Source organism: Mustela lutreola, chromosome 4 (assembly GCF_030435805.1).
Source record: "Mustela lutreola isolate mMusLut2 chromosome 4, mMusLut2.pri, whole genome shotgun sequence".
Classification (NCBI taxonomy): Eukaryota; Metazoa; Chordata; class Mammalia; order Carnivora; family Mustelidae; genus Mustela; species Mustela lutreola.
This window is the reverse complement of record NC_081293.1, coordinates 103,222,165-103,294,253: the sequence shown is the minus strand read 5'-3', so window position 1 is coordinate 103,294,253 and position 72,089 is coordinate 103,222,165.

Below are 72,089 nucleotides of genomic sequence, written 5' to 3'. Positions count from 1 at the left end.
AGAAAAAAATATTTAGGGAATAATTTTGGAAATTTTTTAAGTGAACTTATCTCTATTTAAAAGCTTATAAATAAAAGCACTCTGTTTCACAGATGATACGATCTTAGATGTAGAAAACTCTGTAGATACTCCACACATGCCGAAATACACACACACATACACATTTTTAGGACTCATAAACCTATTCAGCAAAGTCGCAGAATACAAAAGTAACACACAAAAATCAGTTACATTTCTGTGCACTAACAATAAACAATCCAAAGCAGAAATGAAGAAAGTAATTATATTACAATCACCTTAGAAAGAATAAAATCCTTAAGAATTAACTGAAGCAAGGGAGGGAGAACTCAAACAATGAGAGCTATAAAATATTAACACTTTGCTGAAAAAAATAAAGAAGATATAAATAATTGCAGATGTTCATAGATTATAAGACTGGATATTACTAAGATATCAATATTACAAATGATTTAAAAAAATCACTGTTTTTTGGAGAAGTAGAAAAACCTATCCTAAAATTCATATGGAATCTCAAGGGCTCCCAAATGGCCAAAATAATTTGGAAAAGGATGAACAAACCAAACTTGGAGAACTCACACTTCCTGATTTTCCAACTTCCCACAAAACTACAGTAGTCAAAACAGAGTGGCCCTGGTAAAAAGAGAGGCATATAAACAGATTAAATGGAACAGAGAGCTTGGAATTAATGCCTCACACATGTGGTCAAATGATTTCAACAAAGGTTGAAAGTAAAAGGAAACACACAGAATGGGAGAAAGGGTTTGAAAATTACATATCTGATAAGGTATTGATAGTCACAAAATATAAGGAATCCCTAAAACTCAACAACAACAAAATCCAAAACCCCAAATAACCTGATTCAAAAACAAAACAGGGAATGAAAGGATTTTTCTCCAAAGAAGAAACAGAAATCTCTAACAGTTACAGGAGATGCTCAACATTACTAGTCATTAGGAAATGCAAATCAAAACCGCATTGAGGGGCGCTTGGGTGGCTCAGTGGGTTAAGCCTCTGCCTTGTCTCAGGTCATGATCTCAGGGTCCTGGGATTGAGCTCCACATCAGGCTCTCTGCTCAGTGGGGAGCCTGCTTCATCCTCTCTCTCTCTGCCTGCCATTCTGCCAAATAAATAAATAAAATCTTAAAAAAAAAAAAAAAAAAACTGCATTGAGATACCCCTCATACACATTAAAATAGGCACTATAAAAGCAAACAATATTGTTACTGTTGTTAGTTTGTTTACTTTCTGCTAACTGGCTGGATCACTTTAATGCAGGAGGGAGACTGCACTACCTCCCAGTCCCGATCCCTGCCCTGTCCGCTTTCCCTTCTGCCTCAATGCTGTTGACTTTGCTCCCAGGGAGGTCCCGCATTGGGTAAGCAATTTCCCTAGCAGCGCACTGCTGCTGGTAAAGCTCTCCCTCTCTCTCACCTGACTACAGCCATCTGCTGTATTTCTGGCTGCCCCGGAACCTACATTGTTCTATAAATATACCTAATCGCACCGTGACTTCTGTGTAGCAATTCCCTCTGAGGTCTAGTTCTGACACCAGAAGGTCTGGTCAGACCATACCCTCTGGAGCCCAGGCTGTTCTCTTAGTTAAAACCAGGAATGCACCCCCGCATCCCCCACCCCGCCCCGTTTCCTTTCACTACGACCTCCACCGTCCTTGAGATTACTTTTAGGTTTGAACTTTTCCACCATGTTTGCCAATAAAGTTCATTTCTTGGGAAAGAAGAATCAAGCCATCTGCTTTGCCATCAGCTTCCCACCGTCTACCCCACCTCAAGGTAGAGACTTTCTTGCATAATTGGGGGGAGCTGCAGAAGAGATCCCCATCTCTCCATCACACTCACCCAGGGCTTCCCCTCAGGGACGGGTTGCTGTGAGCAGGATGAGAAATCCTGGAGTTGTGTGTTCTCCATGAAGAAAGACATGAGGGGGCTGGGAGCTCCATGCCCTTGCTGCTGGGGACTGGGGGCACATCTCCGCCTGGGAGACCTGGGATTCAAGACAGAGAGAGTGGCTTCACTCAGATATTACAGACTCTCACTTCTCTTGCTGACCTGTCATGGATTTTTTTTTTTTTTTTTTGAATTGATATTTCTTCCTTTGCTGCTTGTCCTTAGGATTATTTCCACAGGCTTTAAATGGTTGATTTTTCTTCTTCCACCAGTTTAACTGGGAGCAGGTCAGTAGAGAGCCACAAGCTGCCTTGACAGCTGTTGCTGTCCTTATGTTGCTATAGTTTTGGCTTTTCCAGAATGTCATGGAAATGTAATCATACAGTATATAATCTTCTCAGAGAGGATTCTTTCATTTAGCAATACACATTTAAAATTCATCTAGATCTTTTGATAGCACAATTCTTTTTATTTTGGACAAATACCCTATGTACGGATGAACCATAATTTGTTCACTATTCATCTATTACAGGATATAGGAGCTACTTCCAGTGTCTAGTAATTATCCACAAAGCTGCTCTGCTCACTGAGTTACAGGTTTCCTAGAAGATACACGTTTTCCAATCAGTTTGGTAAATACTTAGAGGTAGAATTACTGACTCACATGGTAAGACGACATTTGATATGGTTTTTGGACTACAGGTGAGGTTCAATGTGGTAGAGTCTGGGGGCACCTGGGTGGCTCAGTGGGTTAAGCCTCTGCCTTCGGCTCAGGTCATGATCTCAGGGTCCTGGGATCAAGCCCGCATCAGGCTCTCTGCTCAGCAGGGAGCCTGCTTCCCCATCTCTCTCTGCCTGCCTGTCTGCCTACTTGTGATCTCTGTCTGTCAAATAAATACAATCTTAAAAAAAAAATGTGGCAAAGTCTGGAGCCAAGGACTAAGAAAGAATTATTGAGGCATCTTTAATGCAAAATGGTGGTTTATTAAAGCATGGGGACGGGACCCATAGACAGAAAGAGCTGCTGCCTTGGGGTCATGAAGGGTGGTTGATTATGCACTATGGGGTTGGGGGAGGTAAGGAAATAAGGGAGGTTTCCAGATAAAAAACTTTCATACATTAAAGACTCACAGGATACAGGAGGCCTTGCGATTGTCAAGTTAAGGTTGTTTACCCCTCTAGTAAGGCATTAATGTAAATGTATTTGGGAGCTTCCTGGAGGAGGAATGTCGAATTCCTCCTCTCACAGGTCGTTATCAATGGGCTACAGGTTTAAGAGAAATTCAATTTTATTTACACTTCCTTCTGCTTCAGCCTCCATCAATTTTATGGAGGGGACGGGGATGTTAGGGCTTCAGGAAACCAAGTTATGTGTCTGTGGAGTTAGGCTATTGATAAGAAAGCCTCTTCCTTGTAAATCACTAGGACAAGTGTATACAGAGGGAGACTCTGGTCCTGCAGGATTGTGATCTCTAAAGGTTAAATATTTGTTTTTCCTTTAGGGCAGCCAAGAGTGCCTGAGGGAAGTCACAGGTATCTCATGGGGGTGGGGTGGGGGTTAGCTTCTGACTGTTCTCAGCTTGCCTTCTGTTCCCTCATCACATTAGGTCTTTTAGAAACTGCCATACTGTCTTCCAAAGTAGTTGAACCATCTTGCATCCACACCAAAAATGCACGAGAGTTCCTATTACCTCATAAGCTTGTCCTTGATCGGTTCAGGCAGGAACATTAATCATAGTTCTCCAGAGAAGAAGAAACAATAAGATATATACATTAATGAGTATTTTACATGTGTCAATATGTATATGTGTATGTGCATGTGTGTGTGTGTGTGTTTGTGTGTGTGTAAGATGTATGAGTGAGATCATTTATTTTAAGGAATTGGCTCTTATGATTGTGGAGCCTGGCAAGTCTGAAATCCACAGGGCAAACAGGCTGGTTAGAAACACAAGGAAGAGTTAACATTGTTGTCTTGAGACAAATTTGCAGGACAAGCCAAGCCGGCTGGAAATTTTCGGCAGGTCTTCAGGCTAAATTCCTTCTTCAGGAAACTGCAGTCTTTACTCCTAAGGCCTTGAACTGATTGGATGAGGCAAATCCAATTCTTTGAAGACAAATCTGCAGTACTTGATGGCTACTGATTTAAATGTTAATCACATCTAAAAATACCATAGTGGCAACTTCTTGCCCAGTGTTTTACCAAACTACTGGGCACCATGACCTACCCAAGTTGACAGGAAATTACCCATCACACTGAGCTATTCTAATAGATGTGTGGTCCCATCTCACTGTGATTTTAATTTGCAATTTCCTAAGGGCTTGTTTTCCTTTGCTTATTTTCTCTGTAAATTGTTTTTGGTGAGGTACATGTTGGTATATTTGTTCATTTTTTACTTGGGTTTTGATTTCTTATTATTGAATTTTAAGAATCTTTTCAGTTAATATGTTTTGGATATATGTCCTATTACCTTATTGTCCCAATACCTTATTTTGCAATTATTTTCCCCCAGACAAAATAGTTTTGTTTTGTTTTCATTCTCTTAACAGCATCTTTTGTAGAACAAATATTTTTAATTTTAATAAAGTCCAAATGATCAGTTTCTTTTTTTTTTTTTTTAATTTCCTTTTGTATATATCTTAAAACACTATTGCCAAACTCAAGGTCACCTGGATTTTTCTCCTGCATTTGTTTGTTTTTCCCCTGAAAGTTTGAGTTTTGTGTTTCACAGTAGTCTGTGGTTTACTTGGAGTTAATATTTTATGGAAGGTTTAAGGAAGGTCTGTGTCAAGGTTCATTTTTTGGCAAGCAGTTTTCCACTTGGTCCAGCACCATTGTTGAAAATGCTCTCTCCATTGAATTCCCCTTGCTCTTTTGTCAAAAATCAGTTCGTTGTACAATGGGTCTCCTTTTGGTCTTTCTGTTCTATCCCCTGCATACTGTTATTCTTTGGGCAATACAACAATGCTTCATTACTGAATCTTCTAGTAACTTCTGCACTTGGATAGTGTGACTCCCGAACTGTCGTCTCCCCTCTCTCCGTTCTCTTTCCCTCCCTCATTTCTCCTCTCTTCTTCCCTCCCCACCTCTGTTTGAGCTTCTCCCTCCCTCTCACCTTCTCCTCTTCCTTCTACCTTTTCCCCTTCCTCTACATCCATACTGTGTTGCCTTTTGCATTTCTGCCTTTCCATATAAATTTTAATTAAAATCAGTGTAGCCTATTAATGTGGAGAATTACAATGATTTTTTTTTTAAGATTTTATTTATTTACTTGACACAGAGAATGAGAGATCACAAGTAGGCAGAGAGGCAGGCAGAGAGAGAGGAGGAAGCAGGCTCCCTGCCGAGCATGGAGCCCCATGTGGGGCTCGATCCCAGGACCCTGAGACCATGACCTGAGCCAAAGGCAGATGCTTAACCAACTGAGCCACCAAGGCGCCCCTATGCTGATTTTTAAATTATGACTTATTTCTGCATGTGTGTTATACGTCTCCCTTTTTTAGTGTATCATATTTTTTTATATTTTTGGATTTGATTTGACAAGTTTTGTTTAGGAGTTTTGCATCTCAGGTCAAGAGATACATTTATCTGTGGTGCTCCCATTTTAGAATACCTCTGTCTGGTTTTAGTATTAGAGTAATACTGTTCTCTTAGAATTACTTAAGAAATACTTTCCTTTTATTTTCTGGAAGAGATATTTATTTATTCCTTTTATTTTGTGGAAGAGATTGCAGATAATTGACAACAGTTCTTCCCTACTTGGGAAAATTTACCACCTGTACCTGTTACTTTCTTTTCTGGAGAATCATTGGTTATTAATTCAATTTCTTTAACCAACATAAGCCTAATCAGATTATCTTATTTTCTTTGTGTGAGTTAAGAATAAGAAAAATTTAAAAATACCTTTATTTATTATTTCTCTTAATTGTTCTTTCTTTTAGAAAATCTAAATTTCTGAACAATATTGTTTTCCTTCTCCCTGAGGAAACTATTTTCATATTATTTAATTAATATTATTTGTAGGCCAGGTCTCCTGGCAATAATTGCCTCCTTTTTTTTTTTTTTTAAGAATTTTTTTTATTTTTTATAAACATATATTTTTATCCCCAGGGGTACAGGTCTGTGAATCACTAGGTTTACACACTTCACAGCACTCACCAAATCACATGCCCTCCCCAATGTCCATAATCCCAATCCCTTCTCCCAAACCCCCTCCCCTCGGCAAACCTCAGTTTGTTTTGTGAGATTAAGAGTCACTTATGGTTTGTCTCCCTCCCAATCCCATCTTGTTTCATTTATTCTTCTTCTACCCACTTAAGCCTCCATGTTGCATCACCACTTCCTCATATCAGGGAGATCATATGATAGTTGTCTTTCTCTGCTTGACTTATTTCGCTAAGCATGATACGCTCTAGTTCCATCCATGTTGTTGCAAATGGCAAGATTTCATTTCTTTTGATGGCTGCATAGTATTCCATTGTGTATATATACCACATCTTCTTGATCCATTCATCTGTTGATGGACACCTAGGTTCTTTCCATAGTTTGGCTATTGTGGACATTGCTGCTATAAACATTCGGGTGCATGTGCCCCTTTGGATCACTACGTTTGTATCTTTAGGGTAAATACCCAATAGTGCAATTGCTGGGTCATAGGGCAGTTCTATTTTCAACATTTTGAGGAATCTCCATGCTGTTTTCCAGAGTGGCTGCACCAGCTTGCATTCCCACCAACAGTGTAGGAGGGTTCCCCTTTCTCCGCATCCTCGCCAGCATCTGTCATTTCCTGACTTGTTGATTTTAGCCATTCTGACTGGTGTGAGGTGATATCGCATTGTGGTTTTGATTTGTATTTCCCTGATGCCGAGTGATATGGAGCACTTTTTCATGTGTCTGTTCGCCATCTGGATGTCTTCTTTGCAGAAATGTCTGTTCATGTCCTCTGCCCATTTCTTGATTGGATTATTTGTTCTTTGGGTGTTGAGTTTGCTAAGTTCTTTATAGATTCTGGACACTAGTCCTTTATCTGATATGTCGTTTGCAAATATCTTCTCCCATTCTGTCAGTTGTCTTTTGATTTTGTTAACTGTTTCCTTTGCTGTGCAAAAGCTTTTGATCTTGATGAAATCCCAGTAGTTCATTTTTTCCCTTGCTTCCCTTGCCTTTTGCGTTGTTCCTAGGAAGATGTTGCTGCGGCAGAGGTCGAAGAGGTTGCTGCCCGTGTTCTCCTCAAGGATTTTGATGGATTCCTTTCGTACATTGAGGTCCTTCATCCATTTTGAGTCTATTTTTGTGTGTGGTGTAAGGAAATGGTCCAATTTCATTTTTCTGTATGTGGCTGTCCAATTTTCCCAGCACCATTTATTGAAAAGGCTGTCTTTTTTCCATTGGACATTCTTTCCTGCTTTGTCGAAGATTAGTTGACCATAGATTTGAGGGTCTATTTCTGGGCTCTCTATTCTGTTCCATTGATCTATGTGTCTGTTTTTGTGCCAGTACCATGCTGTCTTGATGATGACAGCTTTGTAATAGAGCTTGAAGTCCGGAATTGTGATGCCACCAACGTTGGCTTTCTTTTTCAATATCCCTTTGGCTATCCGATGTCTTTTCTGGTTCCATATAAATTTTAGCATTATTTGTTCCATTTCTTTGAAAAAGATGGATGGTACTTTGATAGGAATTGCATTAAATGTGTAGATTGCTTTAGGTAGCATAGACATTTTCACAATATTTATTCTTCCAATCCAGGAGCATGGAACATTTTTCCATTTCTTTGTGTCTTCCTCAATTTCCTTCATGAGTACTTTATAGTTTTCTGAGTATAGATTCTGTGTCTCTTTGGTTAGGTTTATTCCTAGGTATCTTATGGTTTTGGATGCAATTATAAATGGGATTGACTCCTTAATATCTCTTTCTTCTGTCTTGCTGTTGGTGTAGAGAAATGCAACTGATTTCTGTGCATTGACTTTATATCCTGACACTTTACTGAATTCCTGTAGAAGTTCTAGCAGTTTTGGAGTGGAGTCTTTTGGGTTTTCCACATATAGTATCATATCATCTGCGAAGAGTGATAATTTGACTTCTTCTTTGCCGATTTGGATGCCTTTAATTTCCTTTTGTTGTCTGATTGCTGAGGCTAGGACCTCTAGTACGATGTTGAATAGCAGTGGTGATAATGGACATCCCTGCCGTGTTCCTGACCTTAGCAGAAAAGCTTTCAGTTTTTCTCCATTGAGAATGATATTTGCGGTGGGTTTTTCATAGATGGCTTTGATGATATTGAGGTATGTGCCCTCTATCCCTACACTTTGAAGAGTTTTGATCAGGAAGGGATGTTGTACTTTGTCAAATGCTTTTTCAGCATCTATTGAGAGTATCATATGGTTCTTGTTCTTTCTTTTATTGATGTGTTGTATCACATTGACTGATTTGCGGATGTTGAACCAACCTTGCAGCCCTGGAATAAATCCCACTTGGTCGTGGTGAATAATCTTTTTAATGTACTGTTGAATCCTATTGGCTAATATTTTGTTGAGTATTTTCGCATCTGTGTTCATCAAGGATATCGGTCTATAGCTCTCTTTTTTGGTGGGATCCTTGTCTGGTTTTGGGATCAAGGTGATGCTGGCTTCATAAAATGAATTTGGAAGTTTTCCTTCCATTTCTATTTTTTGGAACAGTTTTAGGAGAATAGGAATTAGTTCTTCTTTAAATGTTTGGTAGAATTCCCCCGGGAAGCCGTCTGGCCCTGGGCTTTTGTTTGTTTGGAGATTTTTAATGACTGTTTCAATCTCCTGACTGGTTATGGGTCTGTTCAGGCTTTCTATTTCTTCCTGGTTCAGTTGTGGTAGTTTATATGTTTCTAGGAATGCATCCATTTCTTCCAGATTGTCAAATTTATTGCCGTAGAGTTGCTCATAGTATGTTCTTATAATAGTTTGTATTTCTTTGGTGTTAGTTGTGATCTCTCCTCTTTCATTCATGATTTTATTTATTTGGGTCCTTTCTCTTTTCTTCTTGATAAGTCGGGCCAGGGGTTTATCAATTTTATTAATTCTTTCAAAGAACCAGCTCCTAGTTTCGTTGATTTGTTCTATTGATTTTTGGTTTCTATTTCATTGATTTCTGCTCTGATCTTTATGATTTCTCTTCTCTTGCTGGGCTTAGGGTTTCTTTCTTGTTCTTTCTCCAGCTCCTTTAGGTGTAGGGTTAGGTTGTGTACCTGAGACCTTTCTTGTTTCTTGAGAAAGGCTTGTACCGCTATATATTTTCCTCTCAGGACTGCCTTTGTTGTGTCCCACAGATTTTGAACCGTTGTATTTTCATTATCATTTGTTTCCATGATTTTTTTCAATTCTTCTTTAATTTCCAGGTTGACCCATTCATTATTTAGAAGGATACTGTTTAGTCTCCATGTATTTGGGTTCTTTCCAAACTTCCTTTTGTGGTTGAGTTCTAGCTTTAGAGCATTGTGGTCTGAAAATATGCAGGGAATGATCCCAATCTTTTGATACCGGTTGAGTCCTGATTTAGGACCAAGGATGTGATCTATTCTGGAGAATGTTCCATGTGCACTAGAGAAGAATGTGTATTCTGTTGCTTTGGGATGAAATGTTCTGAATATATCTGTGATGTCCATCTGGTCCAGTGTGTCGTTTAAGGCCTTTATTTCCTTGCTGATCTTTTGCTTGGATGACCTGTCCATTTCAGTCAGGGGAGTGTTAAAGTCCCCTACTATTATTGTATTATTGTTGATGTGTTTCTTTGATTTTGTTATTAATTGGTTTATATAGTTGGCTGCTCCCACATTGGGGGCATAGATATTTAAAATTGTTAAATCTTCTTGTTGGACAGACCCTTTGAGTATGATATAGTGTCCTTCCTCATCTCTTATTATAGTCTTTGGCTTAAAATCTAATTGATCTGATATAAGGATTGCCACTCCTGCTTTTTTCTGATGTCCATTAGCATGGTAAATTCTTTTCCACCCCCTCACTTTAAATCTGGAGGTGTCTTCGGGCTTAAAATGTGTTTCTTGGAGGCAACATATAGATGGGTTTTGTTTTTTTATCCATTCTGATACCCTGTGTCTTTTGACAGGGGCATTTAGCCCATTCACATTCAGGGTAAGTATTGAGAGATATGAATTTAGTGCCATTGTATTGTCTGTAAGGTGAATGTTACTGTATATGGTCTCTGTTCCTTTCTGATCTACCACTTGTAGGCTCTCTCTTTGCTTAGAGGACCCCTTTCAATATTTCCTGTAGAGCTGGTTTGGTATTTGCAAATTCTTTCAGTTGTTGTTTGTCCTGGAAGCTTTTAATCTCTCCTTCTATTTTCAATGATAGCCTAGCTGGATATAGTATTCTTGGCTGCATGTTTTTCTCGTTTAGTGCTCTGAAAATATCATGCCAGCTCTTTCTGGCCTGCCAGGTCTCTGTGGATAAGTCAGCTGCCAATCTAATATTTTTACCATTGTATGTTACTGACTTCTTTTCCCGGGCTGCTTTCAGGATTTTCTCTTTGTCATTGAGACTTGTAAACTTTACTATTAGGTGACGGGGTGTGGCCCTATTCTTATTGATTTTGAGGGGCGTTCTCTGAACCTCCTGAATTTTGATGCTCGTTCCCTTTGCCATATTGGGGAAATTCTCCCCAATAATTCTCTCCAGTATACCTTCTGCTCCCCTCTCACTTTCTTCTTCTTCTGGAATCCCAATTATTCTAATGTTGTTTCGTCTTATGGTGTCACTTATCTCTCGAATTCTCCCCTCGTGGTCCAGTAGCTGTTTGTCCCTCTTTTGCTCAGCTTCTTTATTCTCTGTCATTTGGTCTTCTATATCACTAATTCTTTCTTCTGCCTCATTTATCCTAGCAGTTAGAGACTCCATTTTTTATTGCACCTCATTAATAGCTTTTTTTATTTCACCTTGGTTAGATTTTAGTTCTTTTATTTCTCCAGAAAGGGCTTTTATATCTCTCGAGAGGGTTTCTCTAATATCTTCCATGCCTTTTTCGAGCCCGGCTAGAACCTTGAGAATTGTCATTCTGAACTCTAGATCTGACATATTACCGATGTCTGTATTGATTAGGTCCCTAGCCTTCGGTACTGCCTCTTGTTCTTTTTTTTGTGTTGAATTTTTATGTCTTGTCATTTTGTCCAGATAAGAGTAAATGAAGGGGCAAGTAAAATACTAAAAGGGTGGCAACAACCCCAGGAAAATATGCTTTAACCAAATTAGAAGAGATCCAAAATCGTGAGTGGGGAGAAAGGGGATAAAAAGAGGTTCAAAAAGGAAGAAAGAAAAAAAAAAACAAAAAGAAAAGAAAAAAAAGAAAAGAAAAGAAAAGAATTTTTTAAAAAAGAAAACACCTAAGAAAAATGTAAAAAAGAAAAAATATATATATTAGATAAACTAGTAAAAAATTGTTAAAAAAGAAAAAGGTAACAGTTAAAAAAAATTTTTTACCCAAAGGCGAGAAAAAAAAAATGAAAAAGAAAAAATTAAATTAACTGCAAGACTAAAAAAAATCACAGGAAAAAAGCCATGAGTTCCGTGTTTGGCTTTCTCCTCCTCTGGAATTCTGCTGCTCTCCTTGGTATTGAAACCGCACTCCTTGGTAGGTGAACTTGGTCTCGGCTGGATTTCTTGTTGATCTTCTGGGGGAGGGGCCTGGTGTAGTGATTCTCAAGTGTCTTTGCCCCAGGCGGAATTACACCGCCCTTACCCGGGGCCGGCGTGCGTAATCCGCTCGGGTTTGCTTTCAGGAGCTTTTGTTACCTGAGCGCTTTCCGTAGAGTTCGGGAGGACGGGAATACAAATGGCGGCCTCCTGGTCTCCAGCCCGGAGGAGCCGAGAGCCCAGGGCCCCACTCCTCAGTGCGCCCTCAGAGAACAGCGCCCAGTTACTCCTGTCTGCCTGACCTCCGGCCGCGCTCCGAGCTCACCGAGCCTGCGACCGGTTCAAGGTAACACCGAGCTGCAAGCTCACTGTCGGCTCTGTCTCTGTAGCCGGCTTTCCCGTTCCAATACCTGCAAGCTCTGCGACACTCAGACACCCCCGATCCTTCTGTGACCCTGCGGGACCTGAGGCCACGCTGACCCCGCGTGGGTTTCGCCCCGGTTTAGCCTCTGGAGCGATGTCCCTCAGCGGAACAGACTTTTAAAAGTCCTGATTTTGGGCACGGTTGCTCCGCTGCTTGCCGGGAGCCGGCCCCTCCCCCCGGGGTCTATCTTCCCGTCGCTTTGGATTCACTTCTCCGTCGGTCCTACCTTTCAGAAAGTGGTTGTTTTTCTGTTTCCAGAATTGCTGTTCTTCTTCTCTTCGATCTGCCGATGGATTTTCAGGTGTTCGCAATCTTTAGATAAGCTATCTAGCTGATCTCCGGCTAGCTGAAGCAGTCTCAGCTTGCTACTTCTCCGCCATCTTGACTCCTCCCCCTCAATTGCCTCCTTTTGATTGGCTGAGAAACTAGTTCTTCACTTAACAAAAAAAAAAAAAAAAAAAGAAAAAGATTGATTTATTTATTTTAGAGAGATTATTTATTTAGAGACAATGCTGCAGTGGGGGTGGAGAGGGACAGTGAGGGGGAGAAAGAATCCTCAAACTGATTCCCTGCTGATCACAGAGCCCAACAAAGGCCTGGATCCCAGGACCCTGAGGTCATAACCTGATCTGAAACCAAGAGTCAGATACTTAACTGACTGAATCACCCAATCACCTCTCTTCCTTGTGATGGATTATTTTGCTGGTAGACAATTTTGCGCTGGTTTTTTTTGTTTGTTTGTTTTTTGTTTTTTTTTTGCTTGTTTTTTAAAATATTTTATTCTCTTTTTGCTCACTTGGTTTTTAATGAAAAACCATGTAATTTATATCATTTTTCCATAGGCAAGATACTTTTTTCATATGGTTTCTTTCAATAATTTTTCTTTGTCTTTAACTTTCCGCAGTTTGAGTATTATATACCTAGTAGAGATCTTTTCAGTATTGACTCTGCTTGGTGTCCTCCGAGAGTCTTAGAACTGTGGTTTTACAACTATAATTAATTTTGGACTATTCTCAGCTACTACTACCTCAAATGTGTCTTAGGCCCTGTTCTCTTTTTGTTTTTCTTCTATTACTTCAAATACATTAGAAATTTTCTACAATTTGGGGCACCTGGGTTGCTCAATGGGCTAAGCCTCTGCCTTTGGCTCAGGTCATGGTCTCAAGGTCCTGGGGATCAAGCCTCACTTTGGACTCTCTGCTGAGCAGGGAGCCTGCTTCCCACCCACCCCACCCCACCCCCGCCTCCCTCTGACTACTTGTGATCTGTCTCTGTTAAATAAATAAATAAAATCTTTAAACCTTTTTTTTCTAAAATTTCTTAGACATTCTTTCTTGTATTTTCACCCTCTTATACTCTCTGTATTTCAGTGAAGGAAATTTCTGTTGCTTACCATCAAGCTCTCCAGCTCTACCCTTTGTTGTTTCCAGTGTCTGATGAGCTCGTCTGGGGCCTTCTTTACTTACACGACCTTCCCTGTACCCCTCCCCCACACCCCACCAGCATTTCTTTTTAATTCTTTACTAGAGTTTCTTTTTTCTCTCTTAACATTATCCCTTTCTTCTTTCATATCATTTTTCCCAATAGCTATATTAAACATAATTATTTAAATTGCATGTCTTATTATGCCAAAAATTGTATCATGTCTGAATCAGACTTGGATGCTTGCCTTGTCCCCTCATACTGTGTTTTTGTTTTGGGGGGTCTTCTCTTGTCTTTTAACAGGTCTTGTGATTTTTGTTGTTGTTGTTGACAGACAGACATGAAGTATTAGTGGTAGAAACAGAGGCAGAGATTCCTCAGTATGAGGTCTGTGTTGTCTGGCTTTGCTGCAGCTCTGCTCAATGTTCCCTGTGTCTGCAGGGATCAGATGTTTTAATTCCTCCAGTGTCCCTGTGGCACTATTTTAGGACTTCCCTAAGAATTCTGCATAAATTAGAATCTGTCTTGCATGATTCTTTCAACAGTAATCTACTGTTACACCTGTGTTCTGTGGGTGTGATGTCACATATGGGGGAATGAAGCATTCTACCATCCTACTGAATCTCGATCCTTAAGGGGACTTTTGTCCTGCACTGTGACCTTTCTATGTACTTCTCGGCTTCCCTTCTGCCCCAATACTTACATGATGCAAGAAAGCTACAGGAGAGAAGAATAGTGAACTATCTTTCCTCCAGATGAGTAAGGCTCAGGTAGAAATGTCTTCCATCCAGAGTAGATCTTGGTCAAATGAAACACTGAAAAATTTCTCATTGGTTACCCCACCTTTCCTCCTGCCAGAACCATGAGAGAATCTTGGCCCTCACTGGATGACTCACTTGGAGTTCCTAGAATTAAAACCTAAGAAATCGTGGGAAGCTGTTGAGGACTCTGTCACCCAGGAGTGAGTTTCTCACTCAACGTTCATCTAGCCTAAACCTTCAGCCATAGATGAAATTTATGATTTCAGCATTCCTTTAAGTTATGGTGCTAGGGTAAGCAGAGTTCAACCGTGCTTGCCTGGATTATCCTGTCTCTACAGAGTCAAGGTGGTTTGTCCCGTGGCGTCAGTTCTCTGTAGGAGTCAGGAAAAACTAGTGTTCACTTTTTTGTGTGTTTTATTGATTTTAAGTAAGTGCAGGGTGACACACTCAAGTTTCTACATACTGGAGGTCAAACCAGAAATCTGGAAGGGTTTTGTTTTTGTTTGCTTGTTTTTCACATTTTGAATTTGGACTGTAGGGATATCAGATCGAAGAGCCTGGAGAGAGAGACAGCCCCAGTGAGAAGATCTGATAATGTGGCACCTGAGCGGAGGGACAGTCAACACCTCCAGGGAGAAGGGTGGCCACGTTTCCATGGGACCTTGGGAGAGGAGCCATGTTGAGAGCAGCCTCATCAGGACTTTTCAAGTGAAGTGTTTGCATCCTGCTGGGATCTCTTGGCTCTCCCATCTTCTCTTCAGTGAGAGCTTCACGTTTCACTAGTGAGGGTGAGATGCACTTTTCCTTTGAAGAAAATCTCTTCCAGGACATGTACAAAGTGTGTACATGGAGACAACTATTATCTAGGTAATACCAGCTGCCATTTTCTTCTGAAAATATTTGATGCTGGACACTCTGACATGGGCCTTACACAATTGCCATTGTCAGCTTCACACAAAGTCCTCTTCTATAAATGCCAGAGGACAAACCCGATGATGGAAGTTTTGAAGTAGCTTGTTTGGGCTCCACGGATGACCAGCAGCAGCCCACTCAGCACAGAGGACTCCAGCGTAAGACCACCGTGCTGGGTGCAAATGGAGGCTGCGCGTGGCAAAGGAGGATGAAGAAATGGATTGTGAATATAACACATTTCAGAAAAAAAGGTGTGAACTCTTCTGTAAAGAATGGGAAATTCTACTGGGAAATCCTCCTGACGGCCGACTTTGCTGTATTGCTTGGATAAGGCTAGGTTTTGCTACAACGATGCTTCACAGCTGTTACATCATTGCCTCTTAAAGATGTTGTCCGGGTTCAGTCACTTCTTTGCTTCTATCGTTATACATTTGTTGCCCATCAAATGGACATTTTTGATCTATCATTTCTCATGGCCTGCTTCAGTTAACTTTGTGTATCTATCTATCTATCTATCTATCTATCTATATTTTCCCTGTCTGTATTTTCACTAACATATGTCTAAGAAAGAATTCCATTCCCTCCCTTCTTTTCTTCCTTCCTTCCTTCATCTTTTTCTTTCCTTCATTCTTTGTTGTATGGACACATTGTATCTTCCTCAAATCATACAAGTCTCAGATCTCAATGTTTAATTCCACTAAAGTGAAAATTTTTTGCATGTCTGAGCAGTAATTTAGGGCCCTGTGTTTAGTGAGGTGACTCAGCAAGCAATCCAGGCTTGTTTAACATTTTGGCTTCAGAAGGCCCAACCAGGTGTATGCTGTCACTGAGGGAAGAGAAAAGATTACCAGAGCAGTCTGTTCAGTGTCCTAAGCATTTTCCTGAACACGGTATGCATTGCTTTCTTCTTTTGCCTATTGATCTCAGTATGTCACTTGGTCCTGTCCAATGGCAATAAGACCAAGAAGTGTGTGAGAACACACAGAAGGTTGGGCCAACATCTGCCTTTACAGCAGTGACAATGAATACTACTTTTATTTATTCACTTTATAAGAATTACATATTAGGAGAATTTATACCCATTCTTATGTAATTATTTTTTCATCTTCTCCTGAAAGAATAATGTTTACTTTGTGTTTAGTAGTATAATTATGAATATGACCTTTTAAAAATGAGGAATCTAGAGTTAAAAAAAAAAAATTTCTTGTGCTATCACTCTATGACACCAGTGAAACATCTAATAAAAATTATACTGCACTCAAAGCCACTAAACTAACATCTTTCATTTCAAATATAGAAAACAAGGTATCAATATATTCAGAAGTTCCTTTATCCTGAAAAACAGCTATATACTTCACATAATACACATTTAATTATACCCACAGGCTTGCACAAAGTAGGGGAAATCTCATAAAAATTATCTGAATTAAAGCTAAAAGCAAATGTCAACATGAAACTTTTACACAAGAGACTAAGCCTTGGGTCAACAGCAAGCTAACAGAGAAATTGATATTTTTAGAATAAATTAGAGATTCTGAAAGTTAGCTAAATTGGCCCCATTTTGATAACATTCTCTGATTACTGATAGAAGGAAATGCAGATTCTCCTGGAATAAAGCAGACACAAATTGTGTGTCTGGATTTCCACAGCTTGCTTCAACCAAGTAGGAGATCGTAAGAGAAGATCCCAAACATACAGGGGGAGAAACCACTGTGCGACGGAGCGAACAGAAGTAACAGTTAGATATCAGACTCAGAATGTAAAATAAGTATGGCTATGAATGAGAACATTCAAAACATACAAGATGTGAATTTTTAAAACTCCAAACTCAGATAGTGCTTTTACATTAGACACAGAACTCATGAGATAAATAATGGATTGGCAGATCTAGGTAGGGAAATTATCTAGAACGTAATTTAAAAAAATAAAGTATTTTGTATATTCACACAAAATAGAAGTTTAGAGACAAAATGGAAAGACAAAGTCAAACTGGTATCTGAGTGAGAGTGCCAGAGAGAGAGAAAAAGTAAGAGAGAATGGAGTTCAGGCCATAATTGATTAGATGAATGGCTAAGACTGCTCTAAAGGTGATTTAAAAAAATGCATATTCACAAGAATAATATATACCATAAGGTATAGGGGAAAGGAAGGAAGGAAGAAAGTCTTGGACATATTTTAGAGAAAATATAAACAGAATATCAAAAAAAAAGCAAAGTAAGAGCAGATTGAGAAATCATGGATTGTTTACAAAGAAACATCAACTCGATGAGCAACAGATTCATAACAGTGACAGCAGAAGCTAAAGATGTTTGCGTGATGTCTTCAAGAGGCAGGTAGGTGAGAGCTGTGAACCTGGGCTTGCATAGCCAGCAAACAACTTCCCTAGAGAAAAAGGGAAATTAGGATACCCTTGAGTAATACAAGTAAATGTTTGGATTTTTTGTTTGTTTGTTTACAAATTTAGAGCTTGAACCAAAGGAAGAAGAAAAATGATCCTTCAAGGTGGGTTTACCAAAAAAAAAAAAAAAAAAAAAAAAAAAGGAAAATTTAAACAGATGTTGTATATTGGCAATGATAATATTTAGGGTAGAATTAAGATAGCAGAATTAATACTGGTCAACATGTGAGGTGTGAAGACTTAAAATGTTCTAAGTAAACATTAAAGTTTCAAAATTACCCACTGGAACAATAGAAATGAGAACTAGAATAAATTGCTTCCAATCCAGTTGAGGAAAGATAATAAGGAAATAAACAAAATCAAGCTGATTTGTAAAATGGCAAAATATATGGAACACACACATATATGTATTATATAAAACATATATATTTATATAATTATATAAAACACACACACATATATAATTTTCTTTTTTCTTTTTATGTACTGAGAATATAAATGGTCTAAACTTGAGTTTAAAAGGATTATCAGGGGCGCTTGGGTGGCTCAGTGGGTTAAAGCCTCTGCCTTCGGCTCAGGTCATGATCTCAGGGTCCTGGGATCGAGCCCCATGTCCGGCTCTCCGCTCAGCAGGGAGCCTGCTTCCTCCTCTCTCTCTCTGACTCTCTCTCTGCTGGTCTCTCTGCCTACTTGTGATCTCTGTATGTCAAATAAATAAACAAAATCTTTAAAAAAAAAAAAAAAAGGAGATTATCAGATAGCTGCAGAAAAAAATGTAGCTAGATAATATTTTTTTAAATTTGATTTAAGTTTTTTCAGTGATTCAAAATTCATTGTTTATGCACCACTATTTTTGATGGCTATCCACTGAACATGAGTACATGGTTCACCAAGTGCTCTGTATAGGAGCAGTCATAGCAGTGGCACGTTAAATAGCTCCAGACTAGGTGCTACACAGATTCTCATTTCCTTAGAATGGATAAATAAAGTCAGGTATTTTCACAAAATGAAATACTATTTATCCCCAAAATGAGCTAAAACAGCAGTATTAAGGAACACACAAACACAACACTGAGTTAAGTCAGATACAAAGACTCTACATTTTGTCATTTGTTTTATATAAATTTCCATTGCTGATAAACTGAAGTAACCTTGGAGTGTGGATAGTGATTAAAACGGGGCAAAGAATGCACACTGGTATGCTGGTAGTGATCTGTTTGCTTGTTTTTATTTTTATTTATTTTATTTTATTTTATTTTATTATTATTTTTTAAAGATTTTATTTATTTATTTGACAGACAGAGATCACAAATAGATAGAGAGGTACGCAGAGAGAGAGAGAGGAGGAAGCAGGCTCCTTGCAGAGCAGAGAGCCCGATGTGGGGAACCCAGACGAAGGCAGAGGCTTTAACCCACTGAGCCACCCAGACGCTCCTGTTTAATTGTTTTTAAATCTGATGTTGCTTACATAGGTGTGTTCATTATGGAAAAATGTATCAAGCTTTAGACTTGATTCTGTATCTGTTATACTTCAATAAGAGGTTTTAAAAAGTTACATGAAAGTTTTAAATAAAACACAGTATAACTCTGTGTGTGTGTGTCTGTGCATGTGTAATTACAACAAAAAAGCAAAACCCAGAAAACTTCGGTGAATATTAATATCTATTCATTATCTCTATTGTATTAAGTACAGATTTAAAAAGACTAATGATAAAGATATCATTATAGGATAAATGCACTAAGAATTTAGAAAATGCAATAGTGTAAATATAAAACAACATGTAAGTGGCGAATGAAACTGACAAATCCACTGTCTTGTTGGGAGCTTTCAACATGTCTTTAAATTATTGAAAGTTCAAGGTAATTAAACTTTAGTTAGGAAAGAGATACTTTATCTAACAAAATTAAAAAGTCTTGATTTATTAGAATAGAGATAGAACCCTGCACCCATGTGACATTTACAAAATTTAACTTCTTACTAGGCAGTATGCCAAGTGGCAAAAAAAAAAACTCCAGGATTTTATATTAATGAGCTCAATATAATTAAGTTAGAATTTTATTAAAGGAGGAATAAATGGCAAATCTCTGTATTGTAAGGGGGGCAAAAAGTCATGCTTTTAAATAAGGCACAGACAAAGGGAGAAATTACAATGGAAATGTAAAAAAATATTAATCATAATTGTAACTAAAAAATCCTGAGAGTAGAACACACCAGTGCTTGGGGAGCCCAGCCAGGTCATGCATGAAGGAGGGCGGTAGCGTGAGATACTGTATAAGGATGTAGGATGAGGGAATGTTCGTGAGCTAAGCATAAATTTAAGGTTTCAAAAAATCAGAATATAACTACCAATCGCTGATTATAGGAGAAAATAGAGGTTATGAATTAACTAAATAGAAAACGTCATAGGAACAAGGGTAATTAAGAAAGCCAAGATAGAGTAGATGAGCCTCTACGGGTTAATGAAAATTAAGAAGGGGACAAGACAGAGGAGGAGAAGTAGGAGGGAAAATGGGAGGAGAAGGAGGAGGATGGGGAGAAGAGAGAGGAGGAAGAACTGAGGAGGGAGGAAGGGGTGGATGGGGAGGAGGAGAGGGAAAATAAGAGGGTGGCCCAAAGGCACTAGCACGAAGAAAGAAAAATGGCACGTCGCATAGGTCCATCAGGTAGAAATACTTTAGTAAGAAAACATATGTCCACAGAGTTGACAACTTTGACAAAGTGGGAAGATTTCTAGAAAAATATAACATCCTCGATATCATATAACCATTAACAAAGCTGAATCGATAACTACAAATCACCCCATAAAGAAAAACACCAAATGTTTTACAGCTGAATTTCACCAACTTTTAAGGAACAGATTGTTCCAACATTGTATGACCTTCTTCCAAGAAATTGAAAAATGACGATTCATTCCATGAGAGCAATAAAAGCACAATATCAAAGCAGACAAGACAAGTAAAACACTAATAATATTAATGTTGACATTTATAGATAACTTATTGAGCACACACTGTGCACTAGAGCTGTTCTAAGTGCTTTATGTGAAACTCCATTTCACAGACACAGCAATGAGGGGAAGAGGCAGGGTTCTCACTTTAAAGCTCAGGCGTCTGAGGATCAGGTCAGGTTCACGTCTGCCTCAACAGCTACAAAGAGCAGAACTGGGGCAGAAGCCCAGGTAATCTAACTCAGAGTCCACCATGACTTCATGGCAACGTAGTTGCTCATTTTTTGCCTTTCTAAAGTAACTTACAGCAGTAGGATTTGGGGGAGACCAGAAATTCACATCACTTACATTGGTCAAAGGAAACAGCCATGTTTCACCCAAAATAATGGATAATAACTAACAATACAATCATTGCATTTTTTTTTTTTAAACATCTGGTTGATACGTGCTGGTTTATTTTTCAGTGGTAATGTTGGCTTTATGGGGATGGGATTACAGTTACTTTTTTTTCACATAAGATCTGAATAGATATCAATATAAAAATTGGATCACACTACAGGGCCAAACTTTGATTACTGAAGGAAATGATATGCTCATGGATGTACCCAATTCCTAGAGTGCTATCTATGACTATTTTTGAGCAAATGATCACGATGAGCAGATGCATGGGCTCATGACTCGAGCTTCCTGACATGTCCAACAATACTCTCTAGGCTTGTCAACATATCACTTCATTTATTGCTGTTAGGGTATCTTTAGTTCTATAAAGCAATGGTGAGAGAGGGAGAGAGGGAGAGAGGGAGAAATGTCTTATGCAGGAATGATTGCCATTAATGATTGCCAGAACCATGCAGATACATTTGTCATTAAAAGGTGGATTTATATTGATTTTATATTAAAGTGTAAAAGTGTGGTTCAATTTTTATTGATACTTGAATTACATATTGCTGTCAGGCCATTTGTAGGTGACCGTGTTGAAACAAAACAGAAGAATTTTAAGGCATTAAACTTATCACCTCCTTTCTTCAAAATGGAATTATTCTTCTGGAATTATCACTGGTATAGGCCCCCATCCCACCCCGCTTTTAGACGTTTCATCTTACAATGAATGTTTCCGAGTATATGCCTTGGCATAACTACCTTAAGAGCCAGTGAACATACCAAGCAGTGATGAGGGATCAAATCAGTAAAAAGTCACATTTTATTCACTTTAAAGGATATATATTTATCTAGCCTCAAGGCGTACGGTAACCCATGGGACTAAAGCAGGAATATCTCATCGTTAGCATCAATGCATGTGATGACAATTAGACCATTATGTCAAATCATAGCAGATTTCTATCAGCTTTGTTTACATAGGAAGTTAGTGTTTTCTTAAATAGATGAAACTAAAGTTTTAATTCTATTTCTGAACAAAATTATCTCAAAATTCTTACTGTAGTACTTCATTCTGTTCTTGATGTCAGTGATGGGCAGATGGCACATTTTTTTTTTACTCCTTCTCCAACTAGGAAAATAAGTCTTGTAAAAGTGAAATGGAAGAGTTACAGCTCTAGATGATGCTCCTCTCCTAAAAGCAGGCAGTAAAAGGGAACTCTGTCCATTTCTGGATGCACAGGCTCAGAGTGTGCTCTCTTCTGAAGGTCGTCCATAGGACTTGTACTGAATTCTACACTCTCAAAGTATCTCCCATAAACACCCAAAAAATGGATTTATGTTACCTTAAACTCTCTCATCACTGACCACCAGGATATATAAAAACACACGTTAATGATTTATGTGTCCTAAATCTCCTTGGCAGGAAGAAAAAAAATAAAAGAACAAAACTCAGACAGAAAGCTCAGACCATTTTTCTTAAGCATGTAAACTTAGTAGAACAGAGAAAAAAGAGGTACATTTGAAAATTTCACATATTAATGCATGTAAAAAACACCTAAGGTCTGAGGACTTATTTAACATACTATAAATATCTGTTTTCTGAATCCTAAAGGGAGTATTTTCTTCATGTCTTCTGAATCTCTCATGCTTAATATTTGAGAAAAATGGAAACTCCGTTTGACTAGCTTTTTTTTTTCTACTTATAATGAAAGGAAAACATAAAATTCTCTTACTTATCCAATAAATAAAACTTTAGTTAGAACCATCTAAATGCCAGGCAGTATTGACTATGAAGTTTTTTTGTTTGTTTGTTTTGCTTTGTTTTTATATGTAGTAATCTCAATAATGGATATATATATATATATAGGTCATAAAAGGAGCATCTGATCTATGCAGAGAGGGTTGGGAAGATTTTTATAGGAGTCTTTTCTTTTTTCTTTAAATTTATATTTCATTAGAGAGAGAGAGATCACAAGCAGGCAGAGAGGAAGGCAGAGAGAGAGGGAGAAGCTCCTCGCTGAGCAGAGAGCCCGATGCGGGGCTTGATCCCAGGACCCTGAGATCATGACCCAAGCCGAAGGCAAAGGCTTAACCCACTGAGCCACCCAGGTGCCCCTGACTATGAAGTTTAAAGCTGAATGAAAGCTTTCTCTGCCAGAGAGCACAACAAGGACCTTTTGTGGAGGCATAGTGAAAGAAGCTTTGAGAAATTTTTCAGGAAATGAATTGCAGACTACCATGTTCCCTCTGTGATGGTTAGTTTTAGGTGTCAGCTTGATGGGGTAAGCTTCGGCCAGATAGCCAGTATAACATCATTTCTGAGCATACCTGTGAGAGTGTTTCCAGGTGTACTAACATTTTAATCAATAAACGGAATAAAGGTCTCTCTCACCAATGCAGGCAAGCAACATCTAACCCATCCAGGGCCTGAATAGGACAAAACAGCACAGGGATGTCAAATCTGTTCTCTGCATGATCCAGAACATCCATCTACTCCTGTACTCAAGCACTGGTGTTTCTAGTTCTTGGGCTTTTGGACAGACACTGGGCCTGGGGCTTACACCATTGAATCCTCTGATTCTCAAGTCTTCAAGTTGGGACAGGAATTATTGCCCTTCCTGGGTTCCAACTTGCAGAGGGAAGACTGTGAGACTTCTCAGCCTCCATAATTACATGACTCAACCCCTCATAATAAAAGCCTTTTTAATATCTACATGTGTTCTATTGGTATGGTTTCTGCGAAGAACACCCTCAAAGGGGTTTGATGGGTGTACCCTCAAAGGAGAGCCATTCCTGGAGCGCTGCTGGATCATGATAAAACCAAAACAACAAAAACAACAAAAACCAGCACCAAGAAGTTCCAAGTCTGGGATTGGTTAGAGGAAATGGCCAGAGGTTCAGCAGGTCCCATCTCATTGAGTCTCATGAACCATGCTCAGAGCTCAGCCTAAGGAAAATTATATGCCATTTAAGCGTTTCGACAAGGACACTCATGATCAGGAAATTGCACTCTGGCTGAGATTTGGAAAATGCATGAGCAGACACAAGAACAGTGGTTACAAGTTATGGCAATGGAAGGGCTGGAAGGTGAATCCGTAAGGAATGAGATGTGCTTCCAGCTTCGGATGTGTGAGCTGGCTGGAGGGTGAACTCTTGCTAGTCTGCACTGCACAAATGACCCACTGGGGAGCAGCCCTGGAGGAGGGAGATTGATAACAAAGATTGATACTTCCTGTAGATATACATAGTTGTATTGGGCAGGTTTCTCAGGAGAAACAAACCTATGGAGTTCATGTGTGTACAGAGAGATGGATGGGAGGGGGTGGAGGGAGATTATTGATAAGAAATTGTCTCTTGTGATCATGGAGGTGGACAGGCTCAAATCTGCAGTGTGAGCCAGCAGGCTAGACACCCAGGAGAGACTCTGGAACAGAAAATGTCTGAAGGCAGTCTGCTGGAGAATTGCCTCTTTCTTGGGGAGGTCAGTCTTTTTATTCTATTCAGATCTTCAACTGGTTCGATGGTACCCATGATTCCCATGCTTCATGGGAAATATTCAGTTTATTCAAGTTTTACCAATTTAAATGTTAATCTTATCCAGCAATACTCTCCTAGTTGACACATAAAATTAACTGTCACATGTCTGTACTTTGTCAACTTGGCACCCATACACATCTCCTTAAACCACACTCCCTCTCCAAATAAAAACAACAATGAAGTCATATTTCCACCTCTCGTGACACAGCTATCTTGTGTACAACTGAAAATGCACTAACCCTTTCCCCAGAAGAGGATGCAAAGTCCTTGCTTGAAGTTTGCTCTGCTCCTTTAGATCATGTAACTAAAATACTGTGATGTAAAACATCACAATAATCAGATGCTATGATATATGATATAAAGTCAATCAATATATCTTATGTTACAGGATACAGGGATAGAGAAGAAAAAAAACAAAAAATACTTGCTTAATACACACACACACACACACACACCTTACAACCAAAGAAGGTGTTTGTAGCTGGTCTTTAAAACTACCTTCTTCCATCATTCATTCATTTGCCTTCAACAAGTATTTCCTCTGGTTATGGTTCTTTGCTTGGTGGGGTGACCTAAACCTTCATTCAAAGAGTCTGGGTCATTAGGAATACTTCCTGGATGGGATTGTTGTAGTTTTCCATTGACCTGACCTGAATCACAGGGCACAGCAATACTAAGGGACACCATACAGGATCTTCTGTCTTCCAGACATGCTCTTTCTTGGGCTCCACTGTGGAAGAGCAGTCCAGTTCCACTAGGCAGTCAGGGTCCATCATTCCTGCCAGCACCGAATAGGAGCACAGCACAGCTTTTTGTGCCTGTTGATTCACAAGCATGAAGAGTCTGAAGTCGTCAGGAGGAGGTCTTAACTTCCAGCTCAGCTGGATCATTATTGATCCTAAGAACTCTAGGCTTACAAGAGTATAAGGTAATGGGGACAGGAAGTAAAATTTCTGCAAGAGGGTCACCAGGAGTAATAAAGAGCGGTACCTTGTCTCATGGACCCATGAATCTTGGCTTTTGGACAATAATACCATATATCAGATGCTGATTCAGATCATATATATATAGTTTCCTGGAGAAACTTGTCCCACCTCTGCAAGGTATTTCCATTAGCTGGGATTATAAATGAAGTCTTCCAAAGGCCACTTCATTGCTCTAGTAAACCAGCTATTTTAGGAGAGTGGGGAAAATGGTAAGACCAGTGAATTCCATGAGCATAGACCTATAGCTGCACTCCATTTCCATGAAGTTAGTTCCTTGATCAGAGGAATATCATGATGGGGCAAAGGCATTCTATAAATCCCCAGATGGTAGTGTTGGCAGACACCTTATGTGAAAGAAAAGTAAATTCATATGTGGACTGTATATTCCATTAAGAACAACATGCCACGTGTTCTATGATGAAAGTGGTCCAATGTAATCAAGTTGCCCCTAGGTAGCCGGCTGATTATGCTGAGGAATTGGGGAATTGTGCTATCTTGGAGAGTAAGTGTTGTTCTCCCCTGCTGGAAGACAGGTCACTCAGCAGTAATCTGACCAGCTCAGTGAGTGGAAGTCCATATAGCTGAGCCTACGCATAACCCCCATCCCTATCACTATGGCGGCTGTGTTTGTGAACCCATTGGGTAGTGACGGGGGTCTGGGGGAAAAGGCTGACTGAAATCCAAAGAATGGGTCATCCTACCCACGTGATTATTAAAATATTCCTCTGCTAAGGACATTAGTTTTTAATCACTGACATGAAATTTAAATAACTTCACATTTTTTGCCTCTACAGGAAGATCTACTCAGATACCTCTTCCCCGACTTCTTTGTGACTACTTTTCCACTCGCGTTCTTCCCATGGGTGTTTCCCAGACAAACTAGCCAAACCATTGGCCACAGTCCCTGAATCAGGAGATAACTTCACAACTGTCCACGTTTCTTCTTGAAAAAAAAAAAAAAATGATTTGGTGCCCTGCAATTAGGTGCAGTGCTTCAAGTCTTGCCTACTGGGAGGATTTCCCTTCATCATATCTTTTCAAGGATGTCCCATACAGGGGCCATAGTGCTGCTGCTGTTCACTTTTGGATGGTGTCTGCATATTGTGAACTGCTTATAAACCAGACATTGAGGTCTTCTTTAACCTTGGCCAACTGGTCACAGGAATTCTCTATGTGGCCATGGGTGTTGGCTGGGAGAGAGAAAGAAGGGTAACAGGAATAGGGATCATGGGCCATTGGGTCATTTCTTCATGTGACTTACTTGTACCTTCAGGGTCCGCTTGTTCTGTTGTATCCCACTTTCATTTGATGGTGGAGTGCTATTGTACACACCTGAATGTGTGGTTTGTTAAGTCAGATGACATCCAGCTCATGTTGGGCTGCTCGGGCCATGTGGTAATTTGGAGGCCCATGGCTAAGCACACAGTCTCCCTAGAGGCACAATAGCAGAGCCAAAGGTGTGTCTCCAAAGGAGGGTGATAATCTGTGGAGAATGGCAAGTCTTTGCTCCAAAATCCTGAGGGTCTGTACTATGACACCTACATGGTCAAAAACTCAAACAGATTCCCAGTCTGTCACTTCAAGCACCTTTGGGTATTTTGGATTGTACAGCCCAAGTGGGAGAGTGCTGGCCCAGTAGCCTGGACCTATGGTGGAGTCTTCTCTTGTTCTAGGCCACACTGAAAAGTAACAGATTTTTAAGTCACTTGGTCAATGAATTGAAATAATACACTCAAATGAGTAATATGTTGTCTCCTTCCAAAGAGACACACTAGCTGTGGTTAGGGCCTCTTAAAACAACTTACCCTTTACATTAAAAGAGATATTTTGAGGAACACCTGGATGGCTCAGTCAGTTAAGCATCCACCTTTGGCTTAGGTCATGATTCTACATTCATGGGATCAAAACCCACTTCGGGTTTCCTGCTTGGCCAGGAGTCTGCTTTTCCCTCTCCTACTCCTTCTGCTTGTGCTTTCTCTCCCCTGCCTCCCCTCTTTCAAATAAATTAATAAATTATTTTTTAGAAAAATATATTTTAGAAAAATATTAATAAAATATTTTTAGAAAAGATATCTTGACATGTTTCACCCAAGTTTGGTATCAAAATCTGTATCAGTGAAAGTTCTTTAGAGAAGCAGAACCAAATATATTGAGCAGCAGAGAGACAGACAGAGAGACAGAAAGAGACAGGGAGATTGAGATATTATAAGAAATTGCCTCATGCAATTGTGGCAGCTGACAAATTCAGAATCTGCAATGTTTACCCCTAGCCTGCAGACTCAAGAAAGCTTATAATACAGTTTCAGTCTAAAGCTCAACAGGTTTCATACTAAGAAAGCAGATGGTGGAGATAAAATGTGAAAGTACATTAGTGAAGAATTTCCCATTGCTCAACAAGGCTGGTCTTTTTTGTTCTATTTAGATCTTCAATTGATTAGATGAGGCTCACCCACATTAATAAGGCAATCTATTTTACTCAGCATTTATTGATTTAAATATTAATCTCATTCAGAACACCCTACAATTTGATATACAAACTTAACCATCATAGTAACAAACTTTATGGTAAATTTTAAGGATTTGGGAAACTATTTATTAAAATAGAACTATATAGTTTATATATAATTCTCAACTTTCTAGTGGATTTTTATTAAAAACAATACTTTACAAATACCCAGAATGGCATTAGGATATCCAAACAAATTTCGGCTCATATTGTAGTACAAAGTTGGATCAAGAAGTCCTCACAGATTTCTTGTTGATCTTCTGGGGGAGGGGCCTGTTGTAGTGATTTTCAAGTGTCTTTGCCCCAGGCGGAATTACACCGCCCTTACCCGGGGCCGGGGTGAGTAATCCGCTCGGGTTTGCTTTCAGGAGCTTTTGTTCCCTGAGCGCTTTCCGTAGAGTTCCAGAGGACGGGAATACAAATGGCGGCCTCCTGGTCTCCGGCCCGGAGGAGCCGAGAGCCCAGGGCCCCACTCCTCAGTGCGCCCTCAGAGAACAGCGCCCAGTTACTCCCGTCTGCCTGACCTCCGGCCGCGCTCCGAGCTCACCGAGCCTGCGACCGGTTCAAGGTAACACGGAGCTGCGAGCTTACTGTCGGCTCTGTCTCTGTAGCCGGCTTTCCCGTTCCAATACCCGCAAGCTCTGCGACACTCAGACACCCCCGATCCTTCTGTGACCCTGCGGGACCTGAGGCCACGCTGACCCCGCGTGGGCTTCGCTCCGGTTTAGCCTCTGGAGCGATGTCCCTCCGCGGAGCAGACTTTTAAAAGTCCTGATTTTGTGCGCGGTTGCTCCGCCGCTTGCCGGGAGCCGGCCCCTCCCCCCGGGGTCTATCTTCCCGTCGCTTTGGATTCACTTCTCCGCCGGTCCTACCTTTCAGAAAGTGGTTGTTTTTCTGTTTCCAGAATTGCTGTTCTTCTTCTCTTCGATCTGCCGATGGATTTTCAGGTGTTTGCAATCTTTAGATAAGCTATCCAGAAGATCAACAAGAAATCCAGCCGAGACCAAGCTCACCTACCAAGGAGTGCGGTTTCAATACCAAGGAGAGCAGCAGAATTCCAGAGGAGGAGAAAGCCAAGCACGGAACTCATGGCTTTTTTCCTGTGATTTTTTTTAGTCTTGCAGTTAATTTAATTTTTTCTTTTTCATTTTTTTTTTTTTTTTTTTTCTCGCCTTCGGGTAAAATTTTTTTTTTTTTAACTGTTACCTTTTTCTTTTTTAACGATTTTTTACTAGTTTATCTAATATATATATATATTTTTTTACATTTTTCTTAGGTGTTTTCTTTTTTAAAAAAAAATTCTTTTCTTTTTTTTTTTTTTTTTTTTTTTTTTTTCTTTTTTCTTTCTTCCTTTTTGAACCTCTTTTTATCCCCTTTCTCCCCACTCACGATTTTGGATCTCTTCTAATTTGGCTAAAGCATATTTTCCTGGGGTTGTTGCCACCCTTTTAGTATTTTACTTGCCCCTTCATTTACTCTTATCTGGACAAAATGACAAGACGTAAAAATTCACCACAAAAAAAAGAACAAGAGGCAGTACCGAAGGCTAGGGACCTAATCAATACAGACATCGGTAATATGTCAGATCTAGAGTTCAGAATGACAATTCTCAAGGTTCTAGCCGGGCTCGAAAAAGGCATGGAAGATATTAGAGAAACCCTCTCGAGAGATATAAAAGCCCTTTCTGGAGAAATAAAAGAACTAAAATCTAACCAAGTTGAAATCAAAAAAGCTATTAATGAGGTGCAATCAAAAATGGAGGCTCTCACTGCTAGGATAAATGAGGCAGAAGAAAGAATTAGTGATATAGAAGACCAAATGACAGAGAATAAAGAAGCTGATCAAAAGAGGGACAAACAGCTACTGGACCACGAGGGGAGAATTCGAGAAATAAGTGACACCATAAGACGAAACAACATTAGAATAATTGGGATTCCAGAAGAAGAAGAAAGTGAGAGGGGAGCAGAAGGTATACTGGAGAGAATTATTGGGGAGAATTTCCCCAATATGGCAAAGGGAACAAGCATCAAAATTCAGGAGGTTCAGAGAATGCCCCTCAAAATAAATAAGAATAGGCCCACACCCCGTCACATAATAGTAAAATTTACAAGTCTCAATGACAAAGAGAAAATCCTGAAAGCAGCCCGGGAAAAGAAGTCTGTAACATACAATGGTAAAAATATTAGATTGGCAGCTGACTTATCCACAGAGACCTGGCAGGCCAGAAAGAGCTGGCATGATATTTTCAGAGCACTAAACGAGAAAAACATGCAGCCAAGAATACTATATCCAGCTAGGCTATCATTGAAAATAGAAGGAGAGATTAAAAGCTTCCAGGACAAACAACAACTGAAAGAATTTGCAAATACCAAACCAGCTCTACAGGAAATATTGAAAGGGGTCCTCTAAGCAAAGAGAGAGCCTACAAGTGGTAGATCAGAAAGGAACAGAGACCATATACAGTAACAGTCACCTTACAGGCAATACAATGGCACTAAATTCATATCTCTCAATAGTTACCCTGAATGTGAATGGGCTAAATGCCCCTGTCAAAAGACACAGGGTATCAGAATGGATAAAAAAACAAAACCCATCTATATGTTGCCTCCAAGAAACACATTTTAAGCCCGAAGACACCTCCAGATTTAAAGTGAGGGGGTGGAAAAGAATTTACCATGCTAATGGACATCAGAAGAAAGCAGGAGTGGCAATCCTTATATCAGATCAATTAGATTTTAAGCCAAAGACTGTAATAAGAGATGAGGAAGGACACTATATCATACTCAAAGGGTCTGTCCAACAAGAAGATTTAACAATTTTAAATATCTATGCCCCCAACGTGGGAGCAGCCAACTATATAAACCAATTAATAACAAAATCAAAGAAACACATAAACAACAATACAATAATAGTAGGGGACTTTAATATTCCCCTCACTGAAATGGACAGGTCATCCAAGCAAAAGATCAGCAAGGAAATAAAGGCCTTAAATGACACACTGGACCAGATGGACATCACAGATATATTCAGAATATTTCATCCCAAAGCAACAGAATACACATTCTTCTCTAGTGCACATGGTACATTCTCCAGAATAGATCACATCCTCGGTCCTAAATCAGGACTCAACCGGTATCAAAAGATTGGGATCATTCCCTGCATATTTTCAGACCACAATGCTCTAAAGCTAGAACTCAACCACAAAAGGAAGTTTGGAAAGAACCCAAATACATGGAGACTAAACAGTATCCTTCTAAAGAATGAATGGGTCAACCGGGAAATTAAAGAAGAATTGAAAAAAATCATGGAAACAAATGATAATGAAAATACAACGGTTCAAAATCTGTGGGACACAACAAAGGCAGTCCTGAGAGGAAAATATATAGCGGTACAAGCCTTTCTCAAGAAACAAGAAAGGTCTCAGGTACACAACCTAACCCTACACCTAAAGGAGCTGGAGAAGGAACAAGAAAGAAACCCTAAGCCCAGCAGGAGAAGAGAAATCATAAAGATCAGAGCAGAAATCAATGAAATAGAAACCAAAAAAACAATAGAACAAATCAACGAAACTAGGAGCTGGTTCTTTGAAAGAATTAATAAAATTGATAAACCCCTGGCCCGACTTATCAAAAAGAAAAGAGAAAGGACCCAAATAAATAAAATAATGAATGAAAGAGGAGAGATCACAACTAACACCAAGGAAATACAAACTATTATAAGAACATACTATGAGCAACTCTACGGCAATAAATTTGACAATCTGGAAGAAATGGATGCATTCCTAGAAACATATAAACTACCACAACTGAACCATGAAGAAATAGAAAGCCTGAACAGACCCATAACCAGTAAGGAGATTGAAACAGTCATTAAAAATCTCCAAACAAACAAAAGCCCAGGGCCAGACGGCTTCCCGGGGGAATTCTACCAAACATTTAAAGAAGAACTAATTCCTATTCTCCTGAAACTGTTCCAAAAAATAGAAATGGAAGGAAAACTTCCAAACTCATTTTATGAGGCCAGCATCACCTTGATCCCAAAACCAGACAAGGATCCCACCAAAAAAGAGAGCTATAGACCGATATCCTTGATGAACACAGATGCGAAAATACTCAACAAAATACTAGCCAATCGGATTCAACAGTACATTAAAAAGATTATTCACCACGACCAAGTGGGATTTATTCCAGGGCTGCAAGGTTGGTTCAACATCCGCAAATCAGTCAATGTGATACAACACATCAATAAAAGTAAGAACAAGAACCATATGATACTCTCAATAGATGCTGAAAAAGCATTTGACAAAGTACAACATCCCTTCCTGATCAAAACTCTTCAAAGTGTAGGGATAGAGGGCACATACCTCAATATCATCAAAGCCATCTATGAAAAACCCACCGCAAATATCATTCTCAATGGAGAAAAACTGAAAGCTTTTCCGCTAAGGTCAGGAACACGGCAGGGATGTCCATTATCACCACTGCTATTCAACATCGTACTAGAGGTCCTAGCCTCAGCAATCAGACAACAAAAGGAAATTAAAGGCATCCAAATCGGCAAAGAAGAAGTCAAATTATCACTCTTCGCAGATGATATGATACTATATGTGGAAAACCCAAAAGACTCCACTCCAAAACTGCTAGAACTTATACAGGAATTCAGTAAAGTGTCAGGATATAAAATCAATGCACAGAAATCAGTTGCATTTCTCTACACCAACAGCAAGACAGAAGAAAGAGATATTAAGGAGTCAATCCCATTTACAATTGCATCCAAAACCATAAGATACCTAGGAATAAACCTAACCAAAGAGACACAGAATCTATAATCAGAAAACTATAAAGTACTCATGAAAGAAATTGAGGAAGACACAAAGAAATGGAAAAATGTTCCATGCTCCTGGATTGGAAGAATAAATATTGTGAAAATGTCTATGCTACCTAAAGCAATCTACACATTTAATGCAATTCCTATCAAAGTACCATCCATCTTTTTCAAAGAAATGGAACAAATAATTCTAAAATTTATATGGAACCAGAAAAGACCTCGAATAGCCAAAGGGATATTGAAAAAGAAAGCCAACGTTGGTGGCATCACAATTCCGGACTTCAAGCTCTATTACAAAGCTGTCATCATCAAGACAGCATGGTACTGGCACAAAAACAGACACATAGATCAATGGAACAGAATAGAGAGCCCAGAAATAGACCCTCAACTCTATGGTCAACTAATCTTCGACAAAGCAGGAAAGAATGTCCAATGGAAAAAAGACAGCCTTTTCAATAAATGGTGCTGGGAAAATTGGACAGCCACATGCAGAAAAATGAAATTGGACCATTTCCTTACACCACACACAAAAATAGACTCAAAATGGATGAAGGACCTCAATGTACGAAAGGAATCCATCAAAATCCTTGAGGAGAACACGGGCAGCAACCTCTTCGACCTCTGCCGCAGCAACATCTTCCTAGGAACAACGCAAAAGGCAAGGGAAGCAAGGGAAAAAATGAACTACTGGGATTTCATCAAGATCAAAAGCTTTTGCACAGCAAAGGAAACAGTTAACAAAATCAAAAGACAACTGACAGAATGGGAGAAGATATTTGCAAACGACATATCAGATAAAGGACTAGTGTCCAGAATCTATAAAGAACTTAGCAAACTCAACACCCAAAGAACAAATAATCCAATCAAGAAATGGGCAGAAGACATGAACAGACATTTCTGCAAAGAAGACATCCAGATGGCCAACAGACACATGAAAAAGTGCTCCATATCACTTGGCATCAGGGAAATACAAATCAAAACCACAATGAGATATCACCTCACACCAGTCAGAATGGCTAAAATCAACAAGTCAGGAAATGACAGATGCTGGCGAGGATGCGGAGAAAGGGGAACCCTCCTACACTGTTGGTGGGAATGCAAGCTGGTGCAGCCACTCTGGAAAACAGCATGGAGGTTCCTCAAAATGTTGAAAATAGAACTGCCCTATGACCCAGCAATTGCACTATTGGGTATTTACCCTAAAGATACAAATGTAGTGATCCAAAGGGACACATGCACCCGAATGTTTATAGCAGCAATGTCCACAATAGCCAAACTATGGAAAGAACCTAGATGTCCATCAACAGATGAATGGATCAAGAAGATGTGGTATATATACACAATGGAATACTATGCAGCCATCAAAAGAAATGAAATCTTGCCATTTGCAACAACATGGATGGAACTAGAGCGTATCATGCTTAGCGAAATAAGTCAAGCAGAGAAAGACAACTATCATATGATCTCCCTGATATGAGGAAGTGGTGATGCAACATGGAGGCTTAAGTGGGTAGAAGAATAAATGAAACAAGATGGGATTGGGAGGGAGACAAACCATAAGTGACTCTTAATCTCACAAAACAAACTGAGGGTTGCCGGGGGGAGGGGGTTGGGGAGAAGGGGGTGGGATTATGGACATTGGGGAGGGTATGTGATTTGGTGAGTGCTGTGAAGTGTGTAAACCTGGTGATTCACAGACCTGGGGATAAAAATATATGTATATAAAAAATATATGTTTATAAAAAAAAAAAAAAAAAAAAAATATAAAAAAAAAAAAAAAAAAAAAAAAAGAAGTCCTCACAGAAAGAGTATTTTTTGAATTCTTACCACTACATATAAAATTAATTAAAACATCAGAATTTTCTTGTCCATTCATAAGATTTTATACAAAAATGGAACTTTGGCATTTTATGGGCATCTTATAGGAAAAGCGTATATGTAGTATCAAATAAATAGATTTGTCTTCTCCTTTAGCTCTGAAGTCTTAAGGTTCTGAAGAAGGAATAATCCTTTCTTAAATTGCACATGCCTTATATCCAACATGAAGCCCACCCTAGCATCTATGGTCTCTGGTGGTATAATTGCTTCTGATTTCATTTTCTGTAGCTCACCATCATGATATAACTGCTAGATCTTTATTTCATTTTAAGAGAGGCTGAGAAGAGGATTCTTGTGTAAGTATTTTTAGAAAGGTGTTTCAGAGGCTCAGCATCCCTCTGTCTCTTCACGCAAGGCTCCTGGATGAACAACAGAGTGGTCTCACACCAATGTGTGCGAATTTTATTTTGTTTTATTTTATTTTTTTTCCCCCTGTCTCTAACAAGTGATTTGTTGTCCACAGGCATATTTCCAAGCATTATTCTTTCAGCAACGAATTGACTTATTTCTATAACAAGCTCTTTTTCTTGCAAAACAGTTAAGAGTGATAACAAATGTTATTCCTTTTAGCAGAAGCAACTCCTCCACCACTGCCTGCAGAATGTAAATTATTACTAAGGCAACTTTCCCACCAGAATAAGAATTGCCTTGAGTGCATGGAAGATCATGATTTGAAAATTAAAATCCACACCAAAAAAAATACTCTAGAGCGAAGTCATTAAGAGTATAAACTTAAGCTGAGAAACAACAGTGTTTCAGCAATGCTTTCAAATATTTCAGCTATTTCTATAGTGGATATTTTTGCCAGAATGATATTAATAAAGATATTACAAAGAAGCCCCTGAAGCTGATATAAAACTAGACATTAGGCAAAAAAAGGGCAGAGGATCCTTGACTCACATGGAACCTCATCCTGTTGATCTGAGCAAATTCTTCTAACATGATTTTGAATCTAGATTATATTACTGAATCTACAAAGTAACACTTCAATATGTATGCCATGTATAAACTTGACAAATAAATCATGATGTTTTCCATCCTGTAATTTAAACACACTGCATATTAATTTACAGTTTTCTAGAAGGTAAAACAAAACAAAACAAAAAAGTATAAAGAAAGATGGTGAGAAAAGAAGACTTTGAAATCAGGTAAACCTGGTCAGATGCTTTGCCTTTGCCCCTTTTTTTTGCTGAATGGTTGTTCATGTTAATTTACCTCTTTGAACCACTTTTTCCACAGTTGAAAAATATTGTGATAACAGTTATCATCTAATATTGTAATAGGTGCTTAATTGATGATATATTTTTGATACTTATTAAAATAAAGGGGGGCACTTGGTGGCTCAGTTGTTTAAGCAACTGCCTTTGGTTCAGATCATGGTCCTGGAGTCCTGGGATGGAGTTCCGCATCAGGCTCCCAGCTCCACAGGAAGTCTGCGGGGAGTCTGCTTTTCCCTCTGACCTTCTCTCCTCTCATGCTCCCTCTCACTTTCTCTCTCTCTCAGATAAATAAATAAAATATTTTCAAAAATAAAATAAAGGGAACTGAAATTCTGAAAACCAGGGTAAAAAATCATATCATTCTCAAGGCATAGCTTAATATACAGGAGAAGAGGGGGGAAATGAGAGAGAATATATTGTTTATATACCTGATTAGAAGGCAAGGAAAAGAGAACGGAACGTCAGGCTTATAGAAGATATCAAGGGATTCACAGGTCTTTGTTCTACTTCATCCTTTGTGTAAGACCTCATGTTTCGGGCCCTTGCTTTGCTTCACACTAATTTGGAGAGTTAAACAAAGGGGGATGCCTATACCCCATGTTAATCTGATAAATCGTGAGTTTTGAGTTTGCCAAGGACTAGCAAAACATTTAAGAAAATAGAAACACATTGATATTTCATGGTAACATTTCAGAACGCTGAAGTTAAAAAGATGACATAAATTCTAGGGACAAGGAAGATCAAACAAAAGGCTCCGGGAACAGAATGCATCCGATAGCTAACAGAAAACCTTGTAAGCTGGAATGCAGTGGAGCAGTGCCTTCAAACATAGAAAATAAAGAAAATAATTTCCAACTTAGAAGATCCCCCATTAAACTCAGGTGTGTGTGACCTAGCATAAGGCTGTATTTTCTGATATGTAAGGTCTCCAAAAACTCCCCTCCCTTGGTTCTTTTTCTGGCAAGCTACTGGAGATGTTTTTCCCCCGGATGAAGAAATATACCAGGAAAAGACGTACTGCACAGAAAAATGGATTCTGAACATACGGAATGAGCAAAGGGAATGCCCAGGAAGGTCCTGAAAAGGCAGCATAATGACACCTGTGCACCAGGCACGGAGGACACTCAGTTCAGTTTGGAACATTTAATTCACAGGAAGAATGGGGGTTGTCATGACCACACGCCTGTCCTTGGGTGGTCTTTTGAACTTTAAACTACTGGAGGATACGCTCCACCCAACAGTGGTGTATGCAGACCAGGAAAGAAGAAAATTTGACTTACAACTTATAAGGTATGTGACCTAGAATGGCATGAAGGGAATTCCAAGGTAGGGAGTTGGGAGCAGTCCTAGAGAATGCAGGAGAAGAAAAGGCTTCAGTAGTAAGACATCCAGAGAAAGTCTGGCATTCATCGTTTCCAGATTTTTAATTTTTTTTTCATTTTTTTGAAAATTGCACTGAGAGGATAATAGAAGATGCTAGAAGATGTAGTGATACCTACAGAGAATTCTCAGCAAATAAAACTAAACAGACAAATAAACAAGGAATACTTCAGGACAGGCTGAAAAAAAAAAGAATTAAATGTGATCCTGTCATGGCTCTATGATATTTTTTAATAATATAAACACTGAATGGTACTTCAACCCTAAATATTAAAGAAATTATAATAGGAGAATGAGGGAGGCTGATGAAATTGTTGGCAGGATAAGACAGCTAAATCCTCACCTACCCCAACCAGGAGTCAGTAGACAGCATCTAAAACCAATGAATCCAGTGACAGTGATCAAGTCATATCATTTACAATTATAGAGAGTAAACACCTAAAAGTGGTTGCTGTGGGAGAGGAAGATGTAAGGGAGGAAACTGATACAGCTTTGAGAGAGCCTTTCCGTTACAATCCATTTAGTTTCCTATTCAACTTTCTAAGCCATTGTACGGATATCGCTTTGATAACATAAAATTCAATTAAAATAGTCATAATGCAGCTTTTAAGCCTCTTAGATATTATCAGACTGGTTTCTCCAGGTAACGGCCCTCTTCTGTTTCAGTAATGCCCACTTCTGCTTGCACTCTGACCCTTGCTCGGCGATACATCCCTCGCAAATAGGGCAGGTTTTACTGCACACGATATCACTGCAGCTCAGTAAGCCCTATCCCACTGCATAAATCCGATGGAGACACTGAGCACGAGGCATTGTCGAAGACGTCTGTAGATAAAGAAATTCTTTCTCTCCTCTACAAACAGGAGGCTGCCTAGCAACCATTACCCTGCACACCGAGGAGACACTAGACCACACATGTCCATTTCTGTGTCTATTACGAGATCCAGCCTAACAAAAATTAGCACTTACACCCCTGATTGGTCTGAAATTATTTTGCTATTATCAAACCTAACTTCTTATGAATGAAAGTTATAGGGAAGAATAAAAATACAGTTAAGGAGAAACAGGCCCATGAAGTTAACCAGCGGTATGTAAACATTATTTTTCTTTCTAACTGGTTCAATCCTTTCAAAGTCATACGTGAAAACAACGACACTGAACCATGAGCCGATGATGTAAAGCACGCAAGGTTTCGAAGCTGAAGTTGAGTGAATTGCATTATGTTTCGATGCATTATTCTTTTCACTTGAGTAAATGTGCTGTACTTCATTTGGACTTAGTCATGCTCTAGTTTGCCTGTCAGGAAATTTGCATTTCTGTGATCAAAATGAAAGATGTGTTTGAGATTTATTGGAAAAGTGGATGTAGAAAAAGCTTTAAGTGCTTCTGAGATCATTTCTCTTTTATGATGATTTGTAAAGAGCTTTGGAAACAAGGTACAAAGCTTCTAGGAGTGTCAGGACCAATCCTCTAGCCCTAGTGGATGTAGGATTCATTCTCAATTAGCACACACTCCATTAACTCTTTACCCAGAATGAATCACGACTACTTTGCTTTGGTATAAAAGTGAAGGGATAAAAAGACCAAGAGTCTTTTCTTTCTTTTCTCTTTCTGAACTTCGGGCATCTGACGACTAATAAAAATTCATTAAACAATTAAATGTCTCCAATTCTTTTTCTTAGTTTATGAAAGTCAGTAACAATTTATGTATTAAATTGAGGTCCCCCCCATCAGTTGTACTAAAACAGATCAAAATGAGTTTAGGGAAAAAAAATATATGACATGCGTCATGGCTTGCTTCCTCTAAGTCTTCGGATAGATCTCTTTCTAAAGCAACCTGGTAATGGAGGAATGGGCTTTAAGGAGGACATGTGATGTGACGAGCACTGGGTGTTACATGCAACTGATAAATTATTGAACACTATGTCAGAAACTAATAATGCACTATATGTTGGCTAATTGAATTAAAAAAATAAAGATGCTGTGGGGTAGAGAGGGATAGGGTGGCTGGCTTATGTACACTGGGGAGGGTACGTGCTATGGTGAGTGCTATGAAATGTGTAAGCCTGATGATTCACAGACCTGTACACTAACCCTGAGGCAAATAATACATTATATGTTAATAAAAAATAAATAAAAAAATACAAAGTACAAACAAAATAAAGAAAAAATAAAGAAAATAAAGAAGATAAATGTTACTTGGTTTAGAAGAAGAAAAAAAAAAGAAGAAGAAAGATAGAAAGCAACTTGGTTCCTTTCACAACCTGCCCATAGGCTGGGTAGGACTCTAATGTGTTCTGGAGGGTTCTAAGGCTGGATGCCATGATTCTTTTCATGGAACTGAAAGAACTCCAACATGTCACTTTGCAGCTAGAAAATGTCCTGATCTGGACAGCAGTTAGCTCTCATTTTGCATTTCTTTTCATCACCATCAAAGTTCACATTGTAATCCTATTGTGAAAATGGTATGACAATATAATACCATGCACGGTGCCACAGCTGTAACGTTTGCTGTTAACAATTATGTGAGCTCTGAAAGTCACAATTCTTTCTCCTGGACCTTAAGGGCAATTGTGATGCCAGTGCGTTTGATCTTCTAGCTAAGAATCATGTAGCAAATAAAGCATCATTCCTGGGAATATGTGGAGATGTGATCTTGTGTCAGAAAAAGAATGGAAACTAGTAATGCAAGTTCTGTTCTCAGTAACTGCTTGATTGTTCAGACCATGGGTGAACAATGTCCCCGTGGAGGGGGGGAAATGAAAAGCAGCTGGGATATTTAAGACTTGCCCTCACTTCTCATTTCCCATAAAGGGATACAATTACTTTCCCAGTGGCAGAAGTGACATTCTCAAGCTGGTTATTGCTAGATGGTTTTGTCCTCCTGAGATTCCTCCCTGGTTCTGTGCAGTAAGCGACAGTTTCTGTATTAACCTGTGACTCCGAGTCAGGGAGGGTAAGCTCACTTCCCCAGAAGCCCCACATTTCTCCTCCCAAATTCTGCTCGCCCCAGTGGGAATCCACAACAGTAAATCAGTCTGCACTCCAGACTGCCAGGGTGAACAATAAATCACAACAATCCTCCTCCCGTGCAGAGAGTTCTCGATTCCTAGGAGATTTGTAATCATGGTGCGAAGGCAGGGGTGATAATGAGGTCTATAAATTAAGTTAAAGCAGGGTAATTATTGTCCCATGTTGTCATAAAGACTAGGGTGGCTCATATCATTAAGGGGAATTAAATACTTTCTTAGATTGGGAAGATGAATAAAAATATTACTGTAAACAAGGGCTCTTTTTTTGTGTACTCATTAATTACGGAGCATGTATTCAAATGCCCCACCGGCTTCATCTGGGGTTGTTGATGGCTCTGAGTTTTGAATGAAGATCATGGCTCTGTGTTTGGCTGTGGGGAGAGGAGCATCCTCTGCTTCCCCCAGGGTCCTTTGGTTTGAAACTGTCACACTTTCCTCTTGCTTAGTCACTAAACCTGCACTTGCTTGAGTTGAACATATTTACCTCCTAGATTTCTTACTGGACCTTTTATTCATGAGCACATGACCCACACATTCTTGCATGCCAATGAACGAGGTAAACTTAGGAAAAGATAAAAAAAAAGAAATGAGGGGTACCTGGGTGGCTCAGTGGGTTAAAGCCTCTGCCTTCGGCTCAGGTCATGATCCCAGGGTCCGAGGATCGAGCCCCATATTGGGCTCTCTGCTCAGCAGGGAGCCTGCTTCCTCCTCTCTGCCTGCCTCTCTGCCTGCCTTGTGAACTCTGTCTGTCAAATAAATAAATAAAATCTTTAAAAAAAAAAAAAAGAAAGAAAGAAAGAAAAGAAAAGAAATGAGAACAGGTTTGTAGATGCTGTAACCCCAAGTTAGGATTATTCACTCACTGGAAGTCTGTTACCGGTGGTTAGAACAACAAAACTCTCCACAATATTTCATAATTTTGATATATTTACAATATGCTAAGAGTATTCTTAGAGCTTTATACAGATTACTTCCTTGTATCCAAACAACAGTTCCACAAATCAGGTACTATTTTCCCCAAAATGCAGAAACTGAGACTGTCACATAGATGATTTGCCAACCTTGTCAAAATTGCTACAGGATGTGTTTAGATACAACCATAAAATATTTTAACTCCACAGTATTAATAACCTCCAGTCACCTAAGGATTCCTTCCTATACTGGAGCAGGGTAAGTAACAGGAGAGAAGCAGAGGGGACTGACATTCTGGAAACCATAATGTTCTGGAACCAGAACATTCTAGAAAACTTTCCAAGCCAGAAACTTAAGATGATGAAAGCCCTTAATGGTTCAGTATGCTACCAAGGCCAGTACAGCAAACACTAGTCGGGAGACATTTGTATACGAAGGCCAAAGTTACTGATACTCCTTTTTTTTTCCCCCTATTTTTAGAATTATTTTGAATAAAATGTAAAGAAAGGCAGTTTTTAGAGTGGTTACGTGTACAGACTCAATAAGGCTTAGATTCAAATCTGATATCTCTTTTCATAACTGTAAAATCTTGGGAAAATTATTTCATCACAGTTTCTACTTCTTCATATATAAATTCAGTATAATTTTGGTACTTCATACGATTGTGTGAAAATTAAATAGATAACAGATGTAAGGCAAGAGAAGGGTGTGGGCACACAGCTTTTATATAAGCATGAGATGTTTGAATTATTGGAGAATGTTACAAGAACCTTCATTTCTGGTATGGCTCTGAGGAATTACAAGACTTTCCTTGAAATGACTATTTTTCAAGAAAGTATTTTTCTTTTTCTTTATTTCCCTCTTTATATTTGGAGAGGATATTAGGACCAATTTTGTGGGCCATCCATAGTAAGTGCTTGGGGCCCACATGCAAGGACGTTCTGGAAACTATATTTACCACACAACTGATGAACAAGACAGATGTGTCTTCCTGGGCTATGAATGAAGGCTTCCCTTGTCCATTTATTCATGGTGCCCCTTGGTATTCTGCGCACCAACCTGAAGAGGATCTGTCCACATAGAGAATGACCAACTTCTTCCTTTTTCCAATGGCAAATTCAAATTAATCAAGTGTTATATCATATTATATCTTTGGATTTTACTTTTCCTGAACTTTCCTCTGAACCTTTCCTTATCAACATCTCAGTGTCTCATCTATGATGCTATGAATCAAAATAAGAATGTAACTTTCATAAGGACAGAGATAATTTTCTACTTCCTTCAATGTGATGTCTCCGTGGTCTAGAACACTGCCTGGTACACATAATTATTAAATTGATAAGGGAGGATTTTAAACACTAGAAAATCTTGATCAAAAGAAAAAATGACTCTTGGGCTAGCACAATTATCTAAAATTAAGAAATAATTGAGAGGTAATCTTCAGTAGATCATCATCACTATTGGTGGTATTACAAAAGGACTAGCAAGGGCAGATCTAGATGCACCTCTGCAAATACTGTGTAAGGAAAAGTTTTGTAAGGCTCCTAGAGTATATGCTCCACAGCAGACTGACTAGACATTCAATAGGCCCAGGACACAGCTGAACTACATTTCCCAGGCTCCCTTGTAACTAGATTGGATCATGTGACTAGAACTCACCAATGGAATAAGAATAGATGCCAAGTATAAGGAGGTTCAGAGAGTTAAGAGAGGCTGTGCCTTCCCAGTACTTTCCTTCTTCTCTACTTCCATTGGTGATCATAGGGGCTCTTAGTTAAATAGAGGTGTTAGAATCTCTCTCGGACACAGTCCCTGAATAACTGTGTAGACCTGAGCCTCCTGACCAACCTATATATGTCTTTAATGAAAAATAGAACTGCATTTATTATTGAGAATCGGGCATTTTTACTGGACTCAGCGTATCGTTACTAATATACTCTTTATGTTATCTAATTTAACAAAATGGAATTTCACTTACTTTTTAAAAAATTTTTATTTATTTATTTATTTATTTATTTATTTATTTTGACGCAGCTATCTATATGCTAAGCTCTGTGCTGGATACACACAAGTTAATCACCCACCAACCTTATACAACAACCAGGAAAATAATTCACACTATATTGGGGTTTGTAGAAAACTTTAAATATCCAAATTTTAATCAATGCAATTATCAGTTGGTAGTTTCAGATATTTATGATTCCAACTCAATTCCAAAAATTCGTATTCCCTTTTCTCCCTACTGCCACCTGGGGGAAGTTAACTTCCAATCTCTGTACTTCCAACTCAGGCTCAGGACTCTGGTTAGTGGAAATAATGATATGAAGAATCTAGCCCCAAACAATGAATCGGCAACGTCATTCAAATTCCCTGTTTCTCCAATTGGTACAAAAGAGCTCTCTGCCTTATGTTCTTATTTGCTTTGCTTTTTCTTGCCCTCATCTTTACATACAAAATAGTTTGAATTTAAGGGGAAAAAAGGAAAGAAATCTCTAGTGTATCTTCGTATATCAAGGAGAGGTGATTGTGGGAAGCATTTCTTCACTTAATACAGCATAATTGAGTAAGAGAGTCATCTTGAGCTTGAGGCAAATACTCTAAGTTGTACTGGAGAACGTGCCCTTTCCTAGCTCTGTCCTAGTTCTTATATTTCCCTAAGCTTTCCGGGATAGGAATGGATGGGCTAAAAGTAAATGTTGGCTTCTGAGACCTTGTGCTCTCTTCAAGTTTTATAACTCTGTTTCCTGATGTTTCCTGGGATTCTTCTTAAGTCCTGATTGCATGTTATCCTAATTATTCACTTTTCCCATTTGCATGCTTCTATTTCTTCTGATATATATATATATATATATATATATATATATATATATATATATATATATTTGATTTCATACCAAATCCAAAGTGCTTAATATACTTAAGACATCTTCAGACAAATGAAATCAATCATTTCTTAAAAGCATTATCAGATTATGGGTTTACATGGACTAAACAAAGTGTTTGACCAAGTAATTTTATATTCTCTCACATAAAATGAGCTATGAGGTAGAAGGAAATCCCTGAAGAGTGCTACTGGGCTCTGTTCTTTGCCTTGTTGAATTCAATAATTTCTTAAAATTTGGGCCTGTAATAATTGAAGTCTACTTGTAAAGTTTAAGATTGCAATTTTAGAAATAAATAATCTTGGCATATTGACACAATAAGATAGTTAACGAGATGATCATTATGTATTATAAACTATGTGAAGGGTTTGGTTGGCAGCCATGACCGCAATTCCATTTCAATGGCTAGAACTAATCAATATTTACTATTTGAATAAGTTCAAAAGGAGTGTGAAGAAAAATAGCGAGCCCATGGCATTATGCTAAGGTATTGGGATAAGATTTTCAAACAAAATAGGGGAGTTAATTCTGTAATCCTTATATACTAATATAATTGAAGTGTAGTATTCAAAATATGGAAAAGGATGTTCATCCCCTACTTTGCACTGGCCATAGCATTCCCAGAGATATCAATGCCCTCTAGCCAAAGATTACCAGGAACACACCTGTAGTTGAACAAAAGGGATTAGTATTTGTTGTGGTGAGTATTTTGGGAGACCTTGGGATATTGATATAGGAAATTGTTAGCAGCAACTTGTTATAAAATCTAGTTTTGGGTTAGAGGAGGGTCTAAGAAAGGGAGGGCTTATCTAGAATGGTCCTGTCAGAAAGCTGGAACAATTAATGATTAAGTATCTAATAAACCTTTCCTTTTCAAGGGTGAACAGAAGGAAGATAAAGCTAAAATTGGTAAATAAATGGTAATCACTCATTTATTGGGAGAGTCATTTCAGAATAACTATAAAATTGTATATATTTCAGTTCACAGCCTTTCCTGCACCTAACTCTATGATCTTGAAAGGTTACTTAACTGCTCTGATTTGATTTGTTCATTTGGAAAATGATAATAATATTGTTCTTCTTAAGACAAATGTATGTATTTATTAAGAAAAAAAAAATCATCATCACCATCACCATCACATCATGAGGACTGCCGCCATGATCATTACCATTGTCAATGTTCTTTAATAGAATATAGAGTAGACCTAGATAATTAAATAGTACTTTACAGACAATAGAAATTCAAGACATCCCTGGAACATCTGGAGACAACTAAGTAGAGATGTCAAGTTTATTGTTGGCTGTATGAATCCAAAGTTCAGAATAGAGGAAGGAATGGAGGAATCCACTCACCAGTCTGGTGCTCAGTAAGTCTAATGGTTTTAGGAACCATCTTCAGGTATTTGCCGGAACAAAGAATATTCAAAGGTAGGAGAGCAGAGACATCTGAAAGATGACTGAAAAAGACTAGCCAATGACCAGAGAGGTAGGAAGGAAGGAAACCCAGAGACTGGGGTTTCCATTTGAAGAACGTGAAGTAACCACTTGTTTTGAAGGCTACAGATATGTAAGTCCAATGAAAGGTAGCAAGGCTATCAGTTAACTATCATCCCTGAGCTGGGCATTTGCAGTGAAACAAAGAGGTGAAAGTGTGTTGGTATGGGTTGAAGATAAAATAAGAAGAGAGAATTTGGAGATAGAGAATAAGCAATTAATTTGAGGAATTTTACTTTCAAAATGGTAAAGAAAAATAGGATATTATCTGGGATTGAATATATTTTTTCAAGATTTTATTTATTTGTTTATTTGTCAGAAAGAGAGAGAGAGTGCACAATCAGGGAGAGCAGGAGGCAGAGGGAGAATGAGGACCAGATCCCAGGACCCTGGGATCGTAGCCTGAGCTGAAGGCAGAGGCATAACTGACTAAGCCACCCAGGTATACCTGAACTTTTTGTTTTTGTTTTTGTCTTACAACAACCTGTTTGTATGTTGAAAATATTCTAGTAGAAAGAGAAAAAATACATAATTTAAGAGAGAATAGTTAGACGTCCTAGAGAAATGTACCTGAGCAGTGCTTTGAAAGGTAAGTGGGACAATGGGGTCTAGTAAAGAGACTGGAGAGCTTGGGTTTGTGGCCTAGAAATGGAAAACGCATGGCTCTGATGCTGGTAAGTGGGTGGATGAGGTGGCAGAATTCTTTAGTGTTCTGTTCTGATTGTTTTTGGTATCTCAAAAAAGTAGCAGGAATGTCCATCCTCTGAAACTGATGATGGGGAGGGGTGTTACAAGTTTGAAAATAGGGTAGGGGCACCTGGGTGGCTCAGTGGGTTGAGCCTCTGACCTCAGCTCAGGTCATGATCTCAGGGTCCTGTGATTGAGCCCCACATGGGCTCTCTGCTCAGCAGGGAGCCTGCTTCTCCCTCTCCTGTTTCCCCTGCTTGTATTCTCTCTCTCACTGTCTCTCTCTTTCTCTCTGTCAAATAAATAAATAAAATCTTTAGAAGAAAATATTAAAAAAGAAAAAAAAAAAGAAAGAAAGAAAATAGGGTAGCAAATTGCTCTCCAGGAGAATGGAAGAATTAATGAATTGATGTACGAGTGTAACCTAGCTTTCAAAGTGTTAATTATAGTTGTGGTTGTAAATCTAAAATTCACATTCAGTGCTCAACCAATGTCAGAAGGGGTAACTATCCTTAATAAACATTTAATTATTAATAAAGTCAGTCTCATCAATGTTAGTCCTTCCCTACTCTCATTCGTAAAGCTATAAATATCAAGGATAGGGGGCATGTTGGGTGGCATCCAGTCAATAAACTATGTTCTAGGGCTGCCTGGGTGGCTCAGGGGGTTAAGCCTCTGCCTTCGGCTCAGATCATGATCTCAGGGTCCTGGGATCGAGTCCCGCATCGGGCTCTCTGCTGGGCAGACAGCCTGCTCCTTCCTCTCTCTCTCTCTCTAGTTGTGATCTCTCTCTGTCAAATAAATAAAATCTTTTAAAAAACAAAGACAAAAACCAAGAAAACAAAACTATGCTCTAAAAAAGGGGCTCCTTCCCTGACCACCCTCTTTCTGCCACAGGTAATTCCTCCATTCTCCTCCCTTCAAACTCACCTTGAAGAAATGCCTATATCACATTTTACACTGGAAGGTCTTATATTAAACATAAATCTATCCCTTTCACTAATTATGAAAACCTTAACATAACATATATATTCCTTGTACCTCATGTAGTATCTGACACATCAGAGAAGAAAATTGTTTTCTGAGATTAGTGAGTGAATAATGTTTTCTTCATTTACTGTAGTAGTTTCCCCTGAAGTCAAAAGTAATGGTTTACTGTTACTAAAAATAATTTTAAAGATATTGGTCTTTTCTTCAAATTGTTTATCTAATTTAAAATTCTAAATTTTCCATCATTACAGACTCATTTTTAGATTGTAATCAAATCCACTTTTTTTTAGTAATTTTACTCTTATGGAAGTAAAAATAAATATATCTTTGCAGTATAAGCCAAAGATAGAATTCCAAAGCATACTTCTTAATAATTCTTAATTTTTTCTTACTAGTAGTAACTCTTAGTCATGTAACTAGCAATGTTATTTTTTAGTTCATATATCTCTATGTGAGTTATGCAACTCTAACAAAATTGGAAGATTTATGCTAAAAGTCATATAACCTACATATCTGGCAGCATTGTATCATTCCAATACTATTCTGTTTTGTTTTGTTTTAATGAGAATTTTTCCTTGCAGAATCTGTTGTTTTTTAACCAGTACAGTCTCCTAAATAAACTTCTATTATTACTACCCAACACCCCATTTACGAGTCCATTCTAGTTATGATGGCGGCTTGAGCAGAGCAGACACCTATGTATTTTCACTTCCTCTTCTAGCTCAGATCCCAGATATAATTGTAATCTCCAGACCCCAGAACAGTACCATTAATGGGCAAGAAATGGGAAAGATTTCCAAGAGAGGCATCGGAGCCAGGCTGATGGAATAAAAATGAAAATAATGGCTAACAATTATTGCTCACTTAGGTGTGAAAATAATGTATTTAGAACTTTCAGAAGGATACTGAGGTTTTACTTGCAGATTCTCTTTGTCCAGGGGCTGGGAAGACATTGTCTACTGGAATGGAGACAAGACCCTGTAATTTTTTTGTCTGTTTTGTTTTAGACAGATAGAGAAAGTGAGCGCAAGTGGTGGAGAGAAGGGCAGAAGCAGAGGGAAAGATAGAATCTTAAATAGGCTCCATGCCCAGAACGGAGTCCAACATGGGGCTTGATCTCATGACCCAGAGATCATGACCTGAGCTGAAATCAAGAGTAATACACAGAACAGACTGAGTTACCCAGGAGCCCCAAGACCCTGCAGTTTGAGGGGCTGAAAGGTTGTGTACTATATTAAGGGAAAATGATTATAAATTCCTTCAGCAATTACAATGTCTAACAATTAAGAGTAGCCACCTGGGAAGTTGCGGCTGTTTCTCAGAAAATTATGAAGACTTTGGTGAGTGCTGTGAAGTGTGTAAACCTGGTGATTCACAGACCTGTACCCCTGGGGATAAAAATATATGTTTATAAAAAATTAAAAATTAAAAAAAAAGAAAACTATGAAGATATTATAGCCCAGATATAGAGCTATTTCTCTTCTACATGGCATAGTCTGTCCTAGATGGAATAGGTTTTTGTTGTTGCTATTGTTATAGTATGAGACAGCATATTAACGGACATTATACATAGCCACACTCTACTCTTTCCATGGGTACTGAGCAAGGGAAATGCTGAATTAAACAAAAACAAAACAAAAATTTTAGTTTCTAGAGCAACCATTTCATCCACAGACAAGAAAGATGACAGAGATGAAGTTGTTTTGCTGGGATGACCCACATTTCTTTTCTCCCTCCAGGTTGCTTAGATGAGGAAGAAGCCATGTGAAATTATGGTTACCAGCCTTCCAAGGGAGAACACTGATGGCCGGAGTAAGGCAGTGACAAAGAGCCGGCAACACTCCGCTCTGTTCATGAGAAGCAACCTTCCATCTGGCAAAAAAAGACTAAACAGAAATGAATGAATACATAATCACATCCAATATGGGATTATGAAAAAAATTGTAAACCAAAGGAGTAACACCAAACACCCAAATGTATTAAACTGAAGCAACAGTTGGTCACATTTTCTTTCTTCTACCCTTAAAAGAATCAGAGGAAATGTGCACAGTCAAGATTTCCACCAGTTCCCCAGCCTCTTGAGTCACACCCTCCTTGATACCAAAATGGTACTGAGTGGACCCCTTTCCTACCCCTTCATCATCTCAGGAATCTGCAGGCACACAAAATTCCTCTTGGTAATTCACACGCAGATTCAGATGACTTCTCTTACGTGTGCAATAACACCATACAGGTACAAGGATTTAATTCTTGTAAATACTGTCTAACATCCCAGGGTGCGTGAACAATGCAAAAGTTGACCCAAAGAAGGTGGTCCAACAGTAAGACTGTACGAATGTCATCTTTTTATTGTTGTTGTTTATTTATTTTACTACAGGATAATGGAGTCTAGAGATACTCTTTAATTCTAATATTAATGATTAGAAAATAAACTAAAGAAAAGAAACACACAAAAAATAAAACATGGACCAAGGCGATAGGGGGAAAAAAAAAAACACTGCATTCTCCTACAAAAAATATACTGCTAGACAAGTTTAAATGTACCCGCTGGATTACCAGGGGGCTCAGTGCATTAAGTGTTCAACACTTGATTTTGGCTCTGGTCATGATCTCAGGGTCCTACGATCAAGCCCTTTGTTGGGTTCTGTGCTGTGTGTGGAGCCTGTTTATGGAGATTCTTTCTTTCTCCCTCTTAACCCTTGCGTCAAAATTTTAAAATGAATAAAAATAAATAAAAAATAAAATTGGGGCGCCTGGGTGGCTCAGTGGGTTAAACCTCTGCCTTCGGCTCAGGTCATGATTTCAGAATCCTGGGATCGAGTCCCGCATCGGTCTCTCTGCTCAATAGACAGCATGCTACTCCCCACCCCCCACCTCTCTGCCTGCCTCTCTGCCTACTTGTGATCTCTCTCTCTCTGTCAAATAAATAAATAAATAAATAAAAATTAAATTAAATTAAAGTACCAAGTATAAACTGGTGGTAAAGGCTAGAGTGATATAAGCCAAATATCAAGGATAATGTAACAAAGAAGAGATGGTAAATCAAGGAAATACAAAAGAAATGGGAAGGTAGAGATACGTGCAGAATGATTAATGATAAGTAAGCCAAGGCAAAAAGCAACACCCAGAGAAATTACAGCATATTTAGATGATGAAATCTGACATTAGATACTGATGATACAACGGATAGAATTCTTCATGCTCCATAAGCAGTGTCTCCGTCAAGATCTATTACCAACGCTCTCTTAGATTGTCAGAATTGGCTCTCCAGCTTTCGAGCTGGTACAGAAGAGGCATTTATGACACGATGGGATGGGGTGATGGTGGGTAGGGAAGCCCTGTCTGTTGAAGCTGGCATTTTAGAGGCGGCTTATTGACCTCACTCTGTGGGCTTTGAGCTGGGAGCTCCTGCTGCTCTCAATCTGGAAGACCATACATTTCACTGAACGTTTTGTTTTCCTCATTGTTATGTCAGTTCCATGATGATAGGATTTTATTTTATTTTATTTTATTTTATTGCTTATCTTTGTATCCCAAGAGTCTGGAAACATGCCTGGCAAAATTATCAATGGTCCATGATTATTTCTTGAAAATGAATAAAAGAGTATACCTCTTCACAATCCTCAATTCAATTGAGGCAGTTCAACCAATCGGAGAAAAGACTTGGTCTGCCCATTGGATTCACCCCAAAGCACTCCAATCTCTTTCTACCTCCCTGAGCTCAAAGAGAGCAATCACGTACTTGAAGAGGCTCTCCCCATTCCCAGCCCCTTTATAATAAACACCTGCTTTTTAGAAATCTCTGTCATACAGCCTGGATCTGATTCCTGTTTCAGTCTTTCCTTTACCTTCTTTTGTGCTTCCACTGGCACTGACCCAGACCTGGACAAGGATCTGACAAGACCAGCACACAGAAGTACAATTGCGGAATGTATGCCCCAAACATGGATTCCACTCAGCCATTATGTCCATTTCATTTAACAATGTGTTTAAGCATACACGGGTCTGTACGTAGTTTTTTAACTTTTCAAGTCTGACAACTTTAAAAATCAGCTACTATAGAATACAAATAGATCATCATCTTTCCTTATCATAAAACACTTTCCTACAAGCTCTTAGAGTATCTGTTTCATTCCCACTCATGATTTTCCAGGATATGTGCAGCTGAGGTCATCACCTACTTCCTCTCCTGACATCCCAACTGGGAGGCCAGGTGCACCTTATCATACACATTTTGTGGGTAACACGACCAATATCTGCTGTATTTCCATTTAAAATAGTGAAAAATAATTTTAATTCCTTCTACTGCCTCATTTTAGTATTCCAGAGAGTCCGGTTTTACTATTCCAAGTCTCCCATAAGCTGATGGATTTCACATTCTAGATGCAAGTCAAGAGACTCTTAGAAACAAGCACGTTTTCACTTGAAAATATGTGAGGACAGGATACCTTTAGCCAAATAGCCGCATGAGACAGATGATCGGTCTCAACTTGCAGGGACGCAAAATGAACATTTACCCCTCGGATCTCTTATTGCCTCTTTCTGGAGTTTTATTTGTTGAGAGCCTAAGGCAAGGGCTCGCTGGTATTTTTATTACTAACTTCAATCAACATCCTGTTTCATTACCCATTATGTGTGTTTCCAATTACACCTCAGATCTGGAGCTGTGAACATGACCACTCAGGGCTGCGGCCTGAGCCCTGGCTATTTCGAGATGCAAGGAATGGCTGGGGTTTGCAAAGTTTTCTCTGGAAGTTGTAGTGACTATGTGGGAGCACTGGAAAAGAGTTAGACCCTGTGCTGAACTGCACACGTGTTCTCCCTCACTTCCGAAATCAAAGACCCCTAAATTCAGAGAGGTCTGCCTGTGCACGTGTGCCTCTGTGTTTGTCTTAATTCACTACACCTGATAGGCAGGTTAGCAATGGGTGCTTCCCGGGGCTCCGGAGAGGTTCAGAAGGACTTTACAGAATGTAGCACATGTCATTTTTATTGAATCAGACTCTGATGATTACATTTGCAATTTAATTAAGGCAGGTTTATTTTTAGAGCTGGCACTGAAGCCTGGGAGACGAAGAGGCAGGTTGTTTCCTCTCACCACTCAGGAAAAAAACAACAAATCAAGGCTTGAAAGTAGCTACCAGAAGAGTAGAGAGGTAAAGGAGCCTAGAATCAAATAATAAAGCAACAAATTGCACTGATTTTCACTCTTTGGAAAAGGACCAAATGGGATTTTTCATACTTACTTCTCCTTTGCTCCTTCTGGAAGACACAATTGGGGCTCTGCTCAAAGGTGAAAAACTTGGTAGAGAGCATGAGCCACCCACCACCGAGTAGTGGTCAAAGCTCTGCTACTTCCAGCAAAAGATACTCCTTTCCCTAATGAGAAGCCGCGCCCTCCCTTCCTTTGATTGAGTAAAAACCTCTTTTTGAGTTTTCAATAGATTTTACAGTCAAATGACTTCTCCCCATTTTAAGCCCTACTCTCTACTTTCACAAGCCTCTGTCCTTTTTGTAAAAAGGCAATTCAACCAATCAGCGAAAAGATTTGGACAGAGGTCTTCTCTGGCAGTCCTGCAATTAAAACAATTAGGGTAACCTGTTCTTCTTTTGATTAATGTGCAAATGGTGATCTGAGCTGGCCTAAGAGAAAACCAAATTAAAAGCAAAGTAAGGTGAGAGTAAAATACATGGGAACCTACGTTAAAGAAAATCATTTGATTAGAAACTGTAATTTGAATATATATTTCCATAACATATAAATAAACCTATGTTTGATTTGCATCAAATCAATATCATGGCTGATATTGCCAAATGGAAGAAAAAGCATCAAACACACTCAAGCTCATTTATTATGGTCTTTGTCCAAACCCCCACCCCGCCCCCTACTCTCCATTTTGTTCATGAGAATGAATGTCAATTCCAAACTGGCTTTTTGTATTGATGAAATTAAACCAAACCTAAATACCCATTTTAGTTTTAGTTTCTAGAAACTACTAGACTCTAAATATCTATGGTGGCAGGAGACAACCTTTTTCATTGGGCATGAATCAGATTAATAAAATACTTGCTCTTTGTACCCAGTGAAACATAGATTCAAGGGAAAGTTTTGGAAAGTTTGAGCTTAATTATAGTCTGGAATTTGCAGCAGGCAGTAGGTAGAAAAATAATTTATTTAAATATGAATTTGTTGTGTGCCTGGATGGCTTCGTCAGTTAAGCATCTGCCCTCAGCTCAGGCCATGGTCCAGGGGCCCTGAGATTGAGTCCTGCCTTCGGCTTCCTGCTAAGTCAGGGATCTGCTTCTCCCTCTGACCCTACCCCCAACTTGTGCTCCTTTTCTCTCTCAAAAATAAATAAATAAAATCTTTAAAAATTATATGAATTTGATGAGAGTCTACAATGAACTGGGCATCTAGACCTATGGATACAGCAGTGAAAAAAAAAAAACAATTTTGGGGGGCACCTGAATGGCTCAGTGGGTTAAGCCTCTGCTTTCGGCTCAAGTCATGATCTCAGGGTCCTGGGATTGAGCCCCGCATCAGGCTCTCTGCTCAGCCGGGAGCCTGCTTCCTCCTCTCTCTCTGTCTGCCTCTCTGCCTACTCGTGACCTCTGTCTGTCAAATAAATAAAAATCTTAAAAAAAAAACAAAAAACAAAAAACACACACACACACAAAAAACAATTTGTGTTCTGAAGGACTTTCTGGAGGTTTCACAGAGAAGGCAGAAACCTATAGGTAATAAAACAAAATAAAGCAAAATAAAGAAAGAAAAAGTTGTTACTGATCCAATGCCAATGTAAAACGTAGAGCCAGATCAATTAAATAAATAAATAAATAAATAAATTCATTAATTCCCTCCCCACTGAGCAGGGTGCTTGAACCCCGAGATCATAACCTAAGCCAAAGGCTGATGCCTTACTGACTGAGCCACCCAGGCACTTCACATTTTTCAATGCATGGGACCTTCCTCCCATGTAGGGAATCCAGGAACTGTGTTTTCAGAAGACTTTGCAGCTCAGATATGTGACTATGAGCTGGGCTCTGCCAGCCAGATACAAACCAGTGTGAGATTCCTTTCAAAAGTGGAGGATGTGAAGGCAAAGCCATGTCATGGGGTTACTTCTGTCACAGGAGGACAGATGGACTGGCCACTGTCAGAGGCAGCAGTCGGGGACAGAAGAACTAGAGGTCCAGCAGAGCTGGTATGTGCCACGTTCTGTGTCCAGGAGTGCCTGCAGTGATACCTGCACATGTACAGTGCCTGAGAGGGCTCCTGTTCCGTGGCCACGTAGGCCCAGAAAAATGAAAGGAAACATCGAGACACATCTATGCAACTTGATGTCACCACAAATCCAAGAGGATGATTAACTGAACTGGATACCAACCAAGGTTTTGTCATACTCACACGAAGAGTGCCATGTGGTGAGATCTGTGAATTAGTCATGATTTGTAGGACTATGTAAGATGCGTGTGACATTTTGAGTAAATTTGTTAACTGTAACCAAGAAATGCACAAAATCTGAGAAAATGTAAATATTACTAATGCAAGATAGACACTTAGAACAGTAGTATCTCTCAGGTTGTTATAATAGATCCCATGCTTTACCAACAAAAATCCCAATTAGGTGATGATTTTGATCATATACCTAAAAAGTGTTGTCACAGAATAACCAATACAATTTAATTACATGTTTTCAATTTTATTTTTCATCAAAGAAGACTAATGAATAGGAAATTAATGGACTTGAAATCATGTTCTTCCACTGAAAAATCTAAAAAGACAAGTATAACTTTACAGATGAAGCTATTAACATTGACAACTGATAGAGGCCTCCAGTGACGATCAACTTAATAAATGACTAATGGCATTTGCCAAAATTGCTTTAAAATCTCTTTTTCATTCCAAGCCTCTGGAGGGCACTGATTTCTCTAGTATAATCTTTTTATTTTAATTGTATTTATTTATTTGAGAGAGAGAGAGAGAAAACAGACTCCCTGCTGAGCTGGAAGCCTGACGTGGGACTCGATCCTGAAAAATTATGTTAACTGGTGAGAAGCAAAATTATTCATTGTATTAAAACCTTAAATATCAATGTGCACGGCATTCATTTAAGATGTGTGCTTGTTGGGTGGCTCAGTCGATTTAAATGTTTACCTTCCACTCAGGTCCTGATCTCAGGGTCCTGGGATCCAGCCCTGTATTGGGCTATCAGCTCCATGGTGAGTTGCTTCTCCTTTTCCCTCTCCCTTGTTCTCTCCCTCTGTCTCTGAAATAAACAAATAAAATCTTAAAAAAAAAAAAAATATGTGCATGAATGTTTAATATGGTGACCACTACTTCCTTCAAAACTTTTTGTTAAACTATGTTGGCAGAACAACTCATATGCTGGTGAAAACTTATAAGTAATGATTCTCAAAATTAATTGTTTATATATGTGCAACACCAGTAAAAATATATTTAAGTTCTGAAGTTTTCTCTATGTTCCTATGTGCTATATTTATTTTGACTGTATTTCCTGAAAGGAAATTTATGTCTGAATCTAATAATGAAGACTTTGAATTTGTACTTTCTATGTTTTTCATCCTCCATTTTCTAGTAATTATTTCATTGTATTTTATAAAAGTATTTCTCCTTACTGATATATATGGGTCCTATATTTATATGTGTACATATTTTTCTCCAAAAGTGTATCTATCCTTCCACACAAAAGACTTGCAAAGCACCACACTCGAGCCCTCTAAGAGCTCAAGTCCTGACTCCATGTCCATCCCAAACACCGGTGAAGTGACACCAAAATCCTTTTCTGCTTAAAACAGAAGGAAGAGATTCTGTGGTTTTCGGTCATGCCCCTTCACAGTGTTTCCATGTTCTTTCTTGCCCCTTCACACCCATTCTCCACACTTTGGCTTGAGTCATCATTTATAAGTTCAAGTTTGATCCTATTATATTACTTTAAAAATCTTTCAGGGCTATCCCACTGGTAACAGGAAAAAGAAATCCAGTGTGTGTCCTGTAAGACCGAATGACAACCCTTTCTCTTCAGCTCCATGAGTTACTACTTTCCACCTTATTTTCTGTGTCGCATCCACATTTCCCTTTTTCCCCCGACCCCTCCCCCTTCCCGCTTCCCTTCTTCCCTTCCAACTTCCTTCCTCCCACCCCTCCCTTTCTTCCCCCTCTTTCTCCCCTCCCTTCCCCCCTCCCTGACCTTCCTTCCTCCCTCCCTTCCCCCCTCCCTGACCTTCCTTCCTCCCTCCCTTCCCCCCTCCCTGACCTTCCTTCCTCCCTCCCTTCCCCCCTCCCTTGCTTCCTTCTTTCCTTCCTTCCTTCCATTTCTCAAACAGTCCATATCGTTGTCCTCCACAGAGCTGTCATTTCCTCAGTCGAAAATTGTCTTTCGGTTATTCAATATTTAAATACTGTTATTCTTTTACAGCTCTAATCAAATGACATCTCCTCAAGGAAGTATTATTTGAAAAGCTCTGATATGGTTTCCAAACTGTTAAAGTTGTCACATCACCGTGTACTTCCATTTGATATTATCTGAGGAAGGTGGCTTGTGAAAACCATTTGCTTCCTTCAGGAAAAATATAGTACATAATTGATGCATCCTGTTCTCCATATTGTCTTCAATGCTAAGCCCAGTGCCTTGAGATGGAGAACTCAAGGGTCACAGTAAACACACACAGACACACACACACACACACACACACACACACACAAACACTCTTACACTGCACCCCCCGCCGGTTATTAGATAGTCAACCTCCTTGAATGCCAAGGAATAAATTTTGAAAAAAAAATTTTTGAGGATTACATAGTGTTTAGTTATACAGATAAAGCACAATTTATTTTCAGTTATATTTTGATATAATTATTTTTCATATCCTAGCCATCCACGAAACCATCAACCGTAACAAGAACTGGCATTTTCATAATGAAAATACCATCCCAGTTCCACCCTATCTGAGAAGGTGATCATCTGAAATCCCATAGTCATCTTTCCCTTCCTTTTCATAATTTAATATACTTTTTATTTTAGATTAGTTTTAGTTTTACAGAGCATCTCTAAAGATAGTGCAGACTGTTTCCATACAACTCACACCCAGGTTTCCTCATTATTTATTTATTTATTCATTTGTTTGTTTGTTTATGGAGAAGGGGAAAGGGAAGGAGAGGGAATCGTAAGCAGTTCCATGATCAGTGAGGAGTCCATGAAGGGCGCAATCTCACAACTTAGAGATCGTGAGTTGAGCCAAAATCAAGAATCCAATATTTAATTGACTCAGCCACCCAGATGCCCCCAGTTTTCCTTAATATTCAGATCTTACATTTGTATTGTCATTTGTAACAACCAATGAACCAATCTTAATGTATTACTATTAACAGAGTTCTGTGCCATTCTCAGATTTCCTCAGTGTTTGCCTGATGCGCTTTTCTGTTCCAGTAGCCCAACCAGCACCCACTTCACACTGAGCCTTTGTGACTGGAAATACCTCCAGACTGGGGCAGGTCTTCAGACTCCCCCTGTTATGAATAATCTCGACATTTTAGAGAAGTGCTGGTCAGCTGTTTCGTAGAATGCCCTTCCTCTCGAGTTTTTATGCCACTTTTCTCATGATTACAACGTGATTACGGGTTTGGGGAAGGAGACCACATACGATTCACATCATATCCTATCAGTGGTAAATACTATCAATATGGCTGATCACTGTCAATGTTGACCTTGTTACCTGGCCTAGACAGTGTCAGCTTTCTCTACTTTAAAGTGACCCTCCTTACCCTTTGCGTGCCTTGCTCTTCGAAAGCACAGCAGCACACCTAGCAGATGGTTAAGGTAAGGAGTAATGCTCCACCTCCTTGAAGGGACTGTATATGTATTCATCGTTTAGAATTTTTCTGAAAAGATTTGTCTCTAATTCCCCTTTTTTAAGTTTACTAAAGCATTTGTATGGACTCATGATTTTTACTTATCCTTGGCATTATAAAACAGCCTCATGTGATTTACTTGTTGCCCAAACTAGTTCAGCTTTCATCATTGAAAATCTTTCATCTGGCTCTTGGGTCCCTATGGCGGTTCCCCAGTGTTGTATTTTGCGGTGTGTGTTTGCTTAGACGAGTACTTCTGTACTTCTGGCACTTGCCAAATGCTCCTGGCTCATCATGTGTATACCAAGCCTTAGAGTTGGTCATTTCTCTAGAAGGACCTGGTACCATTGACTGGAGAATGATATTTGGGAACCACATCTGGGTGCTGGGTGTGCCTGTTGTCATTGGGCTATTATGGCTTCTAGGCTTAGCTAACAGAACAAGTAATTATATATGTGTGCATCCTACCCATGTATACACAACAATCTGTAAAACTTCCTAATGTATCCATCTGCACCATATTAAGCTAAGCATAAGTTCACAGTGGTGTCTCCAGGTCTAACCCATTACCTCATTGATCATTTTACACTTCTATCCTTGAGGACCTGTATCTTCTCACTCCAGTGGTGACAAACTTGGCTCTGCCAAGTGCCAGTCATTTGCTTAATTGTTCAATTGTAGCATACTCTTGATAGACTTGTTAATCCATGCCCCCATGGAAAATGACTTCACCTACTTGCCTAGAGATAATGTGGCATTCATTTTGTTCCTAGTCCTACAGTCTACTCTCATTTCCAAAGTTATTTAGGTCAGAAATGTTTCCCCTACTCCATTTAGTGATGCTATTTCTTAGATTTATAATACAGCTAGATTCTTTTATCATACTCTGCATTAGATCCTAGACATGGCCAACCCCCTAAATGATTTTTTTTTAATTCACATGTTCATATTCATTCATTCTGCTGCAAAGTTCTATAAGTTATTTTTTGTGTAAGATGTAAATCTATATCTAGGCTGAGTGCTTGTATACGGAGGCTCCATTGCTCTAACATTGCTTATTGAAAACTATCATTTCTCTGTTGAGCTGACTTGCTCTTTTGTTAAAAATTGGTGCCTATATTTGTGTAGGTTTCAAAAGAGAATAGTAGTTTATATCAAAATATTAAGTGCATGTTACTTTGCACAAGACAGTTTATTTCTTTGAATTTAACTAAATTGATAATCATGTAAGTTCACAAAGATGTATATGTAAAGATGTTCAAATAATTTGAATGTATACAAATTTTAAGCAATTTCAGTGTCATTTTATTAATGACTTTTTCAGAAATTAGCATGTATCCAAACTATGGAATTCTTTTTAAATACTGAAATGTATCTTATAGGTTTATATATATTTTATATGAAATAATATCTAAGATAGTATATGTGTCTATTTTAGTAAGGAAGCTACATGTATGAGACTAAAATTATATGACATTGTATATACATGTGTGCATGAGTCTCTGTGTGTCTGTGTGTCTGTTTATAGAAACAGAAAAACAGACAGATACAAGAAGAAACTTACCAAAATGTGTGGTTTTATGCTTACAGGTAACTATATAGATCATTCTGTAGTATTGAACAATTTTATAGATATGAATTATCTTATTATCAAGGAAATAGTAGAGCTGTTTCCTATTAAGAAAAGTGTATGTTAACTTTTATAAAGGAAGAGTTAATAAAAATTAGCATTATTTTTTCTCTTTCCTTCTACCTCTTAAATGCAGTTATTTAATGTTGATATTTAAATTTATTTATCAAACTTACTTTTAATCAATAGTTTTTATTTTTTCAGAATTAAGTTTACAACAAAAATAGGCCTGATTTGAAATCCTGAGTAGCAGAGTCAGTGAATTAGCTGCCTTTGGCTCACCTTATGATCTCAGGGTCCTGGGACGGAGACCTGAGTCAGGCTCCTTACTCAATGGGGGGCCTGCTTCTCCCTCTGCCTGATGCTCCGCCTTCTTCTGCTCTCTCTCTCTCTCTCTGACAAATTAAATACATAAAATCTTTAAAACAAAACAAAACATAAAAAGGTCTAATTCTCCATTAATTGTTCCCTTTACCATCTCCCCCCAAGAACTAGTTCTCCATTCTTAACCCATTTTTAAATATTGAAAGGATTCTGGTACAACCTAGCTGCTTTGAGTTTACATTAAAAACAAAACAAAACAAGCAAACAAAAAACAAAACAAAACAAAAACCCTGTTCTGAAATGGATGTCTCTTTTTCCAGAGAAATCTAGAATAACAATGAAGATTTGAGAAAATGTGTTCTGATTTATGCATACATGTTACTGGGGAGAGTAATGTGTGGAGAAATCATTAGTTATGGAAAAAAATAATTTTAATTACTAAGCACAAGGCTGCATACACCAGTCTGTCATGATAAGAATGTTATCAGGAACCTGACAGACATGTCCCCTCACATCCAGAAGAAGAGAATAAATGGGGTTTGAACAATGAGGGAGGAGATGAGAAACCTTGAGGGAAAATGTTGATGACTGGAGGCCCAGAGGAAGACAGAAGAGCAGAACAGAAAAATATGTAAGAGTTCACCTTCTTTCTGAAGTAACACAAGACAGGCATCTCAAACAGCACCTCCGGAGCCCTGAAGAAATTCTCTCCTCAGATTTGTGTACATAGACGTGTGAAGATACTATCACTTGTCCTTCAAGTTTCTGTCAAGTGCTGTGCTGTTAAACTGAAATTTTACTTCTGTTAACTCTGAAGGGAAATTTATGATAGATCTTATGAATACTGTCATAAAATGTTGTCAATTATGCAGTGGAGACAAGTTTACCTAAGTAATAGCCATCAAAAGAGCATCAGCACAGTTGGTTCAAGCAGGGATCATTTCTTGAAGATGGCGGAGAGTGGCTCAAGCACTTTTTGTTTTAGCCGAAAGTTGTTTTTGATGATTATTTTCTTTTTGTAGGAGGTTTATATTAGAAAAAGTCTCTTCTGTCTTTAAAAGAATTGGAAACTTAGGATCACACACACACACAAAAAAAGTCACACACGAACCACATCAAAGATTGCTTGCCCTAGTTTATGCTCAAATTCTATTTTGAAGAGTGTCACAGCAGATGTGAAAGCATGTTGAGGTCACTTTACCACATTTTTAGGTCTGTGGTCATCTTGTACTCAAACTGCACTTAAAAAAAAAAAAAAAAGATAGCTAATACAAAAAACTGCTTGAGGCAAAGTAAAGGCTAAACATGAGGGAGTGTAGAAGTGTGTGGGATATACTGGGTATCTTCAAACATACAAAAGAACCCAGAAATGCTGCTTCTTGATCCTCCTATCTCCACGTTCGTGTGCAAAACAAAACATTTTGGCTCACCCAGACCTGGCACACATTTCCGTTTTTTCCCCATGATAGTCTCTCACTGGAAACTGTTTTGGTGAGTTTATTGTGCCTTTGTTCAAAATATTACTGTCTACGTGTATTCATTTCATGTATCTTAGAATGAAAAATCATTATATATCAAAAAACCCCCCAAAACAGTAATTCAACAGTGCTATAACTTTTGAACAGCTGTCGTCCAAAAATGTTAATTAAACAGTTTTCTTCAAAGAAGATACAATTGGCTGGTCCCATATTTAATTTGTGTGATATTAAAATATCCCTTTTGATGAAATTCTGCAATACTAATTTATCCTTTGAATTTCAAGGATGTAGCGTCACTTCCAATACGGACATAATACTTTGGCTGGATTTGAACTCTGGGCTAATCCTTTGACTGTCTTGAGATAAAAACACCTTGAGGTTTTTCATGTCCTTCCATGCATTACCCTCTGACTTTCTAGAGCCTGAAATGCTTTTGGTCAACCCTAAGCATAATGTACATCACATGATGATATCCATGGCCGATTTTCAACTCAAATGCAGGTTTTTGCCTTCATAACTTTAGTGATTGATTTATTTATTTTTAAATCTTTTATTTATGTATTTGACAGAAAGAGAGAGAGCACAGTAGGGGAAGCAGCAGGCAGAGGGAGAAGCAAGCTCCCCACTGAGGGGGAATCCTGAAGCAGGGCTTGATCCTCCCCCAAGGACCTTGGGGTCATGACCTGAGCCAAAGGCAGATGCTTAACTCCTGAGCTACCCAGGCTCCCCAACTTTAGTGATTTAAATGAGGAACTTAAACAAATTTAAACACTAGGTTAAAGTCACTCTTTCCTTAGATTTTTTAAATAATATGTGGGAGTTGAGAATATTTGCTTTCAGGCAAAATTTTTTATTTCAATATTTGGAGAAAGTCATGAAGAGAATATTAAGGGGGAATCAACACTGATGACTATTGAAAACCAGAAATCGTAGAGTTTGGCTGGAAAGCAGGAAATGGATACAGGTGGATGTGAGAATATTTTAGTAGATTATGGCAATCAGCAGTTTTCAAAAAGTAGGTTTCATGTAGCAAGAAAGATGTGGGCAGCAAAAATGACTTAGGAAATTGCCAGCTGTGGTAAGTCTAATTAGCACTGACACACTCTTGTTATAACATCTGTGACATGTATATTTATCCAAAAAAAAAAAAGGAACAGAGTCTTAAACAACTATATGAGATTGTGTTTCAAGTAGATATTCAAGTAGCAATTTAAGAGAATTTTATTTAATAAATGATAATACAATGACATCTATTTAAAATCATAGATTATTCAATTTAAATAATCAATTGATGTAACAAAGAAAAATAAATAGAGGATAATGGAAAATATTACTGACTTAATAAGGCATGCATTTTTGATGTCATAATAATCACCTCATGTATATATTTTTAGATTACTGTTAATTGTTTTGATTAAACATTCACTATGCATCATTTACTTGAAGGGTTGAGGACCTATGAATAGTCTATTACACTGAAGATGTCATTTTAAGTTTGTGAAATAAAGCAGTTTTAAAATGTGATATATGAGGGGCACCTGGTTGGCTCAGTCATTAAGTGTCTGCTCAGGTCATTATCCCAGGGTCCTGGGATCAAGCCCGAGATGGGGCTCCCTCCTTGGCAGGGAGTCTGGTTCTCCCTCTCCCACTCCCTCTGCTCCTATTTCCTCTCTCACCGTGTCTTTCTCTGTCAAATAAATAAGTAAAATATTTTTTTAAAAAATGTTATAAATGATTTTAAAAAGTGGTATGTTTATCCAAGAAAATTGTTTTTCTATAGTAAATAAAAACTTTTATGTTTAATTTCTGCTTAAGGAACAATATGAACAACAACATAAAAAAAAAAAAAAAAAAAAAAAAAAGTGGGTTGCCCGGGTGGTTCAGTCAGTTAAGCGTCTGCCTTTGGCTCAGGTCATGATCTCAGGGTCCTGGGATTGAGACCTGCATTGGGCTCCCTGCTCAGCCAAGAGTCTGCTTCTCCCCTCTCAATCTCCCTCTGTGCTCTCTCTGTTTCTCAAATATATAAATAAAATCTTAAAACAAAACAAAACAAAAACACAATGTGGTAGCTAAAATCCTCTTACTATAGAATAATTGTAATAATTGTGCTTACAAGGATGATGATTGGTATAATTCCAGCATGCAAATTTTCAAAAAAATAGAGGATCTGTTCTCAGCTTTAGATGGGGGTTAGAAAGGAGTGATGAAGTGAGGGCTTCTGGTTGTCAGACTCAGAGCGGAGATTCACGCAAGGGTGCTGAGTGCAAGGGGGGGCCTGTCCCCACACACAGATGGGGAAACCCTCTTGCTTTACACATGGAATGATTCATTGGGTGCTGATGAAAGCTAGAACAAAGAGGAAGGCCAAGTCGGTATTGGGTCTGTGCAACAGAAGGAGTAGAGATCTTTCTGCTTTGGCATCCAACAAAAGGAATGGACTAGGTGAAACTGGCCACAGTTACTCCCAGGAAGTGCAAGCAATCTTTCTCTTTTATGCTGTCTTCTGGAATCCAGCAATCCATGGACAGGATTTAATGCATCACTGGCCTAGAGAGGTTCAGAAGAAAGCTCTGCGGTGACATCTTAGACTTTGCCCTGATGGCCATGGTGATTGTGGAGGTCGATAAAACTGGTTCTCTGTGTTCTTCATCACAATGCTGCTCATGTTTCTCCAGCAACTTCCTGACTGTTGACTTCCAATATAGATTTGCTAAGGAGTACAGTTGCGTCATGGAAAGTCATTACCCAAACCGCTTGCTAATTATATATTGTTCTGTATATAATATGTTGACACTGTAGTTGATATTTATGCCTCTGGTCTGTGGCCATGGATCTACAGTAGAAATATGACATCCGGTTTCATGGCAATCATGAGTTTATACAATGTTGAGCCCACACTGGTGTATTTTGATGTTGTCAAGGCAACTCAAATCCAAGAAGCCCCAGCTCAAGATGGACCAGTGTTGCCGCAACATTTTACAATTTTTTTCACAATCCTTAAGCCAAAATACACAATTATGCCATTTTTAATGGCAAACTCGAGATAGCTGTGACTTTACAAGTGGTTTCTCAGGAAGATCCTACCATGTATGAGACCATGTATTCCCCACCCCCCACAGGGAGTGAGGCTGTTATTGTAGGACACTAACTCAAGCAACTGAAGAAAACAGTTGATTGAAAATGTGATTTATTCATACAAGCCCAATATCCAGATACACAGGATAACTAGATAACTTTTTCTTTCTTTTAATTCAGTGTTCAATTACTGTGTGCCTACTCTGTGCAAAGTACTGTCAGTCACGGATATGATGAAAGATCATATGACATTAAGGAGGCCCCAGTAGAACAGCAGTGGGTAGAGCCATCTAGAAGGTTCAGTTGATTAAGCAGCTGGCTCTTGATTGCCACTCAGGTTGTGATCTCAGGGTCATGAGATCACCCATGTTGGGTATGAAACCTGCTTGTAAGATTCTATCTCTTTTTCACCCTCTGTCCTTCCCCACTCTCACTCTCTCTCTCTCTCTCAAAACAAAACAGAAACAGAAATGAGCAGACTTAGAAAGTAGTCAAAAATTATAAATCATATACTACCTTCCTGTGCACCAGGTAATGTGCTTAGTACTGTGGGAGCATTAGACTTTTTAATATTTTCTAGAAGCAGGGTGATATTTAAAATACCAAACAACTCTGGGGCACCTGGGTGGCTCAGTCGGTTAAGCATCTGACTTTGGCTCAGCTCATGATCTCAGAGACTGAACCCCCCATCAGGCTCTGCTCAGTGAGGAGCCTGCTTCTCTCTCTCTTCCTCACCCTGCTTCTGTGTGCACTCTCTCTCTCTTTCTCATTCTCAAATAAATAAATAAATAAAATCTTTAAAAGAAATTCAATAAAATGTCTAACAACTCACAAGCCAGGGGCATCACCCATCAGAAGATTGAAATCTGGATATATCTATACCCCATGCAAGCTGCTCAGGGGCTAGCTGTGGGGGCGGCATAGGCACAGGGCCTCTCAGGCAGACCTATTCTATGTGTTCTCTGCTGATACACCTGAATATGAGACTGGGTGAAACATGACTCATTACTATTCCCATGTTTCAGATGAGGAAGCCTTGAGGCTAAGGGAAATTATTTTCCCATGCCCACAAAACTAGGAAGTGTTGCAGCCAGAATTTGATTAACACTGTCTGACTTTTGGGTCTGCCTCTTAATCTCTCTTCCGTATGAGCTACGATAATTGGACAAACATTCCCAGGATTAGAGGGAGGAGGAAATGGTCTTGTCTGACTGATGGCCTTTAAGGGAGCTGCTGAGAAGGAAGGATTCGTCTGGGACTTGAGTGGGAATCAGATTCAGCATGCATTTATATCTGGAGTGTAATTGATGGAAGGTATGTAAGTACACTCATTTTCCAGAGGTTTTATCATTCAAAGCTTTGGGTGAGTCATGTATTCTTTTATTTATGCCTCTGCCATGATTAAAAGAAGTTCTTTTTAGCGCTTAATCCTGAATTAGATATTCCTAAACTCAGTTTCTCAATTTTCAAGGGGCAATTAACTTGATACTTTGATTTAAGCTCCTTTAGTCTGTTAACCTCCACCTTTACAATATTTAGAAGTAGCTTCTCAGGTGCCCAAATCTCTGAAAAAGCATTAGATATGAAAAAGACCTCTTGTATTAAATGCAAGTCAAGTCCAGAATGTGGGGCTGGGAGAGGGAATAGGTAAAAAGGTGTCGGCTGGCGGAAAGGGTCTGATTCACCCTCAGCTCCCTGCTCTGCCCCAGACGTGGTTGTCCGCACACCCTGGCTGAGACTCGTCATCACGTTCCCCTTGAACAGCCTCGGCTTTTGTCATGCCCCAGCCTGCTTACGGGCTTCAGCCCTGCAATGTCTCATGTTAGTGAATGTCTCTCTGCTCTCCACCTCTTCCCTGGGCCTTTTGCTGTTCTCAGGATTGCCAGGGCCTGCTGTGCTCGTGAGGTAAGTGGGATGAGAGCCTCCAAGGGCACTGAGTAAATCTGTGACGACACAGAGGGTGGCCCCATGTGTCCCGGAGGAGTTCTTCTATACTCGTATCCCATCAGGAAGAGGTCCAGGCCCTTCCATCACATGGAGGAGTGTCAGAGGTCTGTGAAAGCTAGAACTGGGGGCTTTCCACAGTGATTAGCTTCCGTCGGGATTCCTCCTTAGATTAAGATTTGAGTGTCGTCCACGTGCGGGTTGGGGCCAGCTTGTCCCCAGCCAACCAATGGCCATGTTAACCCCATCCTGGCATTTTCCACTGATTTTCTCTCCCCAGCTCCATTACCTAGTCAATTTCTCTGGTAGTTGCTACCTCCAGCGGAGTCTTCCCTCCAGCTTTATGACACATGTTACTGATGTTGTGGTCTTCCTAGCAACAAAGCCCAGGGAGGGAACCTCTATCCACCCAGTGTGCACTGAGATGGCCTTAAAGGCGTATTTGTGGAAATCGGCTAGCAAAAGGAAGAAAAGTTGGTATAGAATTTATTTGGCAGAAAAAGGGAAAGAATATTTACAAATATCAGTTGCGCTCAGTGACTTTGTTAATGACAAAAGTTACATCTTATTTTATGTTTGTATCCTCAGATTCACTCATGGTGTCTAGTGTACAGATATCATTCAATAATCGCATGCTGAATTAAACTGGTAATATTTGTCCAAACCTGTGTACGCAAGAGAAAATGCCAACAGAGCAAGAAAAACCAAAGAATCTGGGGAGAGATAATAGGAATTTGGCAGTAAAAGAGTATTAATTAAATATGCATGGGCAAGACAGAAGCAACAAGACACAGATAAGAAACTCACAGAGTAACGAGTGAAATCAGAATCAGAATTTCTATATATTTAGACATGCATGATTTTACCTACCCTCTCCTTCACCACACTCAGTTTCTTGGGCAAGAGTGAAGAAATAATATGGTTACAGAAACATAAATTAGAGTAAAAAATAGGGATGGCATGATATTTTGAAAATGAGTTATCCTAAATATGCAAGTATGTCCTCTGGGTATTTCCATGTGGATTTTTTGTCATACCTCACAGTAAACAGTCCCGAAATCCTATTTTTTTTTCCTCTTCCTTGTCTAAACTTACACTCTCAGGCAAGAGAACCACCACTTTTGCAGCTGTTGTAGGCCACGCATAGAGGAGTATAACTGGATATTTGATTTTCACAGTGGGTCACATTAAGAAGGAAATCATTAGCCCATTTCACAGATAAGGCAATTGAAGTTTATGGTGGTTTCGAATACATAGTTTCACTGCTGCTTCCATTGACCTCCAAGCCAACGCTATTAACTGCTGTGTCATCATTGTTTTTCTCTTGTAAAAGCAATTTGCTTGTACCTCTATCTTAACGTGCATGTGATTTTGCTTGTTTTGTCTATTATTTGTACTTCTCACTCCTTTATTGCAAGCTCCTTGAAGATTATAAAAGGGCTGCATCCCAATTATCTTTGAAAATCCTTAGCAATGAGAACCAGAACAGGATGATTTGTACATATTAAGTTCAAGAAGTCCTGGTGACTGAACAAAAAGCTGTATTTTTATAAACACTATAGCAGACTTCTTCACTTGATAGCAGCTAAAAACCAAATTTGTCTAAAATTGTCAGATTCTTTTTCTCAATAGAATATAACTGGTAAATAAAGTTTAGCTAGTGACTAGCTCTTGATCCATTCATTTTCTCAAAAGCAGGGATCAGAAAGGTTGTTGGTTGTCTAATGATGCACCATCAAATGGAAATAAAAATCTAAGGGACAAAATAAACAAGATCTATAATCCCACAATTTTTCCCATTGCCTGTCACAGTCCAGGGCTCCAGAGACTTTCTGATAATCACAACCTTGTTATTATTAAAGACCCATTGCTTCCAAACTGTCAGCTAGTGAACACGTGGGGTTCTGGGACATACAGTATCTTTAATTGAAACAACTCTATTTTATCTGCTTTAAGTATTACACTGTCAAGTTGCTTAAATAAATTGTTTCACAAGTAGGTATGCTTTAAAAACCTCATTATAGGAACTTTGGTTCACACTTCCTGAGGAGACCACTACCGTTAACCAGCCACTTTGAATTAGTGTGTGAGCAAAGATATATTTTCCTCTGTCCCAAGGCTAAAAGTAGGCTACCTAGCTCCTTTCTCCAGCCCTACAACAGGATCATGATCATCCATTTCTGACACCTGTAATCCTAAGAGAAGATAAATAAATGCAGGTATATACAAATGCATGTGTGTGTGTGTGTGTGTGTGTGTGTTGCACATGCATGCACAGTGGATATTTGTGTCTGCATTTAAAAGGAATTGGAGAAAAGAAATTTGGTTCCATGTAGTCTAATTATCCTACTCCCTCTAAGGGCAGTACTCTTAGTGCCATGACTCAAATCTCTTCTTGAGAATCCCATAACATTATAGTTATACTTTGAGAAATTGGGAGGGGGCTTGGACCATGCCAAGGTCCTAGAGATCGTAGCCAGTCAGTATCAATTTGGGAAAAATAAGAATTGTTATTTTTATTTCTTTGAAGAGTCACTGGATGTTGAGTAGAATCAACGTAGCTGTTTTGTTTGGTTACAACCATGGATATCCCACTCTTGATCTATCACCTGCATTATCTTTCAACATCTCTAATCTATCAGCTCCTACCTAAATCCTAATGATTTTTTGGTAGCATGTGAAATCCACCTTAGATCACCTACGGGTTGTTTGTCAGTGTCATGCGTAGTATATAATGCCTGCTGGGCTTAGCTGGAAAAGCACCATGGTGTTGGGTACAAGTCATTATGCATTGCACACAGGGGCTTGGCCTTTCTAGATCACATAGGCACTTTCAGTCCTAATCAGTTTGGATATATGAGATTGTAGCATATGACGTAAACTATGAAAACTGCTTTGGTTTCTAAAAACAGGACATTTTAGTCCTACAAATACCCATAAATCAGGTCCCATGTCAGTATCTTAGCAATTACATTAATTGAATATTGACCTTTAAAGTAAATCCTTTTAGTGATTCTACTCATCTCATTTATAGGAGTTCTTCCTGATGTAGTTTTATCTTTAGTTGAAAGAAATGGTACCTTAAAATATTATCATTATTTTTACAAGTATTGCTTTCTACATTTACACAGATAATTCCCTCTTTTAGCTAATTTCATCTTAAAAATATGGAGCCCTCTTCTCCATTAGCCTGTTAATTATGGTTCACTTTTTTCTGGTGTTTTCTTCACAGGGTTTTGTTTGTATTACTGCTGGGAAGCCAGTGTTGTGCTTGTAGTTTAAGCTAATTCTGCTGCTACATAACTGACTCCTTCTTTAGGGCAACATTGTATTTAAACAGTGATGGGTAAGTAACATCATAAAAAATGTTACTTTGAGTTGTGAGAAATATTAATTAAGGCCTCTTCTGCATAAAATGAGTAGAGAAGACAAGTAACATTTTTTGAGAATAAATAGAATATAAGAAATTTATATGAATAACATAAAAGTGTCATTCTTGACTGAATTTTTATAAACTTGAATAATTCTGCATTTTACAAAAGATGTGCTATTGCAAGGTAGCTCTAAAGCCATTGAGTATTGCTTAGATCCCCATTTAAAACAAAATATTCTTGAAAGCGCTGCTAGAGCTACAATGGGCCAGTTCTGTGGGTATAATTCTTCCACTAATCAGTTTCACCGTCGTATTAACTTTCTTCACATGTGACCTATATTGATTGCTGGAGATAATCTACAATTTCCGTGTCCATTTCCAGTTTAGAAAGGCCCAATATAGGGTAAAATACATGAACACTCTTTGGAAAAATATTTCAATTTCTGAATATCTCCTTAAATAAATCTCTTTTTTTAGCTGTTTCAAGCCTTTCCACTCTAATTGTCTCACTTTTCATCCCCAAGGACATAATGTTATCACCTGTCATATTAATTTTCTCTGAAGGCTCTTGCAATTACTCCTTTGTAATTTCCCCGTTGGCATAATACCATTCATCTGTTTATTAGTCATGTTTTCCACCTCCTTGTGACCCAGTGTTTGTTTCTGTTTCTCTTTTTCTTATACTGGCCAACTCCAGTGATTTTGATTCCTGTCAAAATTAGTTACTTCTGTGAGTTACTTGACTGAAATTTCCTTCATTTATATTATACAAAATAAAAGTAATTGGAAGGGGGAAAAAAGTCATTTCAGAAAATGCAAAGGATTTTAAAACAAAGAACAGGACAAATGCTTTCAAGATCTAAAAGCTTGGCATAGTCATGGGCATGGATTCAGGTTAATCACTGAACATTGACTTTGAACATTAAACACTCGGTTTCCATATAATTTCTAACATTTATTTCTGATTAAATGTATATTACTTTAATTATTTGAAATAAAATACTCCTCCGTCATTGTCAAAGAAATGGACACTAAATGATGCTAGAGATGATAATGAAGTGAATGAGGAAAGAACAGCCTTTCTGCTGCCTGCCCCTCAGTCACTAGAGGTGTCAGAGGCATTTACTGACCTTGGTGTTAGTGAGCTGGTTCTTGAATATAGATTTATGGATTAAGTAAGAGAGAAACAACAGAAGATATTTGTTTTTTATCCTTTGAGCTCACCTGACTCTGAGGTGATGTATTGTTATTTTTCTGTTAATTCATTAGATTTGTCACATAGTTTTGGTGGTGATTTCTCATAAATTTGACAGTGGAAAGCACAGGCACTTAAATCTAGCCCTATTAGAAAATATACAAAGGCAAGAAAAATTCCAGTCTTAAGGAACTTTTACATATAAGCACAAAATAGCACTATATAAAGTTATCAAGGAATGGCATCAGCAAAATGACAGGAAATGCAGTGCCAAGTGCCTGTCCCACAACAGAAACATCAAAAAACAAACAAATAAACAAAAAACAAAACCCATAAATTGTCAGAACCAACTTGTCAGAGCTCTGGAAAACATTCAGATCAAATGTTTACAGCAAGCAAATGACTGTTGTATCCAGAAAAGAGGCAACTTGAAGATGTCAGGAAAACACTGTGGCATCTCCATATGCCTTCGCAGCTCAAGCTCTCCCTGTCTTTCTCAGTGTTGGACTGTGAAACCTCAGTTCCTGACTACAAAGGGAGAAGAACAATGCTCATTTGCAAATTACCAGCTGGGGCCCATTCAAGTCCAAAAACAGGAAAAAGTCGATGTCCCAGCTCAAAGGCATTGAATCAGGAGAAATCAGGAGAAATACACTCTTGCTCTTACTTGGAACAGAGTTATTCTTTTTGTTCAAGTCAGTCCTTCAACGCCTCATTAAGGAAGAGTCTGCTTTACTTTCTATATGATTTAAATGTTAACCTCATCCAAAGTCCCCCTCACAGCAACACCCAGAAACATGCCTGATATATATCTGGACAGACAATGACCCAGTCAAGTTGATCCATAAAATTAACCATCACAATGTGGCATATACAAATGCAAGAAGCTTACTGAACCATGCTAAAACAGATTACCCAAACTGTTGAGAGTCTGAGAGAAAGACAGATCTTTGAAGAAGCTGCAAAAGTTTCTTACTCATGACATACAATCAGTAAGATTATAAGTAGATTTTTCACAGAAATCTTGGAGCCTAGAAGGTAGTGAGATGATATTTTTAAAGAGATAATATTTAAAAA